General features: G+C 46.6%; 2 protein-coding genes across 2 annotated transcripts; both read right to left on the bottom strand.

The window, feature by feature from the left end:
* Positions 1–15,367: 15,367 nt before the first annotated feature.
* LOC120667748 (subtilisin-like protease 3) lies at positions 15,368–17,290 on the bottom strand. Its single transcript, XM_039947757.1, has one exon. It carries the CDS (start codon positions 17,273–17,275, stop codon positions 15,368–15,370), a length of 1,908 nt encoding a protein of 635 aa, XP_039803691.1. The 5' UTR covers positions 17,276–17,290.
* Positions 17,291–18,156: 866 nt separating this feature from the next.
* On the bottom strand, positions 18,157–20,997 carry LOC120668108 (PHD finger protein ALFIN-LIKE 2-like). The gene is made up of 3 exons (XM_039948044.1): positions 20,642–20,997; positions 18,723–18,819; positions 18,157–18,599 (listed from the first exon to the last, which is right to left on the bottom strand). The coding sequence occupies exons 1-3, from the start codon at positions 20,770–20,772 to the stop codon at positions 18,339–18,341; spliced, it is 489 nt and encodes a 162-aa protein (XP_039803978.1). The 5' UTR covers positions 20,773–20,997; the 3' UTR covers positions 18,157–18,338.
* Positions 20,998–72,089: the final 51,092 nt, after the last annotated feature.

Consider the following 72,089-nt stretch of genomic DNA (forward strand, 5'->3'; position numbering starts at 1 on the left):
AGCGACTGAAGGAGACAAGGCGTTTGGTGCAGATTCTTGGTAGTTGAAGGCCCCAGGCTACCACCAAGAAGTCGCACTGACGGGTACAGAAACAGGGACGCAAACAAAACAAAAGATGGAGGACGCGTCCTTGGCGCGCAGACGATGACAATGCTAACATGACGAACAGCAGACCCTGACGAAGCACAACAGCAGGTCTCAGGCGTTGATCTGTCGTAACAGCGCTGGGCCATCAAGGCCAGACAAGGCCTCCAGCGCCTTGATCACCGCGGTTTTTTTGTTTTTTTATTTTTTATTTTTGTTTTTTATAAAAATATATTTTTGTTTTCGAAATTTACAGAAATTTACCCCGGCCGCCCCGCTGCTGGGACCTGGTCGCCCCGCTGCGGGGCGACCCGGGGCTTTTGTGCAAAAACTTTTGCGAAAATATTTGCGCGCAGGTCCCTGGGGGCAGGTCGCCCGGCAGCGGGGCGGCCGGCCCCCAGGCATATGGGGGACCTGGGTTTCTGCTTCGTGCTTTCTTCTGCCTTGGTGCATGTGTGAGGGCATTTATGTATTGTCTTCCTGTTCTATGTGTCGACGACACATTCTTGACAGAAAGATATAAGGGGACAATACTGACAGCGATTGGAGTTGATTGCAACAAGCAGGTGGTTCCCATCGCCTTTGCTTTTGTTGAGAATGTGAACACAGAGAGCTGGTACTGGTTCCTTGAACGTGTGAGGATTCACGTTGTTGCTGGAAGGCCTGATGTTTGCCTCATCAGTGACAGACATGCAGGTCTTCTAGCAGCAATAAAGCAACTACATGAAGAAAGTCGAGGACAACCTCCTCTATGGCCAGATGTTGTGAGTAGGTGGTGCATAAGGCATATGGGTGCAAACTTTTATGAGCGCTTAAAGAATAAGGAACTTATGAATTTGTTCAAGAGGTTGTGCACTCAGAATCAACAGCGGAAGTTTGATGTATTGTGGCAGGTGCTAGATAACATGTGCGCCAAGCTGCTAAAGGAACATGCCTCAACCTCCAGCCAGAGACGTTTCGGCGGCGGACCTTTCACACAGTGGATTAAGGATGCACCTAAGGAGAAGTGGTCAATTCTATACGACACTGGTGGTCGTCGATATAGGATCGAGACAACCAACCACGCAGAGTGTTACAATATGGTAATGCGTCATGTTCGTGGATTTCCTCTTATTGGCATAGTTGAGTTCATCATGTACGGATACACAAGGTACTTCAGAGAGCGGTACCAGGCAGATGATATCTTACTTAATGATCCAGGAGCGATTTTTTGTAATAGGGTCACTAACTACATGAAAGAAAAAGATTGAAAAGGCTCAATATCACAGAGTGGTCTCCATGGGCACAAAGGATCAAAGGTTTGAGGTTTCATGCAAGGACAGGACAGGGCAGGGTGTCCGCAGACAAAGGGTCGTTCAGGATTGCTTGATAACGCCGGAAGGCAAGGTTTTTTGTAGATGCAAGAAGCCACAGCTTCTTCACTTACCATGCTCCCATGTCATTGCGGCATGTTCAGAATCTAGGTTAGATCCTGGGGTTTTTGTTTCAGAATATTACAGAAAAGAAACCGCTGTGCACACTTGGGGCCATGAGATATATGGCATAGGCAGTCTGGGATCATTCACTGCACCAAATATCTCTCCAATGTACATTCTCAATCCATATGTCATGAGAGGGGTAGGTCGACGGCAGACACTTCGTATCCGTAACGGAATGGATGAGTCTGAGGCAGGAAAGAAGAAAAAACGATGCAACATGTGTGGAGCAGATGGTCACACTTACAAGAAGTGCCCTAAAATGCAAGAAGATAATGCTGGTACTGAGGTTGGACCTTCTGGAAATTCCACCAATGGATTGCCTTCGGATTTTGGAGCCCGTCGCGTCTAGATTTCGTTATGTGTGCATATGTATTTGAACCAGATGTATGGCTATGTATTTCGACATGTATGTGATAATTACATTTTGTTATGTATGGATATATATTTGCACCAGATTGTAGTATGTAATATTACGAAGGTATTTGTGTAGTAAGATTTCTTAGTTGCAGTTCTAAATCTGTAGGTTGGTTCAATTAGATTGCTCACTGAATGTAGTGTACTGAAAATAGAAGGGTAGTTACGAATCATAAATTTTTGGTTTGCAATACAGTCTTGTAAACAATGCTACGATTACAAAGCAGAAGTCTAAGGCGTTCGTACTACTAGATACTTGAACAATGAAAATCATAGCATGTGCAACACGATAACCTCGTGTTGTGAGTAAACCTAACATGTCTTAGGAAATATAAAATGCCGGGTTTACATGGTGGTGCTTTACTGAGTGCACCGGAGATATTTTCTCTTCCTAATAGCTTCAGACCCTGCTTCCTTAGCACGGTGGGCCCTCTCTCGCTTCCTCTCCCTATCAGCTTCACGTTCCTCTGCCTTCTGACGTTCCACTTCTGCAATCCTCTTCTGAATCTCTTCCTGGTTTTTCTTGCGTTTCTCCTCCATTTGTTCTTCATGCAGCATTCGTTGCCACCTTTGTACAGCCCACCTTGCTTGACGCTCCACGTGGTCCTTATCCTGCTGAGATTGCTCGGTGTCTAACCACTGCACGAAATCACATAGAGGTGGTGGAGTCTTTCCCCAAATCATGTTAGAAGTCATTACTAGATCTGAAAGTGACAAACTCTGATAGTGTTTTGTAGTACATTTGCTCGGTCCTTGCCGTAATGCTTGGGCGGGTCGTACTCGTAATTCTCGCACATGAAGAACCTCTTGTCAAAGTCGTCCCCCAAAACCCTTGATTTCATTAGTTTGCACAAGGATTCGCAAAAACACATAGGCACCTGGACTCCTTGGGGGACTGTTTCTGTCACCTTACTCATGGAATGTATGTGGATCTTAAGGATGTCATGGTGTTGAGCCCTGGAGTAATCAGATTGCTAATATACTATATCAACGCTAATCATTATTAGTAACTACACCTAAATGTACCATTAATCACTCCTAATAATAATTAAACTGATTGCTAAACTACTATTTCAACAAAATACTTTCTACAATTTTCTAACATTTTCTAAAAAAATTTAATATTATCTTCCAATTTTTAAGACTTTCTAATATTTCTCTAACAATTTTCTAGTACTTTCTAATACTTAATCTAACACTAAATGTACTGTATCAACACTAATCATTACAAGTAACTGCGCCTAAATGTACCACTAATCACTCATAACAATAATTAAATTGATTGCTAATCTACTATTTTAACAAAAATAATTACAACATAATCTATTTGTAAAGCGTAGAAGAATTTGGTTACTTGCAGTCGCCGGCTCGAAAATCTGTCAGGGCTTCGCCTCTCTCCCTCCCTCCCTCTTTTTTCTTGGTTTCTGGAATTTTAGTGATGCAAATGAAGGGTGGGGGGACCAGCCAACCCTTATATAAAAGTGGGAGAGCCGGTCGCCCTGCAGCCGGGCGGCCTGGGGGCCGGCCGCCCCCGCTGCCGGGCGACCGGCCCCCAGGGACCTGTGCGCAAATATTTTCACAAAAATTTTTGCACAAAAGCCCCTGCCGCCCCGCAGCGGGGCTACCAGGTCCCGGTCGCCCGGCAGCAGGGCAGCCGGATTATATTCCTGTAAATTTCGAAAACAAAAATATATTTTTATAAAAAATAAAAATAAAAAAATAAAAAAATAAAAAAACCGCCTTAATCACCCAGCTTGAAAGCGGGCCTTTGAAAATGTTGATGAAGCGCTGCAGCAGTTCTTCCTGGTTTTGGCACCCTTCCTCCTGTGTGATGCCCAGGCGCTTCAGGAGCACCTGTCGTGCACGGCTTTGGGCGTCACCCATTGGCCAAGCAATAGCAGCCAGTCTTGCACTCCGCCTTGTTGGCTTGCCTGGTGGCTTTCTGGTTCTACGTGGCTTCACTTGGTTCTGCTGACAGGTGTGAAGCAGAGGCTGCTCAATGGGGTGAGTGATGGTGTCGATGAAGCTTGGGGCAGCAAGTTCCTGCTCCAGAACCCCAGCATGCTGCTGTTGTTCTTCCGCAGCGGGCGATGCCGGCAGAAGCTGCTTTGTCGCCGTGGGCGAAGCAAGCCTGTTTTCTGCAGCGGTGGGAGGCACTGGCGGTGGGGCAGCTGTGCAGCCAACAACAGCAGTCGGCGAGCTCTGCTGGGTTGCAGGGTCTTGGCTGGGCGTGTGGCGTCGGTGAGGCAGCGCCGGAGTTTGTTGCAGCCACTTGGTGCTGCACGTCTTCCACTTCGTGCTCCTCCTTTGCTTCTCGCCGGATAGCCCGGATCTTGGGTGGCTGAGGGGAGGGATGGTGGTCGTCTCCCTCCCTATCCAGCTTGTTGGCCGGATTGCAGCGCGGCCGGGCCTCCAGTGATGTCGCCCTTGCCGCACGGTGAGGCCGCGGCTCGGAGCGGACTCTCCTGCTTACCCGACGGTGAGTCTGCTGCCCCCGGCTGCGGCCGCGTTCACCAGGAGAAGGAGCCGCTCCCGGTGCCCAGCGTTCACCAGGAGAAGGAGCCGCTCCCGGTGTCCGGCGCAGCGCATCGTAACCGTCGTCGTAGCTGCCAAGAGGACGGCGGCGCCCACCTGCTGTAGAGCTTCGGTCCTGGTGGTGTCCCCGCCTCGATTCCGAGCGCTCCCGTCCCCTCTTGGGGGCGCGTGAAAGGCTGCGGAAGAGTCGGGTACTCCAGTTGTCCTCCTTTCTGTCCCGACGACCGCGACGGTCGCTGTCGTCGTCGTGGTCCTCGTCATCGCGGCGGTATCTGTCGTGGTGCTCGGTCGGCGGCGGATCGTGGCGGTCTCTTGGCGAGCGCTAGCCATCGATGACTCCGAGGCGCCACTTGCAGTCGCGGGGCGGAGGGATGCACCCATCCCCCCTCGGCGGGTCCTCGATGAGGTCCAGGTGCACAATGACCCGGAAGGACAGACCCCGGCGCCCTGTAGGGGGGGGGGGGGGGGGGGGCATGCCGTGGTGAACCTCCACTTGCCGTCCTGCCAGTCAGTGAAAGCCAGGTTACCTTGGGGATGAACGAAGGGTTTGCAGTCCAGGACCAGAGGTTGAAGGCCCTCGTGTCTTCTCGACGCAGGGACTGTTCCTCGACGTAGTGCAGGTCGCAGGAGCTCGCCACCACGCGCTTGGCGATGCTCTCGTTCCAAGCGTGGAGCGGGATCCCTTCAAGGCAGAGACGGACGTGGTACTTGAGGTCGGTGTTGTCGCCGTGTGTCGGAAGCTGCCATTGCCTGATGCGGAAGTCGAGGTTGCCGTAGGGGAAGTCGCGTCGCTCCACCGCCGCGTCACGGTGGTGCCGGTGCGCGAAGGTGATGAAGAAATCCTCTGGGAAGTGCCTCGCCACGGTGATATCTTCAGGGCGTACCGCGAACTGGGAGCAGAAGGCCCTTGCCACGACGTCGGTGCCGACCTCCGGCCGGTCTCTTCCCAGCCACGCCACCACCGCGTTGGTGGACAGCCGCTCCAGCTCCCGCTCCATGTCGCGAGTGGTGGAGGCCACAGCGTACGCCTCCAGGGGGCGCTCCCGCGCGTCTCCTGGCAGCACCATGCTTGTGCTCACAAGTGGGGGGAAGTTGCTGTCGTCGAGGCGTGGTGGCGGAGAAGACCGGCGCGGTGGGGCAGCTTTTCTTGCCGAAGCACAATGCCAAGCTTTGTGGCCCAAGCGACCGCAGTTGAAGCATTTAACCGGGTCCCTGCAATCTGCAGCACAATGCCCTTTTGCCAACCAGCGAAAGCATTTACCACTAAGGCTAAGGCCCTATTTAGTTCTTTATCTATAAACGCAAAAACACCGTAAACGCATTATTTTGCGAAGGAATCTTACTAATTTGAAGTACTAAATGAAATCTATTTACAAAACTTTTTGCATGGATGGGCCGTAAATCGCGAGACGATTCTAATGAGTCTACTTAATCCATGATTTGCAACAGTGAAGCTACAATAACCGTCCGTTAGTTATTAATTAATCATGGATTAATTAGCATCATTACATTCGTCTTGCGATTTACAACTCATCTATGCAAAAAATTTTGCAAATAGATTTCATTTAATACTTCAAATGACCAAGATTCCTTTGCAAAATTTTTTTTGCAAAATGAACTAAACAGGCCCTAAGGCTTACCTGGAGATTTTCCTAGGCAGGCGTTCGGCGAGGAGGGGCATTGGTTGTTGGGCGACTTGAAGGGGGTGGCGCATTTGCTCCGCCGCGGCGCCCCTGTTTCCGCCGGACCGTCGTCCATCCCTCCAGCTCATCTTCGTGAACATCGCCAGGCCTTCATGGGGGATGCAACACAGTTGACTGACCCGTTGCTTGTAGCTGGGGGGAAATTGAATGTCCCCCCTCGCGGCGGCAGGAGTTGGAGCTGGCTCGGCGGAGGAGGCAGCAGTCAATGCGGATCTGAGGCAGGATTTGGTCGGCAGATGTTTGAGGCCCCTGAATTGACGGGGTGAATGGTGGCTGCTGGTTGTTGCTGGAGCAGCAAAGTCGAAATGAACACGCTTTGAGGAGACAGGACAGGTCTGCGAAGCAGCGACCGAGGCAGGTGCCGAGCTCGCGCCGGCGCGTCCGGCGCCACCACGATGGATCTGAGGCGCGGCCGCCGGGAAGGCGACGGTGACTGCGTCAAACCATGGCCAGGGATCTCGGTCTCTACAGGTTTTGGTTTTGGGGCTGAGGCTTGGAGCTGACGGATCGGAAGGTCTCGGGGGCAGGAGGGCAGCGGTGGTGCGGGGGGCTCGTCGGCGGCGGCAGATCTGGGCTCGGTCGCCGTGGGGGCGAGGCGAGGGGAGGGGGGAGGGGAGGCCATTTCAAAAATACGTCTCGATGACCGTTTGATCCCTGGAACTGCAAGTTGTATGCTGACTTTGCACTATACACTCCATCTGCCGTCCACCACTAAGTTATCTTGTCCTGGTCCTTCGTGAGTTGCACTTTCTATACTGCATCCCAGAAATAAATGAAGCTTTCCATTTCATCCACTGTTTGCATTCTCCACAGACCCCTCGGCCAGTTGTGATTGTGCAGATCTTCCTTGACCGTCCTGTTCTTCCTCCAAGCCCATTCGTATAGGTCGGGGGAAAGATCCATAGGAGCCTGTCTGTGCATCCCCGATGATTGCCAGAAGCTGGCCGTTGCTCCATTCCCAAGTGAAACTACTGTACTCGATCTGAATAGTTGCTTGTTGACAGAATCAACCGGCAAGCACAACGCCTGACTGAATAAATCAAGATCCAGTATGCTGAGACCTCCAAACTTTTTCGGTCTCATCGTTTTGCTCCAGTTGACCAAACAATGAGCACCATTTGCTTCTGCTGCACCTTTCCACAGGAAACTTCTCATGAGCTTATCTATTCTCTTGATTGCCCACTTTGGCAATTTGAAAAAAGTTAGGAAACACGTTGGTAGGGAGGATAGCATCGAGTTAATTAGCTTCAACCGTCCAGCTCTGTTTAGTAGATTTCCCTTCCAACTAGCTAGTTTACCTCCCACTTTGTCCAATCCTACATATTTCCATGGAAAACTTTTGAGCAGATAGATTGAGAGGAAGAGACCTAGTAGGACAATTAGTCTCGTGTTGTCATATATTTTCAATTCTATTTTTACCCCTCCAACTCTATCCTCGAAACCTTATCCTTATCCTCCCACACGTTAGGGCAAGCGCCTGCCAGCCGGCCAGAGTGCGGCGTCGGGGGTTGGGGCGTGCCGACGCTGGCCCAAGTGCACGTCGGGGGGCATGAGCATAGGCCGAAGTGTCGCATCGGAGGGCGTAGCGGCGCATTGTTGTAGGCGGTGGCTGCTCATAGTTGTCCTTCTCGTCGGCGAAGTTGTCATACTCGTTCAGGCTGCCAACGGTGGCGCCGACGAGCAAGTTCAGGTTGCTACCGCGGCGATGGTACCAGCTGATGTAGCCACCCTGGCAGCTCATGAAGGAGGGGTCAGCCTTGAAGGACATGATGGACGTGCCGCTCTGGTGCGCCTGCTACGGGTACGTCGCATCGTAGCTGACCATGTAGCTCATCACCCTCAGGTTGCTCCCCACGATGTAGTCCACCTATGACCTGGCGAATGCGAGGAGCTCCACTGGCTGCGCCTCCAACTTGGAAGGGCATTGAGCGGCCTACCGACCCTAACCGATTTGCGTCAAGGATCAATCGCATGACATGCATAGAAAGGATAGTAATATAAATATTTTATCTATATCTTGGAGGGATAGTATTATCTTTTCCACCTTCATTTAATGGTCTTTAACACCTCAGTGACAGAATGACATTGAAGAGATGAGATTAATATTTCAGTGGTAATAAAGGGATGAGCTTAAATTTCGATGGCAATGAATAGGTGACTGGATAAGCTAAATTTCCCATGGGGAATTTACCCAAAAGGCAGGGCAACGCGATGTCCTATGAACGCTAAGAAATAATGAGCAGATTGGGACTTTAGAAGGCTAGCAAGCCGCGCAGCCTCCGATTCCACACTGCCACTGGCTGGCCTATCATGCAACTCCTCTTCCCTCTCATTTAGTGCAGGGTGCAGCTTTAGCTTCCGGCCAGCGAACCAGGCGGCCGGCCAGAATGAGCTAGCCACAGCTTGCATTGAGCGTGGTGAGAATATGCAAAATACACACGGATTTGAATGTTCTAGATCCATTGACAAAACCTCTCCCGCAACCTAAGCATGAGGTGCATACAAGAGCAATGGGTATTAGATACATTTTAGATTGACTCTAGTGCAAGTGGAAGGCTGTTGGAGTTGTGCCCTAGAGGCAATCATAGAGATGATTGTATTCCATTATATCCATGATTTATATTGTGTTCATTGAATATTCACTAGTGGTTACTTGTATCGATTGACAATTATGTAAATTATTTGTGAGACTCTTTACTTGTATGGTTATTCTAAAACCTATCCCTCGGAATTCATGTGAGGACACACATGATGACATGAATATTAGACTAGCACATGTATTGATTGATGACTATGTTTCATAAGTCACGGACATGGAGATGTTGAACCAATAATGTGGGCACATGTGTGGACATGTGGCTAGATTGACCCAACACAAGAAGTCGTTCTCTCTTTACACAAGTTATGCACTTTGTCCTTATACCTGGGATTGACGCATGTTCTCAAGATGTGAATCACCCTACCTAGGGGTTATCAAATGCTACTCCATAACTGGGTAAAACTAAAGATAGCTTTCGGGTTTGTCAAGAAGCATGCTGTTAGGTATGGTTAATCAAGATGGGATTTGACCCCCTCTTCATGAGAGAGATCTTTGGACCACTCGAGTGATCGGATCTATGAAAGCATGGCCCTGCGATAGGTTAAGAGTTAACCTAATGAGGGATTCTGAATCACAGGACTGAGAAAGAGAGGTCAGCTTGGGGATAGACCAAATATCATGAGGCAAAGAGAATGGTATATACATGATGTTGTGATGGTCCGTCTGATATGTTCTTCATATGCGTATAAGAGTTGATACGTCTTGCTAGAGGCTACTGTCAAACTAATACTCGAGTAGAAGTACTCGACTAGTGAGTGCGAGCAGTACTCGATAGAAATTACTCGAGTAGGAGTTCTCGAGTCATATCTTTACGCATATGGCCCTATGGGGTCGCACACTTAAGGGGGCTGGAAGCCTGATGAGGATTGGATCTGAATTAGAAAAATTTTAGGAGCACTAATGGGCATAGGATCTAGAGGCCCATCAGGGGCGCCTATATAATGTGGGGTGGGGTATCCAGACTAGGGTTAAGCCATCTTGCTTAACCAAACTCCCCACCTCCCACGCCCATGCCTTGTTGCACCCGCGGACCTAGCAATTTGGCGAGCGACACTTCTTCCCTGCACGTGTGCATACCTTAGAGGTGCTGCATCTGTGGCACTTGGACGAACCACATGAGAGGATCTAGAAGTTGTTCGTGGGACTTTCCGGTGAGGGTCTATTCAACTACATCGACGCGCTACAGAAGTTCCACACCCGCGCGTATAGTGGTAATTCCGTGATCTATAATTGCAGTGATCCTAATTTATATAGTAGAAAATTTTTATTTTCGCTACCCATATCCCTACAGGAGGAACTTGGCGCCTTTTGCCTACCATGCGGGAAGAATCATATATATGGGTGGGAGGTAGGAAGAGAAGGGGGAGAGAGAGGAATTAGACCTTCGAGAGGCTAGAGCCGTCGGAGCTCCGCACCTAGCTGGCGAGATCCTACCAGCACATCCAGCCGCGACGGCAGGTGCGAGGGCGCAACCCATCCAATGATGCCACACATTTCTGCCCATCGCTCCTCGTATCCCCTCCAGCATCTCTCACCTCACCTCACCTTACCTCCTTTTAAACAATGATTTCCATTACGTTTTAGCATCCCTGCAGGCGGAATGCTTTTTCACACATACTGAATCTTTCTACCACTATTTGTATTATTCGTGCTAGCTAGATGTTGAAAATAGCACTGCATACTTGTGAGAAGATTCTGGAAGATTGGAGAGTATGTATGAACCATGGCTGCCATGCTTCAAGGTGAAATGTGGAATACTCTAAAAACTAGATATTTGTATTGTTAGATAAGTATGAGCAAAATTTTAGAGTTAGATATTTTGTAGGAAGTGTGTAGAAGATGAATACATTGCAAAACCGTATGAGCCATGGAGTCTTATAAATAGGGGTACTCTCCTCCCCCTTACCATACCATGGCATAAGAGGTCTCAAGTAGAAGGTGGCAAGGTTTTCATATAGTGTAGTAATGTCATGGTAGGGTAGCCACGTAAAAAATGCAAGAGTCTTGTGTTGTACTAAGTTATTGTGAATAAAGAGTTGAGTCCCCATATACAGTTTGTCTACCATATTAGTGTCTAGGTGAAGGCCTTCTTAGTGTATTGTGGGTATAGGGTCCGCAGAAGAAGTGGTATCACACTAATTGGTACTATTTCTCGGAAGTCGGTGTTAAGGTTAGGGGCACTGATTTCTCAACTATAATTAACTTCATTAGTTACGCCTCCAATTACATTTTGTGCTAATATGTGACAATTGTTGTGTAGAGTTTTGTTCGATCTCACCAGACATTGGGACATAATATTCGTTGATTAATTCACTCCTCTTTGTTTCTGGTTGGACTCGCTATATGGGATGAGTGTATTATTCTTGCATCTCGTGCTTATGAAGATTATAAGAAAAGATTGGATATGATTATGGGTGAATGTGGAGGATTGATTGCAAACTTCTTGGGGCTATTCCACTATCTTACAATGAAGAATGTTTTTGGACAAATATTCCGATGGGAAGTAAAATTATGCCCATTGCAGTACATACAAAATAACTTCCTGATCATATTCCAGTTGTTCATCAAAGTATTTATGGAGAATGATTTTGATTGCTTTTGTACCCATGTAATTGCCAGCCTATCCCTGCTACTGTTGTGTTTCTAGTGATGTCTGTGTTAGCAATGTCACAACTTCAATTTGAACTCTTGCTTCCTGTTGTCCGAGGTACCGGCAATATTGATCTTTAGTACCTACTTTGCCTCCGAAGCCATAGAGGCCATATGGTTTATTTGAAAAAGATGTGTGAGTAACCAGTGTCCATACAGTTAATGCAGACAAAACAATCTTTATTCATTGCGTTAATTAGTTTCAGAATGAGAAATTGAGTTGTTGCTAACCTTCCATTTCAACTGGGAAACAACTGGGATGATGACCAAACAGCTGTATATTGCACAAAGTTTGCAGCAACATTATCAGTAGCTCTATCATGTGGTTATGATGTATGGAGCTTTATCAAAATGCAAAATTTCTTGGAGATGGGCCGAATCACAGTTTTTTGCAGTGGTAAGAAATGTTCATATCCTCTCCTAAAGAAAGAGAAATCTTTGTTTATTTGAGCTATAGTTTGTCTGTGATATATATAATTCCAATACATCTTCTTCTTTGTAGTGGTAAGAGATGTTCATTTCTTCGCCTAAAAAAAGAGAAATCTTTATTTCTTTGAGCTATAGTTCGCCTGTGATATATATGATTCCAATTCCTCTCCTCCTCCTGCTTCTCCTCCTCCTCCTCCTCCTCCTCCTCCTTCTTCACCTTCTCCTTCTCCTTCTTCTTCTTCTCCTTCTCCTTCTTCTTCTTCTCCTTCTTTGCAGTGGTAAGAGATGTTCATTTCTTCTTCTAAAAAAAGAGATGTTCACCTTCTCCTCCTCCTCCTTCTTCTCCTTCTTTTTCTTCTTGATGCGCGAGTAGATAGACGAAAAATATTAAGTTTTATGTTTGATTTTTTATCGCTACAAGAGTTGTTTTGACTCTGATTATTGAGGAATCTTTTCTATAAAATCATCTTATTAATCATTATTTAGTGTTTCAATTCAAGTCTTGGGAGTGCTTGTGGAGATCTTGGGCTCCTCATCATTGTAAGTAGTCTATTTGGTTGTCTATTCAAAATCAGTGCTTGACAGTGGATTAATTGACACATCATGCTATGCATCCTGAGTTATGCTCCTTGTTAGAGGACGAAACAATCCATCATGTGTTGTGTTGTTGTGTCTTTGGTGAGATATAACTTCTGTTGTATGGCTCTGGCCTCCAACAACTTGCACCTTCCATGTGTGATTATTCCTTCTCTAAGTGGTGCGCAAGGAACATAATTCACTGGTGATTCTTTGTGCAAGGTGGTTATCAAAACACCAAAACGACTGCCTTCAGCGATAGCAATCCTCCTCGAGTCTTGTTGGTCTGGTCCTCCAGGAGATCACTAAGGACTTGCATTGTGCATTAGGGTGGCGCCAAGGGGTTGGGCACTCTATGGTCGCCACATTTTTTAGTGTTTATGTACAGGGCCATGGGTCATCTTTTATCTTTCTTTTCTTTCTCCATATAACTTTGTAATGGGATGACTTCGCTTCCTCTATTAATACAAAGACACATAGCTCTCTTGCATGTTCAAGAAGAAATAGTGAAAAAATATTGCAAAAGTGAGCATAGTTTGTTTATTTTTACTATATATCCTTCTGTCCGAGTAGCATATTCCAATTGGATACTACTAGTAACACATGCAGGCATCTGTTATTTCCTTTTCTTCTCCATATAAACTACTATGGAAACTATGCATACGGAAGGTTAGGTGTATAATTTTTTCTTTTCCATTCTTATCTAGACATAACATATATCTAAACTACTATAACGGAAGGTTAGGTGCATAATTTCTTCTTCATGGATATAATTTTTCTTCTCCATAGAGTTCTAAACTACTATGTTATGTAGTTTTCCTATTATTAATTGTTTTGGCTTTTCAAGATCCATGGGGTTTGCTATATATGCACATAGACATAACATAATCCATATCCAGATGTATAATAAAAAATACTCCCTCATTCCCAAGAAACAAGTCATTCAAGGATTTAAGATGTGTACTAGAAAATAAGTTATTTTACTCTATTTAGAAAATAAGTTATTTCTAAGAATCAATTATTATCAAATATGATAATAAATAGGGGAAACACGATCATTTGACCTTTCTTTTAATCTGTCCTAAAAATTTCTAGAATGAGTTGTAAATTTTTGAGATGGAGAGAGTATGCACCTAGAAAAGTCACAATGACCAATAATTAAAAGGGAGAGAGTATTTATTGTGCTTTCGCTCCCTTAGAAACTTATAGGACGCAGATAACCTGCGACCTGTCGCGCAAACGCACAGCGCCCGACCCCTCCTTCCTTTTAGATTTAGCTCACGCCCCCCCCTCTCGCACTAATAAATGTCACTTTCGAACTACAGTATGATGACGTCCAGATTCTTTTTTTTATATGCCACTTCTTCGAATAAATATTTTATCTCCTTCATATGATATCTGTTTTAAATACCGATTGCACTGTTGTATTCTACGTGATAAAATGAACAAAACTAGATCTCACTTATATATATATATATATATATTAAAGATGCTTTGCACTGGTAGCAAGTTGCTATTTGATATAAACATAAGTTGCCACGAAAATGAAAGGTTTAGTACACATGAGTAGCCACACATATAACATATAAGTTATCATAAAAAAATATCTCACAAAAGCATAATCTGTTATATACATGAGTTGCCACGTGGCACATATAAGATATAAGTTACAAGAAACAAAATCTAGCATACACTCATACACATAAAGTTAACACAAAACAAAAGTTGTTATAGATATAAATCATCACCATAGGAAGTCGATACACATAAATTGCTAGAGAAAAAAAGCAAATAGTAACATAAGTTGCCATTAAAAAAGTGCGCTGGGTCGTGACCATGCACATAAGTTGCCACTATACACATACTAGCAAATTATATATGTATATTGTAGCAATTTCTCCAATAACCTTCGAACTCAAATTTATGCATATGTTGCTACTAGTGCAAAACATCACCAAAACATATACAAGTGGGGTCGAGTTTTGTTTGTTTTGTCATCCAGAACACAACAGTGCAATCAATTGTCAAAATAGAGGTCCTATGAAGCAGATAATTTTTTTTGACCCAACTTTTTGAGCTTAAAACTCTAGAGCCCATTGTACTAAGGTGGAGAGTATGCAGGTGCGGACCACGTTCCGCGAGGATGGGGCCGGATGCAAGGAAGGCCGGAACATGGATCACATGGGCTGTAATACTTTTACAGGCCGTACGTAGGTCAGGTCAGGCGGGTCGCGCAGTCCCAAAATGTAGCGAATGGTCACCCAAGCTTTTATACCAAACTAATAATGACCATGTATTGAGACAGTCGTATACAATGGGCTCTTAGGCCTTCCGCAGTGTGATGTGGAAGTGATGCCCGGGCATCACTCCCAACAATACAGGTAGCAGTGCTAGGTAGGAGCGATTCCTGTGAAACGGTGAACTTGATTCACCGGTGCCCAACTCATAGAATAATATAAATTCACTGTAAAACGTGTTACATTTTTTTTTGAAATCAGTAAAATGTGTTACATTCATACACACAAAAAGAAGGGAGGGAGATGTATTTTATTCGATGCGGGTCCCGGCGATGATCGATGGCATCGGTGCCAAAGATTTTTGACACTGCAGCTTCCCGGGCATCGCTGCTATGTCCTGTTGTTTGGGCCCACTTTTTTTAGGCAATGGTTAACCACTACGAAAGGCCTTATCTCTCGTAACCTGGCCCATTAATTGTGCCCAGCTAAAATGGATTGCGTCGGATTTTCCTCGTTTTCTAGCTGGTGCACACAGGTATATATATTTGTATGTATCGGGTGTGCTACATGACACTTGTATACACTAGACGGCCGGGCTCGTAAGTAGAGCTACGTACGCGCACACAGGAGTACAGTGCAAACACAGTCGTGGGGGGCGGGCAATCAACTCGTGAGGGTGATGCCGGAGTCGGCCACGATGGGGCTCCTCACGACGTGATCCTGCGACACCCAGCTCAGGCTCCCCTCGGCGATCCTCTGCTCGTCGCTGGCCCTGTCGCTGGTTCCGGCGGCGGCGCTCACTGTGACCGTGAACGTCTTCCTCTCCTTCACCTCCGTGAACTCCAGCTCCGCCGGCTCCACTTTCACGGCCAGCCCTTCCGGCGCGTCGACCTTCGCGGTGTAGCTCGACCTCGCCGGCCCGACGTTCGTCACCATCCGGTTCACCGCGAACGGCTCGGCGCGCAGCGGCACCACTATCGCCGGGTAGTTGAGCTGCGCCGCGGCGACGGGCTCGACCTCCGTGCACGTCAAGTTGGCGCTCCCTCCGGCAATGGCTTTCAGCGCCGCCTCGCCGAGGAGCTCGCAGATGTACCCGGCGTAGTCGCGCACGCCGATGTCGTACACCAGGCCGGGGTCGACGGCCTTCGCCGGGACCACGTGGCCGGCGCCGACGGCGTAGGAGCTCGCCGTCTGGTGCTCCTCGTCCATGATCCGGCTGCCCTCGTTGTCGACGGCGCTGGACGTCGTCATAATGGCGGACTTGATCGCGGCGGCGGACCAGTCCGGGTGAGCCTTCTTGACGAGCGCCACAATGCCGGTGACGTGCGGCGTCGCCATGGATGTGCCGGAGATGATGTTGAAGCTGTAGGACTCGGGCCCCTCGACGGGCACCAGCGACGGCCACGCCGCCAGGATGTTGAGCCCGGGCGCCATGATGTCGGGCTTGAGCACGCCGGGGCTGGCAACGCTGGGGCCGCGCGACGAGAAGGCCGCCACGATCGGCGCCGGCCTCACGCCGACCACCGTGCTGTTGAACACGATCGTCGCCGTATGGTTGGTCTTGGACGAGCCCTTCATGGCGTAGCCCATGATCTTGGTGCCATCGACCGCGGTCACCTGCGACATGGGGAGGTTGTAGTACTTCTCCAGGACGATGGTGTATCCGAAATCGGGCTCGTTGACGAACACGACGCCGACGCCGCCGGCCTCCCATACAGCTTCGATCGAGCTCATCGGCGGCACCGGCGTCTCGGTGTCGCACACGACCATCATGCCGGTGATGTTGGCGTCGAAGAAGTCGCAGTAGTTCATGCCCTGCGAGTAGTAGAGAGGGTACACCATGGAGCTGAAGTGCTTGTCCTGAGTCAGCGACTCGCCCTGGAACATCTCGCCGTCGCCGAGCCGCACGGTGGCGCGGAAGCTCCGGTCCACCGACCCGGCCGCCACGGTCAGTATCCACGGCGCCTCGTTGGACAGCGTGGAGGGCAGCGGGCCGCTGTTGCCGCCGGCGCACACCACGAGGACGCCCTTGGACGCCGCCGCGAACGCGCCGATGGCGATGGGGTCCTTGTCCAGCGGCGTGGACACGCCGCCCAGGGACACCGAGAGGACGTCGACCCCGTCCTTCACGGCGGCGTCCATCCCGGCCAGCAGGTCGGACTCGAAGCACCCCTGGGCGTCGCAGACCTTGTACACGGCCAGGTGCGCGCCGGGCGCCATCCCGGCCGCGGTGCCGCCGCCGGCGCCGAGGTCGAAGGCCGAGGCTCCCTCCACGAACCGGCCGGCCGCCGTGCCCGTCGTGTGCGTCCCGTGCCCGACGTTGTCGGCGGTGGTGTTGTCCCCGACGAACGACGCGGCGCCGATGAGCTTGTTGTTGCACCGCACGGGAGGCTGGCAGGCGCCCTTCCACCTGGCCGGCGGCGGCGGCATGCCCTCGTCGCGGAACGACGGGTGCTTCTCGTCGATCCCGGTGTCCAGGAACCCGATGATGGCGCCCTCGCCGTAGCTGGTCGCGTTCCAGACGCCGCGGCCGGGCTCCAGCCCCAGGAACGCCGGCGTGCGCGTGGTCATGAGCTGCACCCTCCGCTCCGGGAACGCGCGCACGAACCCCGGCTTCCTCGACACGGCCACGAGCTCGCCGTCCGTCAGCCGCGCCGCGAACCCGGACAGCACGCTCGTGTACGAATGCCGGACGTGCCGCCGGCCGCCGCCGCCGCCGCCCGAGCCCCGCAGGAACGACTCGTGCCACAGCCGGTGCGCGGCCTCGTCGTCCGCTTGCTGCAGGCCCGCCGGCGGCGGCGGGTCGACCAGCACAATGTACGTTCTGGCGGCGCCGTGGGTCCGCCGGCCGCCGGCGCTCCGCCGTGCGGGTCCTTGAGGGACGTAGCCCAGCACGGGGCACGCCGCGGCGACCAGGAAGACAAGGGCGCAGACGGCGCGCGCAACCGCCATGCGATCCATGGTTGGTTCGAAGATGCATTTGGCGGCACTCAACTTTATATGCGCCGAGAGATCTCCGGCCGGTTTGTTCATCTCTGTGTCGCTGCGTCGCTCCACCGTGCACGCAGGCGTGATCCCAGGATACAAGTCAGCGCCCCCCCCCCCCCCCCCCCCCCCCCCCTGAAACCATGAACTCTCGAAATGCGTGTGCTGTCCAGAGCCCGTGGCCAGGACTCAACAGCATCGATTTGGTTTGGTGTTGCTTGCAAATTTAGCGTAGGTGACATTTGCAAACAAAGAGCACACTGTTCTAGAAGGCTTTGTACTTCGCAGAGATTGTCGTCCGTGACGGAGACCACAGGTGTCCGTTTCAAATTCTCACAAGAGAATTCAGTGATCAACTAGTGACGGCCACTGAAACCAACTCTTCAGCAGATTGGACGATGAAACTATGGCAGAGATCAGAAGCTTTGACAGTATTTACACAGGACTAGTATAGGAACACTGAGATTAATCGACAGAGCCTCATTACTGAATAATCAGAGCATGATGCAATCCGGACTTAAATCAGCGGTCGCACAAGTTCGCTTGCTACCTCAGCAGCTAGTCCAACAATCCATATGGCATGAAAAGAAGTCCAGAAGAGTTAGTTCACATCCACTAGCTCCATGCGACTTGGGACCGAAGGGCGTACCTAGTATCGCTTATACAGAACAGAAAGCATTGGGCCCGCATTGTAATCGTGCCCTTTCTTGTCCAAGCAGCACTCAGGGCACTCATATTTATCTATGTGCTCTGCTTGAGCAGCCGTTACCTTCACACATTTACCATGGAACCAACGATCGCACACATCACAACAGATCCAGAACGCGTTCATATGGTAATGGTTACCACAGCTACCACAGATGGTTGGCTCAGTACCACAACCATCATCTTCGTCCTCAATCTCCTCATTCTGTGCAACAACCAACCCATAAATCTTTGCATCAGACAACTGGAACTCATTTTGTGTTAGGTGCATGCATGAACAACTCGATTTGCAGATTCTAACAAAAAAGAAAATAAAAGCGCAGCTTACCATTTTCTCTAAATGACATATGCGGTGATATGTGTCACTAGCAGCAACTTTTTCATGAACAGTTTGCAGACTGTTTATCATAGCACACAAGCGCTGCCTGCAAGACAAAAAGGAGCAACATTTGATTATGAAACAGGTTCTCAGCTAAAGCTTTCACAAAAACTTTGACATCAATGAAGGGCAAAATATTAATAACTGAACATAAGACAAAGAGACTCTTAATGTACAACGGCAATTTCAATAACAGAACTAGAAAGCAAGGAGATAGTTTCTAACTCAACGTGAGGCAATAATCCCTTGGGATGATGCAACACAAAAGAATATAATTAATAAGCTTTCAAAGTTTATAAAAAAACTTTTGGAAATAATTTATTGCAATATAACCATTCAATTAATTTAAGATGATTACTTCTTGACTTAGATAATGTATGATGGTTTGGAGAAAAAAAAAGATGGGATTTTGACACAAGATATCACAAGTCCAAGAAATATTAAGAAACTCACAATCATTGATATTAACTTCATTTGAACCTACTGTTAAAGCAAAGTAACACAGAATATTTTGATTCGTTTGCACAGGATTGACAAGTACTTCTCTACATTGGAGATTTTATTGCAAGACTCAATTTAGTCACAATATGTAATTTCATTAAAGGGCTCATGTATCACAGAATGCATATACCATAATCTTTCATTAGCACATGTAAACATTAAACTAGATATCCAATTTGCAAAAGCTGTAGCTATACTGCTATAGTGAGCGAGCAAGTACTACTTATTACTGCAGTAGCGCTCTACAACAGCCACAGACGTCCTGGAAGGAAAATCTCATTTCCAGAAACAACCAGCCAACCGTCTCAAGTTGCAGATTGCATTTCAAAAAAGAAGTAGCTCTAGTTATTCTCAGAGAAAAAGAAAAATATTCTCCTCTGCTTGATCAATGGTTGGAGTCAATTGTGCAATTTTCCTTATTTTTTCCCCTCTTTCTGTCTATTGATTTCTTTCTCTGCATATACTATGTTTCCTTTTCTTATATTTAATATATAATCAGTAGAGGGCAACCCCTCCTGTTTTCATTAAGAAACAACAACCACAGGTGCCAACAATTCATTTCCGGTGCATTAACAAGTGCAAATTATGAGAAAGCAGAAGGCAAGTGCATTGCGTGCCAAATTCCAACTATACTATACTCCAATGTTTCTTTTTTTACATGTATACTGCAATGTTCAGGTCAATTCCAAAAGCATCAATTCAGATCTACTAAAAATTTCACGGCCAAAGTGGAAAAGAAATCAGAGTTTATGAAGGTTGTACAAAAAGTGCAAGAGGTTGAAACAACATAGAAGCACAATTCCTCACTTGTCTACATGAGTTTTCATGTAAATGGAATGCGAATGAACATTTGCCACTCATAATGATCCCTGAAATTGAATTTAAACTTAAATCTCTTTATAGTATCATACCGTTGATCCATAGAAATAATCTTTCATATTTAGAAAACAAAATACACAAACAGAGCATGACAATGCCTGACGAGATGTTGTTAGTGCTTATTAAGCTAAAGGAGATGAAATATCTTGGTTTGAAACTTTTAGTTAACCGTAAAACTATTCTAGTACACTCATTATCTTTTTTTTGAAGCAACAGGAGAGGATTAAGTTCCCCTACTGATTATATATAAAGAAGAAAAAGGAACAGTGTTTTACAGAAGTCAACTCAAGAAACAAAGAAAGATACCAAAAAGATCCATGCAACTATCCAAAGAGGGCAATCCATTCTTCTAATAAAGCTTTATGTCTGCTGCTAACCCGGTGACCAAGCAACACGAGTTATCTCGTATCTGGTCTATGTGAAGCATAAAGTTAAACTATTAGAACTGCACTACATACATAATTAAAAACTACTAAGAAGTATAATACCTTGCTTGAGTCCCCAAATTGGCGCCAAGGAAGAAGGAGATCCGAATGAGCCATGCATCACAGTGCATGGCGATGTGTCTAAGCCACTTTGGGTGTTTCATGTCACCTCTCACCAGTTTAACACCAAGCATTCTTGGATCAGGCTGCTCGGGTGGTGTGATCAACTTTGGCGGTCGCAGCTCCCAACTCTCATCACTGTTGCCATACAGGTACAGGGTTTCTGTACCTGCAAGCAAAACACATGGGCAGATTTACTTGTGCACACTTGTTCAAACATTCGAGAACTGTATGAGAAGCTTGTGCGCTGGCTCTGATTGCTCCTGCAAGCAGGCACTCACTTGCGTTGCACTCACGAGAGAACGTCTTCTCATCTGCGCAATGCACAATGCTATATACACTTAGTGGCAGAGCTAAGACGTTTGGGACATAGCCTATACAGTAGCAAAAATTGAATAGCACAATCACATAATGTTCTAATAGAGGTAAAGGAAGTAATTACTGAGAATCACCGAAGTGAAATTTAACATTTTTATCATGAACTCTTTTTTTGATGATTTTTTTTTATTTTTATCATGAACTTGTAAGAAAACGTCTAATTTGAGGAATGCGTGCTTTTATATATATACATCCCATCGTGTCGGTGTCCTGACCCGGCGGTGCGGACCCAACTAGTGATGATGCTGCGTGTTCCTCGTCCCAGATGGTTGATGCAAGAGGCAACACAGTAACGCACGGGTTTATCCTGGTTCCGGCCGTGGGGCCGTACGTACAGCAAAGGGGTGTGCGAGAGCACTGTACTGTCCTATACCGGGGGTGCTTGTAGTAGGGGGTACAAGTGAGGCGAGAGAAGGAGGGAAGCTCCCAGGTCTCTGCTAGAGGAGGGGTTGATTGAAGCGAGTGCCAATATCGGGGCTCAGAAGAGCTTATGTGCTCTGTGAGTAGTGCTAAGTGTTATGTGCTGCTAGGATCGACCCCCTCCCCCCAAGATAAGCCCGCCTCCTCCTTTTATAGACACAAGGAGGGGCGGTGTACATGCCCAGGAGGTCGTGGAAGTCGTCGTCTTCTCCCCGAATCGCAGGGGTGCAGTGGTCGAGCACTGTAGAAAGTACACTGTGGGGTATAGCGTCTGGCATGGCAGTTGTCCTTCGCCTGGCAGAGATCGCGCCGGCACCCTTGTAGCTCCAGCGGGCGGCGTGGTTGTTGCTGTAGGGGGTACCGTCCTCCAGACGTGGCGTGGCGACGTTCCGAGGGTCCTGTCCTGGTCAAGGTCGGGGCCGCTTCCAAGAGTTGTGCCCATGCCGTTCGAGGGCTCCGCGGAGGGGAAAGCTTGAAGGAGGTATGGGGAGTTGGTAGTACAGAGGCCGGAGCAGTGCCGAGCACGTCTTGCACTGCGTTGCAGGTTCCCACAGTGTCGCCACAGCGTCCGGAATGGCGGAGCAGTGACCGGAGTTGACGGATAGGATTCCGGTCACAGCCACTGTGGGGATGGCGGTTTGCCGTCGTCTGACCCGGGTACTGTGGAGGAGTGGTTGGCATTTAATGCCTCCATACGGGGGTGGGTGAGCAGAAGGGCCGTTTGTCCTTTCCGTCGAGGGGTAGCCTCGAGCGAGGCGGAGATGATCCGCTCCCCCGAGGGTAGGCTCGCTATCCTCGAGCGAGGCGGAGACGGTCCGCTCCCCCGAGGGTAGGCTCGCTACCCTCGAGCGAGGCGAAGACGCAGGGTGCGGTCGAGGGTCTCAGCGGGGAGCCCTCGAGCGAGGCGGAGATCGCCCCGCGGGTTCGAGGGGCTTAGATGGGCCGTACTGGGTACATGGGCCGCATATTGAGCTTCTTTGAGTCCTTTTCTTTCTTCCAGATTGGAAGGAGGCTGTAGGCCTTCATGGGCCCGGTTGACTAACATGTATTTGCATTTTTAGGGCGATTTTAGTCCCCTGGTTAGGGTGTCCCTAATCATGGTACCCGACACATCGTGTACTTGATCTTTGTTAAAAAAATCACTTTTTCTTCTTCTGGAAATACTCCTAAACACACAAAGTTGCAAAAGCGGAGGAACACATTTATAATGTTGTAATTATTAATCGTAAACAAGGAGAAACAAATTTATAATGTTGATGTGTACCCGTTCGATCAACACGCATAAAGAAAAGAAAACCCCACGAGGTTCATCACTTTATCACGGGTGAACGAATTAAATTGCGAAAAAACATGTGCGCGGAGGATGTCCTTTCGTTTGGATCCACGGGAGGCAAGAATGGGAGAACAACGAGGGTTTTCTCACCTGTGGTGAGGGCGCGGATGAGGGCGGTGCGGCGGCAGGTGAAGTCCCTGAAAATCCCCTCCACTGTGTACGGCGGCGGGAGCGGGGCAGGCGGTGCGGGGGGCGGCGTCTCCCTCAGCACAGCCACGGCCTGGCCGTGCAGGGGCGTCTGCTGCGCCGGTAGCGGCGAGCCTGGAGAGCTTGCGGGCAGAAGCAGGGGAGGACCCGTGGCCTGGGCGTGCAGAGGCTGCGCTGGTGGTGGCGAGCGTGGAGAGCTCGCGACCAGGGCCGGAGAAGGGTCGGAGTCCATGGTGCCGCGTGCCGGCGGGGCAGAGAGAGATGGAGGCAGGAGAGCGGAAGCAGAGCCGACGCCGAGGAAATGCCCGCTCACGGGGGTGCTTCAATGTTTTTTTTTTGAAAGGAAGTGCTTCAATGTTATTCACCCTGTTCTGCTCCAGCGGCTTCCAGCCAGCCAGCAGTGTTTTCCTCTCACACCACTCCAGCAGCAGCCTCTAGCACCAACCAGCCAATAGTGTTTTCCTCTCACACCACTCCAGCAGCAGCCTCCAGTACCAGCCAATCGAACAGGGCCATTAAGAGATCTCACTAGTCCGTCCAACAACTCTTCTTTTTGTCATTTGGCTACTTCCACTAGAAGTTTCATAGGGTTTTTATACACATTTAATAGGATGCTATATACTACACAATTTTTATACACACAGTTCATCTGGAAGTAAGAAATTTGGATGACATATCACAGTATTGAAGAAGAGAGATGTAAGGAAAATGGTCCCATTAGGCCATTGTTTTGTGATTTTGGTGATTGAGTAACAACGCAATCAATGGGACTAATATGTTTGTCAAGTGAACAATTATAGATCCCAGGAATGAAGCAAAAAGGCCAAGCAAAGCAAAAAATGAAGAAAGAACTCAAAGATAGAATGAAATGGACGAGTTCTGCAAAACCCAGTTACACCGGATGATCCGAAGCACGGGCACCGGAGCATCCGGTTGCCATTGGATAAACCGACGCTATGGCGTCGGAGAAACTCTGCCCGGGTGTCAGGTCACGTGGGAAAAAACCAAGTGGAACTGGATGATCCGATGCTACCAAAGTTAGGGCGTCGGTGTACTGCCCGGAGTATACATCAGAGAGCTTGTAGAGCGCACTGGAGCCATGTCTATTGCACCGGATAAACCGAAGAGGCACCGGAGCAAGCGTCAGAGTAATGACGTCATCAGCAGCTGAAGATTCCTTCAGCACCGGAAGATCCGACGCCCCACCGGATGAACCGACGCCACATCACCAGTTCATCCGGTGCCTCCTGCGTCATGTGTCAGAAGCCCCAACGGCTACCTTAGGACACAGTGTGACCGGATGATCCGGTGCCTACCCGTCGGTTTATCCGACGCTACGCAGAAAAGCTGAGTAACGGCTCCCAATGACTCTATTCACTTGGTGGCCTATATATATGCCATCCCCTGGTCATTTGAAGTTTGCTGGAGTTACTACAACCCTCATACACACCCACGAAACTCTCCAAGCCTACCCAAGTGCTCATTGATCATATCCTTAGGTTTAGCACTAGCTTCAAGAGTGTAAAGTGCTAGTTTAGCTCTTAAGTGAGTGAGAGCAAGGCTTTGTGCCTTTGTGCTGTGGTTCTTTGTCGAACCTACAAGAAGAGCTTGGTGCGCCGGTCCCTTGGAGCTTTGAAGCTCGACGGCAATGTCGACGACCCTCCGATTTGGTGTGGAGATGCATGGACGATCTTTGTGCGGGGGACGTGGAGACCCCCTTCCTTAGTGGAAAAACTCCTTAGTGGAACCCGGGATCAAGGTGACCATGATTGTGTTCACGGAAGAGACTTGATTGCCGAGTAGCAATATTCTTAGTGAGTGCTACAACAACATTGATGTAGGTGTGCCTTTGTGGCTAACCGAACCACGGGATAAACACCCGTGTCAAGTGTTTGCTTTCTCCTATCCTGCTCTTTAAGCTTCCGCATTTATTACTAGTAATTCTTGTTTGCCTTTACTTTCATAGAGTAGTCTCTTGATAGGAAAGGCTATAGGTTGCTAAACTCTTTTGGGATAGGGTTTCACACTAGAACAACTATAGTTGCACTTCTAGATAGCATGTTTTAGTTTAATATTGTGCAAATAGTTGGAGCCATATGTCTAAGTTTTTAGTTTGCCTAATTCACCCCTCCCCCTCTTAGGCTAGAGCGCGCTACCAGTCTTTCCAATTGGTATCAGAGCCGGGACTCACTTCTCTCACAAAGAAAGCCAATTCCATTGGCAATTTGTGTTTACCAGCTCAATTGATCGGTTAGACTTCACCACCTAGTGAGTTAGCTCTTTTGGGAAGGGATGAATCCCTTAGAAATGGCTTCATAATACTACGGGGAAGGGTTAAATATTTTACCATATAATTTTCCCCAAAAGGTTGAGAGAAAGCTCAAGAAAAAGAAGAAGTAAAAGAAGGAGAAAAAGCACAAGGATGAACCTCATGTTTTTCTTGGAGAATGGGTGGAAGATGGTGTAGAATCAAGCTCAAGCTCAAGCTCAATTGATGAGTCCAACAAGAGCACCACCTTCCGCACCAACGAGGGAGCTCCATCATCATCAAACACGTGCCACATGGCTAAAGGTATGGATAGCAATGTAAGTGATGATGACTCCGACTCTCCTTCAATTAAGGATCTTCTTGACTTAGTTCATGAGCACCAAAGAGTCATTAGAAAACAATCAAGAGAAATTAAAAATCTTAATGCTCTTAATTATCTTAATACTTCTCTTGCTACAAATTATGAAGATTTGTTGTGCAAATTTAAATTGCTTAGCAAGGAACATGAAGAGCTCAAATCAAAATTTGAGAGCATTAATAATGCAAATGACTTTTTGAAAATAAAGCAATCTACCCTTAATACAAACTCAAATTCTAAAGTAGATGCTTCAACTTCTTGCTTTGATTTAATTGATGAATCTAACCCTTGCAATGAGAAAAGCTATGAGAATGTTGTTGTAAAATCATGTGATAATCTCATTGCCAAGGAAAATGATGAGCTCAAGCAAGAAGTACAAAGACTCATGAAGAACTTGGCTAGTTTAAAAGGCAAGAGCATAAAGAGCAATGTCCAACCTTCTCAAGATAACCGTGAAAATATGGTGAAGAAGTTTGAGAAGGGGTCCACCGTGACTTGCTCAAAATGCCATCATAAAGGCCACAAGTCCAACAAGGGTTCTCAACCAAAGAAGAAACTTTCGGATGAGAAGAACAAGAAGAAACTCACAATCAAGTGTTCTCTCATCTACACTAAGCCCAACCGAAGGAACGAGAGCATTAGCACCACCTACATGATCAAGAAGAAAACCAATGGCAAGGTAGTTGCTCACAAGGTTGGGAAGCAAAATAGGAGTTGGAATCACTCCATTTGGGTGCCCAAGGATGTCATCACCAATATGAAAGGGTCTCAAATGGTGTGGGTTCCAAAGAAGACATGAAGCCCAAGAATGGCTTCGGGGGATTTGGAGGCTTGGCTATCTAGAAGATGAAGATTCAAGCTAAAGAAGCCAAGCTCACATCTTGGACATTTGTTGCCCAAGTCCCCCATAAGATAATGGTAGCTAGATTTCAATTCGAGCATCATGTAGCTCCATTGCCTTTGCTAGGTTGTTTGCATTGCATCACCTAGTGTTATATATGGTGGGTTGCTTGTGCCATGATTCTAACCCATGAGCAACCTACATGGTTTGATAAGTGTGTAGAAAGCTACACAAGGTTACCCTTCATGGTACATGGACTTCATGAGGTATGTATTTCATATGTGTACCATGAGCACAAGCTATAGGGTAAACTTCCCATTGTTATCAATAACAATGTGCATACATTTGTTTAGTGATTCAAACACTAAATGTACACATTTAGGGGGAGTTCATCCTATGGTTTGTGATTTTGAGACTAACATATTTACAAGCTTATCCTTTGTAGTCTCATATTGAGCCATGGTGTATGGAACTAAATTCCATATCTAAGATCATAGGCTATGTGCTCAAAGTTCATCTTGATGTACCATGTGTTCTTCAATTCAAAGACTTTCAATTGGTATTTAATTTCAATTGATATTATGACAAGTCACCTTCAAATTGGTACATGCAAGGTAACAAGTTCCCCCGAAGGTATGCATGGTCTATAACCCCTTCAATTGGTATTCTTGTCAATTCTATACTTTTTAGGGCTACCTCTGTGCATAATATGATCAAAGCTTTCTCATTCAAATGACTAGTTGTGGACTTGATTTTCATATTATCATTATTGTGCACACACTTTGTGGAAAGCTTAGCTCATATTATGCTAGTTTCGTGATTTTGTGATCCACCTTAGTAATCACTCAATTGGTATCTTCATTGATATCATAGCTTTGGATCATACTTCATGGAACTAACTCCCTAGGCTACTAACTTTTCCCTTTGAGCTATATTGTTTTGCCAAGCCTTTTTAGGTGATTTGATTCCAAAGGGGGAGAATTTTGGATCAAAGCAAGGTGCAAATGAATATCTTCTCAAGGGGGAGCAACTTTGATTCAAAAGGGGAAGAAAATAAGAAAATGGGGAGAAACAAAGGGGGGATAATAGATTTAGGGGGAGGCCAAGTCATCATTGGATGATGGTAAGCATCCAAGCAAGTGTAAGTGGTTTTCAATTGTTTTCAATTGGTATCAATTTGTAAATTTTTTGCAAACTTATGCTTGCTTTGATTGTGTTATCATCAATCACCAAAAAGGGAGAGATTGTAAGAAAAATGGCCACATTAGGCCATTGTTTTGTGATTTTGGTGATTGAGTAACAATGCAATCAATGGGACTAATGTGTTTGTCAAGTGTACAATTATAGATCCTAGGGATGAAGCAAAAAGGCCAAGCAAAGCAAAACACGAAGAAAGAACTCAAAGATAGAATGAAATAGACGAGTTCTACAAAACCCAGTTACACCGGATGATCCGAAGCACGGGCACCGGAGCATCCGGTTGCCATCGGATAAACTGACGCTATGGCGTCGGAGTAACTCTGCCCGGGTGTCAGGTCACGTGGGAGAAAATCAAGTGGAACCGGATGATCCGACGCTACTAAAGTTAGGGCGTCGATGTATTGCCCGGAGTATACATTAGAGAGCTTGTAGAGCGCACTGGAGCCAAGTCTACTGCACCGGATAAACTGAAGAGGCACCGGAGCAAGCATCGGAGTAATGACGTCATCAGCAGCTGAAGATCCCTTCAGCACCGGATGATCCGACGCCCCACCGGATGAACCGACGCCACATCACCAGTTCATCCGGTGCCTCTTGCGTCATGTGTCAGAAGCCCCAACGGCTACCTTAGGACACAGTGTGACCGGATGATCTGGTGCCTACCCGTCGGTTTATCCGACGCTATGCAGAAAAGCTGAGTAACGGCTCCCAATGACTCTATTCACTTGGTGGCCTATATATATGCCATCCCCCGGTCATTTGAAGTTTGCTGGAGTTACTATAACCCTCATACACACCCACGAAACTCTCCAAGCCTACCCAAGTGCTCATTGATCATATCCTTAGGTTTAGCACTAGCTTCAAGAGTGTAAAGTGCTAGATTAGCTCTTAAGTGAGTGAGAGCAAGGCTTTGTGCCTTTGTGCTGTGGTTCTTTGTCGAACCTACAAGAAGAGCTTGGTGCGCCGGCCCTTTGGAGCTTTGAAGCTCGACGGTAATGTCGACGACCCTCCGACTTGGTGTGGAGATGCGTGAACGATCTTTGTGCGGGGGACGTGGAGACCCCCTTCCTTAGTGGAAAAACTCCTTAGTGGAACTCGGGATCAAGGTGACCGTGATTGTGTTCACGGAAGAGACTTGATTGCCGAGTAGCAATACTCTTAGTGAGTGCTACAACAACGTGGATGTAGGTGTGCCTTTGTGGCTAACCGAACCACGGGATAAACACCCTCGTCAAGAGTTTGCTTTCTCCTATCCCGCTCATTAAGCTTCCGTATTAATTACTAGCAATTCTTGTTTGCCTTTACTTTCATAGAGTAGTCTCTTGGTAGAAAAGCCTATTGGTTGCTAAACTCTTTTGGGATAGGGGTTTCACACTAGAACAACCATAGTTGCACTTCTAGATAGCATGTTTTAGTTTAATATTATGAAAATAGTTGGAGCCATAGGTCTAACTTTTTAGTTTGCCTAATTCACCCCCTCCCCCTCTTAGGCTAGAGAGCGCTACCGGTCCTTCTAGAGAGAGATGAAAGAATTTTTTTTATCAAGTAGTGCTCCTGCTTATTAAGAAAGCATATAGGTTTCATACAAACTCAACGCCACGCTGGAAACCTGCTTAACCAGAAAGTATAGATGAGACAAAGCCGCTAAATAAACAGAATGGAAACAACCAAAAGAAGACAAAAAGCTAAAAAAGGATGTCATTTGTTGGGATCTTAGCACCCGAAGGTTGCTAGGATACCAAACAGACAAGGAAATGAACAAACGAAGTACTCAAAGACCTTCGGACAACTCGAAGAGAGCTTTTTTCCAATGATCAAAAAGTTGTTACAGTGTAGAAAACTGTACCCCCAACCCTCGTGGTACATTTACATTCTTGCTCATACATTTTCACCTTATGTCAGCACTTTCGGAGTCCTAGACTAGTCTTTTCTCGCCTTGCAATTGAAGAGCCGTTTACGTCACGCAAACTTTTCAGAGTCGTGATTGGCACGCTTTCGCCACTTCTTCGAAGGTCCCCCAAAGACTCCGGGCGCGATCCTTCCCTTGGGCCACCGATTGTTGTCTTCGAGCCAAAGGCCCTGGGCGTCTTCAGCCTTCCTTTGTGCGCGGCAAGAGGACCTTCGGGTGGGTAACCTTCGTGAGAGTGTTCTTACAATGGAAAACTCCGACCTACGTATCAAAAAAGGGAAGTGCCAAAGATTGTCCGAAGGTTATGGATGAGAGTTAGTAGTGGTCTGTTATCGCCATAAATTAACAGGGTTAATTATTTGCCGAAAGCAAGATGGGCTTAAAGCAGAAGAATAAGAAGGCTTGTAAATCGGCTCCTGCGTGAGCATTTGGGCCACATGGGCCATGTATCTTTAGATTTAGTTCAAGATTAGAGATAGAGTCCGATCGGGACAAGATTAGTTTAGATTGTTTCCCAAGTCTCCGGACTATAAATATGTACCCTATGTTATTCATGAAAAAAGGAGCGTCATCACGTCTCGCAAACAACAATCTCGGCACATCGCCACCCCTAATCTTAGGGTTTCATCCAAGTAAGCGCCATGCTGCCCTGATCGCTCCTCGCCATCAGGGCAGCGTTGTTCTTGCTTTTACTTTGGTATTACTCGTACTGAAGTGTTTTTGATGGCGAGTAATGCTAGTTATCCTGATGTTTGTAGCATGGCTTTAGTAGATCTATCGTGCTTTGTTGCTTATCATCTATGAATATCATGTTGTCTCCGTGCAGTCACGTTTCAATCTTATGCTAACTCTTGTTACGTAGAGTTAGTTGCACGGAGACAACACTCTGCTTCTTTTCTATCTAATAGATCTAATCTGTTATGGTTTGCTCTTATTCTTGAGAGTTGGCGTAATATCTGCTAGGTTAGGCCTTGCAAACGGATTGGATGATCCGGTGGTGTACTAGATGCTTTGCCTTAGTCTTGACAGGGAATTGATCCGGGAATCGGCTCTTGCTAGTTCTTAGGCCTCTGTTTTTGGGTTATGGTTTAGTTGTCTGTTGCGTTCATTAGGCCCAATCACGTGTAGGATGTTCTGATCTAATAGTGAAGCATTTACTGTCGTGGATTAGATTAGTTAGATTTAATTGAAGCAGCTTTACAGTTATTCGCTTTATTTATCAATATCCGGATGCAAATAGATCCAATCTGACACCGGGACTCGATCGGCTCTTTAAAGCCGATGCAAGAGTCTTCCCGGGGAGCCTATCATGGCTCGGACTTATGTTTCCACGTGTTTGTGTATGCAGGTAAATCGTTGCAAGCACGTTCGCACCTTCCTGATCAGGTATAGGTCAGTTGGCACGCCCTGCGTCTTCACAAGCCACGGTGTGTGCTGGAATTGCGGGCCGTCGACGAGGGAGCAGTGCCTGCCAGCGCCCCAGCGACCTCCCGGCTCTTCGTGTTGCCTGTCGCTGCTCGCCGGTGGGTTTCGACCGACAACACATTCTGGCACGCCCGGTGGGACCTTCATCGACGACAACGCTCACCGCAGAGATGGCTGGAGCTCAAGACCAAGTACCGGTTCCGCCGGTCACCAATCCTGTCACGTATGAAGAGCTGACTCCAGAACACAAGCTAAAATATGATGAGATTAAAGCTCAGTTCGAACCCGATCTCATCGGCTCTTTTGAGAGGACCCGCAACCATGGCATCAGGTGGAAGGGGTTCTCACCGGAGGGCGCTCTCGACAACGTTGATCTGTCTGTGTCGTCAAAGGAGCGCACTAGGACCCTGCGCCAGGAGATGAACTACATGGTGGCTCACACACTCCATCGGCACTCAGAAAGCCTGGTGAACGAGCTCGAGCGCGTGGCACATCGCGTTGTCCAGGAGGTGATCAAGAGCCAGTACTCTCCGTCGGGACCAATCCTGGGGAGTCACAGGGGGGAAGCTGCACTGCAAACCAGGCCGCCAGTGTCCTACTCGCTCGCGGCAGCAGGACAGCAGAATTCACCGATCTACGTCGTCCACAAGATCGGCGGTGATCCTGGAGAAGGCCAATTCCTCACCGAGCCACCGAAGGAGATCCTGCACGGCTACACGTGCGCGTACATTCCTGACAGCATCAGTCCAACACGCTCGGTGCAGTTGGTAAACCCAGGAGCTTCTGGAGCAGACGCGGAGAAACAAGCGTGGCTGGCAAAGTACGCTTCGGGGCCGAGTGCTGAGCCATCGGCCCCAGGAGTTCTTAGTGTGGAGCAGGTCAGTGCAATACTGAGAGACCAGTTCGGCATCCTGCCCAAGAGAAAAGCGATCGGCTATTCCAAGCCATATCCAAGTGACTACGACTTGATCCCGTTGCCACCCAAGTATCGGCTCCCTGAGTTCACCAAATTCAATGGGTCGGAAGGAGCCAGCTCCATTGAACATGTGAGCCGATACTTAACGCAGCTTGGGATGATTTTGGTATCGGATCCGCTGAGGGTCCGTTTCTTCGGCCAATCTCTTACAGGCCCAGCTTTTGGATGGTACACGTCATTGGCTCCAGATTCAATTCGAACTTGGAGGCAGCTGGAAGATCAGTTCCATACCCAGTATCACTCAGAGGCTGCTGAAGCTGGGATTGCCAACCTCGCCCAAGTCAGGCAGAAGCGAGGAGAGACTGTATCGGAATACATACAGTGCTTCAGAGAAGTCAAGAACCGATGCTACTCATCGCACATCACAGAGAAGGAGGCAGTCGATCTGGCAGTTCTGGGACTCGCTAAGCCGATCAAGGATCTGGCTTTTCAGTTGGAATTCACTTCTCTGGCACACATGGTGCAGAAGCTTACGGCGTATGAGCTTTACCATCCTGAGCTGTACCAGGACAAGTTCAAGCGCCATGTGAACATGGCCCAAGCGGATGAATCTGATGACTCTGGCGAGGAATAAGAAGTGGCCGTGGCAGAGTGGACTCGGGGGGGCAAACCCCGTCCCGTGCAAATGGGTCAAACAGCAGGGGCTTGTGAAGGGCTTTGACTTCGACGTAGCCAAAGCAGAGCAGATATTTGATCTACTGCTCAAAGAAAAACAGCTGAAGCTCCCAGAGAACCACAAGCTGCCAACTGCACAAGAGTTGCAGGGGAGGCTATACTGTAAATGGCTTCATTCGTTCACTCATGCCACGGGTGAATGCAAGGAGCTACATCGTCAGATTCAATCGGCTATCGAGCAAGGTCGGTTAATCCTGGCCCAGCACACGATGAAGGTTGACACGAAGCCCTTTCCCGCAAGCCAACGTGGTAGAGTTGTCAGACTTCACTCCTACGGGCCAGAATTTTTCATTCCAGATCAACATGGCGGGGCCTGTACGCCGTCGTGACGAGCAAAGGAGAGAGGCCATTTTTGGCAAACGGCCCCAGAATCAAAATGAGCCAGGATGACAGCATATTACTGAAGAGCAAGTGCGTCACATCCGTAATCAGCTTCCTGCTTCCGATCGGCTTCTGGAAAAATATGAGTATCAGCACAAGCTGCGTCGCCGATATCAATCGGAAGAAGAAGAGTATGAGCACCGTACAGGGAGGACGCTGGGAAGGCGCAAGGCTATACGCGACCACTGGCATTGCCCGTTCTTCAGGTACTGTTGGAATTCCGGCATGAGCCGATTGCCCACTATAGATGATTGTCTGGAGTGCAGGCCTCGGACACGCCAGTCAGGCGAGACATCGGTGTTCCGGCGCTTGGGGCCCAAAGTGTGTCACGACGATCACGTTGAGCGGCCGACCAGGGGTGATCTCGAGACGGAAGAAGAAGACAGGTACCATCGCCCATGGTGGTGTCCTGACGGGCTTAATCACTCGCAGAAGTGCAGAGTGCAGCGCTTGCGTAATCTAGAAGAGGCAGAAGCAAAGTACCTTGACGTGCTGAGAAAGGCACGTCTGGATCTCGCGGAACAGGTCAGGCACCCGCGAAGGGTGGAAAAGCGCCCTCCAACATAGTGTTCGTGCTCCCGTCAGAGTTCCGGGCACCCCAACCGGAGGATTTGCCTGTTGCACAGTTGAATCTTGACCCCCGGCCGATCATCTTCGAGAAGCCAAAGGAAAAAAGCTACAAACATTTGAAGGGGCTGTATCTCAAGGGCTTCATCAACGGTAAACCCGTCAACAGGATGTTGGTTGACATCGGTGCTGCAGTCAACCTGATGCCATATTCAGTGCTGTGCCGGTTGGGGCGTTCTTCTGCCGACTTAATCAAGACCAACGTGACGCTCAACGACTTCAACGGGCAGCCATCAGAGGCCATGGGGTTCTTAATGTGGAGTTGACAGTGGGCCGCAAGACGATCCCGACTTCATTCTTCATCGTCAACAGTAAGAGTACATACACGGTGTTGCTTGGGAGAGATTGGATTCACACCAACTATTGTATCCCTTCCACAATGCATCAGTATCTGGTCCAATGGGACGGCGATGAAGTAGAAGTGGTCCCTGCAGATGATTCTAGCGAAGTTTCGCTCGCAGATATGAATGCCTGGGACGCAGAAGGACAAGAGCCGATCTCAGGGATTTCACTGGAAGACTGTGATCGGATCGAGGCGACAAAAAACGGACTGAGGCTGGTCTTATCCACTGGCCTCACAGAATAAACACGTCCTGGCATCCTACGGGGTGTAATAAAGTAGGAGAGGCCGGTCCCAGTGACCGGCCCCAAAAAATAGAAAAATCCTATTTCTGGTCAGAATTGTTACATCATGTACATACGATGGCCTGCTCTGGCAGTTGGCCACTCATTGAATATTTGGTTTTGAATGATAATGGGAGTATAGAGACGGCCAGCCCATGTGGTTGGTCAAATAATTTTTCTTGTCATCTCCCTGTGTTTGTCGCTGATCTTGTGGATAATGAAGACTCGCCTGCGTTCGCAGCTGGTTTTTCAGACGACGGCAAGCTGGGATATGGGTTCACGTTAGCTGATGATTTGGAAGAGGTTGACATCGGTCCTGGGGATAAGCCACGGCCGACATTTATCAGCAAAAAGTTGGATCCGGTCTTGCGTGAGGAGATGATTGCACTGCTGAAAGAATACCGGGATTGTTCCGCATGGGATTACACTGAGATGCCCGGTCTAGACAGAAGCATCGTCGAGCATCGGCTCCCGCTCAAGAAAGGGTTTCGGCCGTTTCAGCAACGATCACGTCAGATGAAGGCTGAAGTCCTAGAAAAAGTCAAGAAAGAGGTGGAGAAGATGTTGGATGCTGGGTTCATCAGATCGTGCCGGTATGCAGAATGGATCTCTAGCGTGGTACCGGTACAAAAGAAGGATGGCCGATGGCGTGTCTGCGTCGATTTTAGAGATCTCAACAGAGCGACACCAAAGGACGAATACCCGATGCCTGTTGCAGAGACATTGATCAACGCAGCTGCCGGCCACAAAATGATGAGTTTTATGGATGGTAATGCCGGCTATAACTAGATCTTTATGGCCCTAGAAGACGTAAACAAAACCGCGTTCGGAGTACTAGGCGCAGTCGGCTTGTTCGAGTACTTGGTTATGACCATTGGACTGAAAAATGCCGGTGCAACGTACCAACGTGCCATGAATTATATTTTTCATGGTCTCATCGGCAAACTGTTAGAAATTTATATTGATGATGTCGTGGTCAAATCCAAATCAGCCGGGTGACATCTAGAAGATCTGCGTCAAGTTTTGGAGCGGACTCGAAGGTTTGGGTTCAAAATGAACCCAAAGAAGTGTGCCTTTGGCGTGTCGGCCGATCAATTTTTGGGATTCTTGGTGCATGAACAGGGAATCGAGATCGGCCTGAAGAGTCAAGAAGCTGTGAAGACGATGAAGCCGCCTACCACGAAGAAAGAGTTGCAGAAGCTCATCGGTAAAATTAATTTTGTTAGACGATTTATTTCTAATCTGTCTGGGCGCATTAAACCATTCATGGGTTTAGTGAAGATCAAATCCGATGATGAGTTTCGCTGGGGGGCAGAACAGCAGCAAGCTTTCGATAAAATCAAAGAATATTTGTCAAAGCCTCCAGTGTTGGTTCCTCCTCAGCAAGATAGGCCGTTCTACGTGTACCTATCCGTGGGTGACACTTCCATTGCTTCGGTGTTATTCCAGAAGCACGACGGCTAGGAGAGGGTGGTTTTCTACCTCAGCAGGCACATGTTAGACACCAAGACCAGGTATCCTGAGATCGAGAAGCTTTGCCTTTGCTTATTCTTTACATGTACAAAGCTTCGTCATATTTTGCTCTCGGCGGAAACAATTGTTGTATGCAAATCGGATGTCATAAAGCATATGCTGTCGGCTCCTGTCCTGGAAGGCCGGCTTGGAAAATGGATGTTTGCATTATCAGAGTTCGATATTCGGTATCAGCCTGCAAAAGCAGTGAAAGGACAGGCACTCGCGGATCTTGTTGCAGACATGATCAATACTGATATTGTTGCACTATTTATTCGTGCTTGGGCTATGTTTTTTTGACGAATCGGCTTGTGATGATGGGTGCGGTGTGGGAATTCTGTTGGTATCGCCTCGAGGGGCGACTTACTCTTTTTTCCATCAGGATGACTGCCCCATGAACCAATAATTTGGCGGAATATGAAGCCATTCACAAAGGGATGGAACTGCTCCTCGAAGCTGGTGCAGAAGCGGTGAAAATATTTGGAGATTCGAAGCTAGTGATTTCTCAGCTCACGGAAGAATATAGATGTGAGAGCGAGGCTCTTTTTCCGATATGGATGCAGTGCCGTGAGTTGATGTCGCAATTTAGGTACATCAATTTCCACTGGATACGCAGGACTCTGAACATTGAAGCCAATGATTTGGCACAGATGGCTTCTGGGTACAAGGAAACAGCCGATGGAGTCGATGTGGATGTTCAGTTTCTAGAACCCGGAGACTGGAGAGCCGATATCTTCAATTACTTGAAGGATTCGGCTCGTGGGGCACCCAGGAGGATAAGACTCATGGCTATGAAGTATGTTCTGATAGGGGATGACATGTTCTACAGGACCTTGGTAGGACTACTGCTTAAATGTCTGGGACCTTCGGAGTCAAATCGGCTCTTGCATGAGGTTCATGAAGGAACCTGCGGTACTCATCAATCGGCTCATAATATGAAGTGGCTGATTAGGCGATCGGGTTATTACTGGCCCACTATGCTTGAAGATTGCTTCAAATATTACAAAGGATGTCAGGCATGTCAGAGGTTTGGCAAAATTCAGATAGTGCCAGCATCGGTAATGAATCCTATCATCAAATGGTGGCCATTTAGAGGTTGGGCCATGGATATGATTGGTCAGATCAACCCGTCATCTAGCAAGGGTCATCAGTGGATCTTAGCTGCCACAGATTATTTTACAAAGTGGGTAGAAGCAGTGCCTATGAGGTCATGAGTGTCAAGAGATGTGATCAGCTTTGTCAAAGAGCACATCATTCACAGATTTGGGATCCCTCAGACCATTACGACCGATGGAGGATCGGTCTTTATATCAGAGGAATTCAGGAAGTTTGTCAATGACATGGGGATTAAGCTGATCAGATCATCTCCATATTATGCCCAGGCTAATGGACAAGCTGAAGCATCCAACCAGAGCCTCATCAAGCTCATAAAGAGAAAGATCGATGAATATCTTAGGCGCTGGCATGAAGTGTTGTCAGAAGCTTTGTGGTCGTATCGTATTTCATGTCACGGGTCCACCAAGACATCACCGTACCATTTGGTTTATGGCCAAGACGCTATGTTGCCATGGGAAATCGCGGCTGGATCAAGGCGTGTCGTGTTCCAGAACGATCTGACAACTGAACAATATGCAGCCTTGATGAATGACAATGTGGAGGACCTGACAGAGCTAAGACTTTGGTCATTGGAGAATATAAAGGAAAACAAGGCTAAAGTTGCTCGTGCGTACAACAAGAAAGTCAAGCCAAAGAATTTCTAGGTTGGAGACTTGGTTTGGGAGGCAGTATTGCCATTGGGAACCAAAGATAGAAAACATGGCAAGTGGTCTCCAACTTGGCACGGACCGTACAAGATTGATCAGATTTTGCCTGGGAATGCCTACATGCTCGAAGAGTTGGATGGTGTCAAGTTTCCCGTGGTGGTTAATAGCCAACACCTCAAGAAATATTTTTCGAGCATGTGGGAAGGCGAGTGACAAGAGCCGATGGGATCCATCCGGCTGTACTGAGATAGGCAACACGTTGAGTTGGCCAGTAAAAAAAGACAAGAGCCAATGGGATCCATCCAGTTGAACTAAGATAGGCCAACACATTGAGTTGGCCAGTAAAAAAAAGAAAGAGATAGGCCAACACGTTGAGTTGGCCGGTAAAAAAAAAAGAGATAGGCCAACACGTTGAGTTGGCCGGTAAAAAAAAATGAATGAGAGGCCAACACGTTGAGTTGGCTAGTAAAATGCATGTGAGAAGCTAGATAGCCGATGTCTAACCATCGACTTAAGGTGTTTTAAATAAGTACAAGTTTCAGGTTTAACAGGCGACATCAAATGTTTTCTGAATAGTTCTACTAGTTCAGGAATCCTTCTATGGCATGAATGGTTTCTGCACGTACAGCATCTGGTCGTGCTATGATTGCTTCGTCATCCTTGTCATCGCCTGATATTATCTGCCGACTCAAGGTGCTTATCTCTGCAAACTCTGCCTGTATTTGTTCAGTCATTTTCTGGGCTTCCTGCTTGGAGTTTGCGATCGAAGCTTTCTCCTCTTGGATTAGTCTTTGGGTATTGCAGACCTTTTGTTCAAGTTCCATCAGTTCCTTTTCCAAGAGGTTGAGTCATCTTGTGTTTTCAGAGATATCAGCTTTAACATCCAGAGTTGCTTTCTTTTGGTTGAGGGCTTTGCACTTTTGAGCTATGTCAGTTTTCAGAGAAACTTGAGAACGACGTGCTTCTATTCTTTGTTGAGCTGCCTTCACCTCTGCCCGAAAGAAAGGAAGATGGCCGGCTGGCCAAAGTTTGACTCGAAGTAATTCTGGAAGCTGGGATTCTATCTGCTCAAGAATTTCTTTTATCTTGCTGGAATCATCAACCAGGGCAGTGATCGGAGTAGATAGTAGATCCTTGATGAGTTGAAGCCGATGTGCCAAATTAGCCGATTGCCGCAAAGATGGTGTTTTTGTTCCAGGGGCGGTCAGACCCATTGATGCCGGGTCAAAGGAAAGCAAACCTGAAATATCAAAGCCCTATGAACATATCTGAAGTTAGAGCAAAGTGCGTTTACGAAGCTATCGGCTGATTCAGAATTGGTTTTTGTAATGTTACCTGTTCTGAAGAAGAAGCGTTGGGCGGTTCAAGAGCGATCATCCTGTTAGAGTTTGTGTCGACATCAAGAACATCGACTGAATCAGCTTGCTCCTCGTTTGCCTCCATCAGTACATTAGGAGTTGCGGTCGTTTCATGTTGTACTGGACTTTCTGCATTGGGGATGTCTTCAGCTGCATCCTAGAAATAGAACTACAGTCAACCAGGGTACATGTGTATGCAAAGAAGTTTTAGAAGGATGATTTACCTGGTTGGTGTTGGACTCTGATGGACTCAGGGAAGCTGGTGCTAGTTTCTTGATGACTCGCCTCGTGATCATCTTCCTTTTCTTGGTTAAGACTCGGGGGGCAACAATTGCAGAAGCTTGTCTTCGTTTGGAAGCCGACTGAAGTATGTCTGGCTGAATAGTCATTATCACTTTCTTCATTGATGGTGATCCTTTGCAGAAAAGTACATCAGGGGCTGTTGGAAGAAAGTGGAATGGCTCCCCGTTGCTGGTCATAGGTTCTGAACCATCCTGTTGCTGCTAACAGGGTAAGTAGGATTAGTCAAGTAAAGGAATGAAGGGCTTGGAAAGGATGAATGTATAAATTCAGTACCTCTTCCTCGGGGATTAGGTATTCAGGATCAATTTGCTGCAGTCGAGGACCTAGAGCTTTCCTAAATACATGTGTTTTCCACATTCCCCACCATGTGTTAAAATCGATTGATGAAAGATCAAAGGATAGATCGGCTGGTATTGGAATGTGGAGATCATCGAACATGCTGTAGCATCTTGAGCTAGTAAGACCATCAGGCAAATCGGCTCTACTCTCCACCAAGTGGTGAATATGGAAGTGGGGAGGGACTTGTCCTAGGCCAAATTTCCGAGCTGCTATGACTGGTTGGTAAGCTTCGTAACCTGGCTTGATAATTCTATTGGAGGTGCTGATGCCGACAGGAAGAAAGCCAGGTCGGATCATTAAAGAATACAGATGCTGAGTGCTGTTGTCATCGGCAAAGTTATCTAATCTGAAGGCAGTTGGGTTTTCAAAGGATTCAGATTCAGTGAATGGGAAATAGAGTGGATTGTCCAGTCCTTTGTAGAAGATTCTGAACCAGTTTGCTGCATCTGCTGAATTCAGTTTACTGCCAGGAAGACTGAATAAAGCTTGGCCGTAACTAGTACATCTAATTGGTTTGCCACTCTCATCAGGGAAAGAGTTCTTGGTCAGGCCTTGGAAGTTGGGGATATGGTGCTGAAAGTACAGTTGTGCCCACAACTAAATAAACCACCAAGGGCCTCTAGTTCTCAGTTTCTTTTGGTTAAGCAAGTTAGATGTCATCAAGTGGAGATATCTGAAGGTTTCTCCAAGGAAAAGTTTACCTAGGCCGGTGTGGTTGCCATGGGCCAAGTGGTAGGCCAAGGGAAGATAATTCTTAGTTGGAGCTAAAGAGGGGCCACAGAAGATGAAGTGTTCTAGCCAAAGAGTTAAGAAGGCTGTGTGTTCCTTCTCAGTCACTGGACCTTTTGTTTTCATGTGCTGACTCATGTAAGTGCCCCAGTTTGTGCAATTAACCTTTGATGAAAGTTTAAAGGGAACTTCTGCCATTTTGTGGGCAGCAGGATTAGGAGATCCAATGTCTAGGCCAGTTATCATGGTAACATCTAGCAGAGTAATGGTCATGGGTCCATGACCAAAGAGGAAACATTTCAGGGCATCAGACCAAAAGTAGCCGATGGTTTTCAGAAGGTTTTCATCTTTGTCAAGGGGTGATAATGATAAGCTAAGTGCATCGGCTATGTTCAAATCCTACCACAAGGGCATATAAGCTTTTGCTACTCTGCTGTACCATGTAATCCAGCTCTCAGGGGGGTTAGGCCAGGCTCTTAAGCAGTCGGCCCAGAGGTTCAAATCGATGTTTTGACTCACAAAAGGGATCCTATTTGCTTCACAAGAGATCAAATCTATGGGATTTTCATAGGTTCGTGGGCCAAGACATAAAGATTTTGGATTGGAGGGATGCGGCAGAAGGATGTCTGATACCTGAAGTTCAGAAATTTAGAAGTATGCGTATGGTGTCAGGTTTCAGAGTTTAATGTTTCAGAAGCTTGCTAAGCTGAGGAATACTAAAAGAATTAGGCTGAATATTACCTTCAGGCCGCAGAATGCCGCATCATGAATAGTAGGATTTGTTGTCTGAGCTGCAGAGTCTGCCATGGTTCAGATCCGTTGACTTGAGGTTTGATTGCTGTGGGCTCTGATTCGAATTCCGGATGCTTGGAGAGTTCTTGCTCCAATTTGTAGAGCTGGGTTTTTGAATTACACTCGGATTTGAGAGCTTGTTTCGAGTTCGGTTCAAGGTGGAAGTATTACTCTACTCTTGTGCGTGTTGCTTCTAGTTTGAATTTCGTCGGCTCTTGGATATTTATAGAAGCCTAATGCGTTGCCATCGGCTTTTTGGAAAGTAAACGGGTATACAGTAATTGAAGGAAATCGATTTCATTAAAAGAGAGGTTTCTTACAAGGGAAAGCCGATTGTTACAAAGGAATTAATCCTTCGGCTTTGTAATCCTACTCCTACAGTATTACTTCTAATGCTCGTAGGTACCTAGTACCTATGGCGCTTGGGGCTTCGGGCCGGCGCATCCTCGCTGCCATCCTCGTTGCCGTCGTCATCGTCGTCGTCGTCGCTGCCGAAGGCGCTGCTGCCGCCTTCGGACCCGAAGTCGCTCCAGCCGTCGCCGCCGCTGCTGTTCTCTTCCTCGCTGTCCTCCTCGGAGGACCCGAGGAACCGAAAGGGCTTTCCGCCCATCGGCTCGTCATCACCGGAGGAGGAGTTGATCTCCTCTTCCGAGGAGGGGTCGACTCTGTCTGAAGAGGGGTCTTCCTCGTGGCTGCTCTCCGACTCTTCCTAGAACAGGAGCCGGAGGTCTTCTCCCTCGGTCTCGGGCTCGTCCTCCTCGGAGACGGTCCCGAAGTCGAACTCCTCTGCATCCCAATGCAGAGGAGCCAGCGCTTCGTATGCTGCTGTCGGGTCCCATTCTGGCATCGGCTCCCGACTCTCCAGGATGGAGTCGATGGAAGAAGCAGGGTGGGGGGAAGAAGAAGGAGAAGAGGAGGAAGAGTCTCCGAAGGAGTTGGAGTCGGAGGAGGAAGAGATCGCCATGGCTACTGGTGCTGGAGGACTGGGGTTTTCTGCGCTACTTGGCTTTGGGAGGAAGAATGAGTTCGCTGTGAAGAAGAGCCGATTCGGAGTGAGATTAAATAGTGAAAAGATGGAAGACGGATCGACAGTTTCACATTCTACGAGGAGCCAGTTGCAGAGACGTTGCGTCTTGCTTGATGGTTGCAGTGTGTTTAATGAACAGTAATGGGAAGATGAAGCGACAGAATGGTTTTGGAATTATCATTGCCAAAACTAGGGGGGCATGTGTTATCGCCATAAATTAACAAATTTATGGGCCGAAAGCAAGATGGGCTTAAAGCAGAAGAATAAGAAGGCTTGTAAATCGGTTCCTGCATGAGCATTTGGGCCACATGGGCCATGTATCTTTAGATTTAGTTCAAGATTAGAGATAGAGTCCGATCGGGACAAGTTTAGGTTAGATTGTTTCCCAAATCTCCGGACTATAAATATGTACCCTATGTTATTCATGAAAAAAGGAGCGTCATCACGTCTCGCAAACAACAATCTCGGCGCATCGCCACCCCTAATCTTAGGGTTTCATCCAAGTAAGAGCCATGCTGCCATGATCGCTCCTCGCGATCAGGGCAGCGTTGTTCTTGCTTTTACTTTGGTATTACTCGTACTGAAGTGTTTTTGATGGTGAGTAATGCTAGTTATCCTGATGTTCATAGCATGGCTTTAGTAGATCTATCATGCTTTGTTGCTTATCATCTATGAATATCATGTTGTCTCCGTGCAGTCACATTTCAATCTGATGCTAACTCTTGTTACGTAGAGTTAGTTGCACGGAGACAACACTCTGCTTCTTTTCTATCTAATAGATCTAATCTGTTGTGGTCTTGATAGGGAATTGATCCGGGAATCGGCTCTTGCTAGTTCTTAGGCCTCTGTTTTTGGTTATGGTTTAGTTGTCTATTGTGTTCATTAGGCCCAATCACGTGTAGGATGTTCCGATCTAACAGTGAAGCCTTTACTGTCGTGGATTAGATTAGTTAGATTTAATTGAAGCAGCTTTATAGTTATTCGCTTTATTTATCAATATCCGGATGCAAACAGATCCAATCTGACACAGGGACTCGATCGGCTCTTTAAAGCCGATGCAAGAGTCGTCCCGGGGAGCCGACCACGGCTCAGACTTATGTTTCCACGTGTTTGTGTATGCAGGCAAATCGTTGCAAGCACGTTCTCACCTTCCTGATCGGGTATAGGTCAGGTGGCACGCCCTGCGTCTTCACAAGCCGCGGCGTGTGCTGGAATTGCGGGGCGTCGACGAGGGAGCAGTGCCTGCCAGCGCCGCGGCGACCTCCCGGCTCTTCGTGTTGCCTGTCGCTGCTCGCCGGTGGGTTTCGACCGACAACACGGTCATCGTTATATTGGTGACCTTCGAGTATGGCTCTCCCGGAGGTAGCGATCCCCAACAGTAGCCCCTCGCCGGGGGAAATGGCCAAGGACGTTTCGGCCGGCGATTAGGATTCGCGTGCTGATCCCCAACATCGTTCTTCACTTCAGTGTGCTCTCTAGCCTTGAGGAACTCTTTCATCCACTTCTCCATTCGGTCACGCAGCTTGTCAAAACGATCCCTACCCGCTGCCTGCAACAACACCCCCTCAATTCTGCATTTTGAGAGAAACAGAATACAAGACATCGTCCGACTGTTTTAGAATTTTGTTTTCTAATCTCATTTTCTTACGAGATATCCATAAAGACAATCGGATAATAGCAAACAAGAACAGTTTTATATTATAGTCAGCACACTAATATAGTTAGCCCACCCCATTGGGACCCAGTCGCAGAACACCTCCCCTAAGCGATTTGGGGCACTATCCCACCCAAGGGCTTTTTTAAAACAAGCCCAAACGAAGGCCGCAATAATTCATTGGAAGAAGATATGATCAACTCAGAGAACACTTATCATCGCCTTTCCATTTCATCTTCTCTGAAGCCACCCCAGTTTGTAGTCTATTGTGTAAACCTTGTCATACAAAGACCCTCGGTTTCATTGGCATCTTATTTTTCCATATCTTCTGAGCTCATTTGTCAATCACGCCTCCAAACGTGATGAATCTATACGTTGACTTGGTCGACTATTATCCCTTTTCCCCAGGTTCCATATCACTTGATCAAGTCTATCAGACAGATGAATCATATCCAATTCCCGCAAAAGGTCATTGTTGACGCCTTTTACAGATCAACACACGAACACACTAGATTGTGAGGCGCGAGGAAGAGCTCGATGCAGCTCCTCCTGCATGGAGCGGTCAGACCGGTCGCCGGGGTGAATCGGCGACGGCCTAAGAACAGCAGATGGAGGTTGGAAAAGTTAGGGTTTGGAGAAAAGGTAAAGAGGATAAAAAGTAGTGTTTGTATTGATTTTGTTCGATTGGATCTTCTCAATCGGCCGTGACCCTTTATATTTATAGGGTGGGGTAGACTTATCCCGCAAGGAATTCCTATTACAGATCTAAATCTACAAAAATTCCTTAATTGACTCGAACTCCTTCTAGACCAGTTTGACCGGTCGGACCTACCTGTCAGACCGGTCGGTCCCTGTCGGACAGGCCACAGTGCCTCGACCAGTCAGACTGCTTGGTCAGACCGGTCAGACCGGTTGGTGCCAATTTTAGTTGTCAACATATGCCCCCCTGTTTTTTTTGTAAAGCTTGCTTGCCAAAAATCATTCTTCTGAGCCAAAATTGTCTAAGGGCGATGATTATCATTACATCGGCCATTATTTGTGCTAAGGGCGATAAGTAATTATCGGCCATAACTTGCTCTAATCAAGTTGATGTTGAAACAACTTGTTTGGGCCGCTACACTATCTTCATTGTTGCTGACGTCTTTGGCATAGCCTCCACCTATTGCTCCATTGCCTCCTTCTTGCGCATACATTGCAGCCTTCGCTTCTGAGTATGAGACAAGCCTGAGGGACACCATCTCGGCTGTAAATACTTGAGTCTTCTTCTTGCTCTTCTCATCTTCCTTGCTGCAATCAACATCTTGCTGGACCAGATTATTGCTAGCAACAATCAGCCTTTTTGCATGGTTTGGATACATAGGAGGATATTGAATATAATATGACTGCATATGCATCCTACTATAATTCATCAGTGTATAAAAGTAAGGATACCAGCAATACCATGGAGCAATCGGTCCACTAGATGAAGTACAATTACCTTGACTCGATTGCTCTTGTTGTTTCGACAATGATTCTGTATCCTTGACTTCACTTGATCGCCCCTTCTGTCCCTGAGCAATCCCCTCCTTCTCATATTTGGCCAAGAGTTCTTTGAAACTCGGCCTAGTCTTGTTTCTGGCGGAATTTCCAGATTTACTGGGCGTACCGGTCAGACCGCCGCTGTGGCCGGTCAGACCGGTCGACTTGTTGTCGGCCTTCTTCTTCTTGTCTTGCCCCCTCCGAGTGTTTTTGCGCCTTGAGGGATCTTCTGTGTCAGCTTCTTTTTAGGTCTTTCATCACCAATGACCATATTCTTACCTTTTGTCGATTCGGCTTGGCTCGGCCGAACTAGCACTTTAGGATTGTTCAATTCTAACATATGCACCGGGAAAGGATTTTGATCAATCTGTAAGTAGGAATAACCAATCGTCCTTATTAATGGCCGATTGAATTTGCCTACGCAATACATTACAATCATTGGTGGCATGTGAGAAAGTATTATGAAATTTGCAATATGCTCGCCGCTTCAATTCTTCAAGCGGCGGTAGAATATGTGACATCCTGACGTATCCAATCCTATATAGCTCATCAAATATCCTCTCGCACTTGGATACATCAAAAGTAAATTTTTCATCTTGCCGATTTTTGTAAATCGGCTAAAGAGCAGAACAAGTAAACGATTTGGCTTGAGATGGCCAAACAAACTCAGCAGCATATACATCATTAGACTCATCGTCCGAACAATATAAATTGCAATCTAAAGCATGCACACTGGAACGATGATGTCTATGAGACTCTTGAGATTCTTTTGCTTCGGCTTTTTATAGCCAAAGCTCTTTGATGCACCTGAGTAACAGTAAAGAAATCATAGCCCTCTAATCTTTCTTTAATATGAGAGCACAAGCCATTAAAAGCCAAATCAGCTAAGTTTTTTTCTGCAATATTCACACTGAAGCATCGGTTTTTTGTATCACGCAATCGTCTTATATAATCATTGATGGATTCATCACGTGATTGTCTAACCGATGTCAAGTGAGACAATTTAAGCTCATCATGCCCACAGAAAAAGTGCTCATGGAACTTCTGCTTTAATTGTTCCCATGAACCAATAGAATTAGGCGCCAAAGAAGAAAACCAGGAGAAAGCGGTTCCAGTTAAAGATAAAGAAAACAAACACAGTTTCAACTCGTTTATTGAACCAGCTTCTCCTAATTGGGCAAGATACTGACTAATATGTTTAAAAGTACTCCTAGTATCTTTCCCACTAAACTTAACAAATTCAGGCAACCTAAAACCAGCAGGGTATGCAACCGAATCAAACGAAGTAGGATACGACTTTTGGTATGTGCGGGTTTTACTTCTAACATCCACTCCAAAACTTTCTCTAAGCAAATTAGCCAAATCATTCTTATAATCAGCAAGCACTTTGTCAAAATTATTTGAAGAATTTGGCTGTGTGGATGTAGATACCTCACGCTAGTTTGGAACAAACTGACCGGATGGACCGGTCGGACTGGTCGGTACGAAAGGTCGGACCGGTGGGGGGGGGACCGGTCTGACCGGACTGGTATACCAGTCTGACCGGTCTCTACCGGTTTTGCCAACGCTGCACATATCGGTCGAACATCTCGTCGGAGATAGGACCGATGTGTGGCACTGAGTTCCAGGGGAGTTCTGGTGGTGTGTATGAAACAATTTCATTTGTCTGGCTAATATTGGTCAAACCAGGAATACTCATAATGGGATCAGTGTACGTGGGTGTCATAGTTTGACCACTGAAATAATTCATCGGCATCCCATATTGAGGTTGACTCATAGAAGATGCCACCGATGGATGAGGAACATAAAATTCAGAAGTAGAAACAGATGGATGTTCATCGGCTGTTTCTGGTTTCTTACCAGCCGATTCTCTTTCCTTAGAGCTAAGCCAATTAACCCAATAATCATCACACTCAGCTAGCAATTTCTGAATTTGTTCCATAGTAACACCAGAAGGTGGAGCAGTTGCAGCAGGTGTTACCTCAGTAGATGCATCTGTGGAGGCAGAAGCGAAGTCGATCTCCTTGATCTTGGTGACTTTTCCTTATCGATCGACCTTGATGCTCGCAAGTGCCGCTAGTAGGTCTTCTCCATCGCGCTTCTTCTTGTGCTCCTCCAGTAGCAGATGAACTTCCTCTGGAAGATGCTCGTATGTCGAAGGGATGATGTTGTCCGGGTCGATTTCGGTAGTAGTGCTCATCTTCTTCGAGGTAGATTAGATTGGTTTTGCTAACCAAGATCTTTTTTCCCCAGCGGAGTCGCCAAAAAGTATGTTGACGCCTTTTACGGATCAACACACGAACGCACTAGATCATGTGGCACGACGATGAGCTCGATGCAGCTCCTCCTGCATGGAGCGGTCAGACCGGTCTAAGAGACCGGTTAGACCGGTCGCCGGGGTGAATCGGCGACGGCCTAAGAACGCTAGCCCGGGAGGGACCCCGTCAGGGCAGGTGCACGTAGAGTTGTTCTAGGATCGGCAGGCCACCTAGAACGCCTTCAGATGTCGCGGAGACGAAGGAAGAACAACAGATGGAGGTTAGAAAAGCTAGGGTTTGGAGAAAAGATAAAGAGGATAAAAAGTAGTCTTTGTATTGATTTTGTTCGATTGGATCTTCTCAATTGGCCGTGACCCTTGATATTTATAGGGTGGGGTGGACTTATCCCACAAGAAATCTCTATTTCAGATCTAAATCTACAAAAATTCCTTAATTGACTCGAACTCCTCCTAGACCGGTCTGACCGGTCGGACCTACCGGTCAGACCGGTCGGTCCGTGCCAAACAGGCCACAATGCCTCGACCGGTCAGACTGCTCGGTCAGACCGATCAGACCGATGGTGCCAATTTTGGCTGTCAACAGTCATTCCATTCCTGAACCTCTGCCACCCCAAAGGCACGTCTAAAAGATACGTCCCACTCTTCCTGGTTCCAACAATCACTGACCAAGATATCCTTGGGAGTTTTGGGAATTTTAGCTTGAGAGGAACATCTCCAAGCCAAGTATCAGTCCAAAATCTGGTATTCTCCCCATTTCCAATGGAAAAGATGCCGCAAAATAGAATCTATCCTTGACCTTTTGTAGGCCTCTCCAAAATTGTGACCCCACCTCCCTGTTGCGTTTTGCAAAGGAATGAGTACTCAAGTATTTCTCCCTTAGCAGGTTACAGAACATATCATTCTCATTAGCATTATAAATTTGCCACACCCACTTTAAAAGAAGTGCCTCATTCATAATTTTTGTATTTAAGATTCCCAAACCACCATAAACATTATCCCACTTCATCATGTGATACCTGAACTTCTCAATGTCGCCTCTAGATGAAACTTCATCTACACTGTTACCAAGTCACATTGTGTCTTACAATTAAATACACTAAGCACATAGGAAACATCAAAATTGAAATCATGCATTGTAGGTGTTGTTTCATCCATGGTTTCATTGTACTCTAGATGATGTGGCTATATTGAAAACAGTGCAATGAAACCCTCCACTGGTAATGGCCTAAGTGTGTAGAGGCTTTGCCTTTACTTCTTCCACTACCGCAGAAAACGTTTATAGGGGCGGGTAGAATGGCATCTTCACAGACGGGCGCGCGACCCGTCCCTGTCTCCCGCAGCTAGAAATCGAGCTTTACAGGGGCGGGTATAGGGCCCGCCCCTGAAAATCAATTTCCAGGGGCGGGCCATGGCACCACCCGCCCCTGGAAACCCATTTTCATGGGCGGCCCACCCCGTGAGCCGCCCCTGCAAATGATTTTTCGAGGGGCGGCTGACGCCATAACCCGCCCCTGAAAAACCTTTTACAGGGGCGGCTCAAAGCATGAGCCGCCCCTGAAATTCAATTCCCGCCAAGCCAAAATTTAAAATTCCATTCACATTTCTGTTTCCCGCCAATTTATTCTAATCTGTTTCCCGCTGTATTTAATTATTCTAATTTATGTTTTCCACCAATTTTCACCTCTAAATCAATTGCGCGATTCAATTCAGCTTTTCAAAATTATATTTTTGCTTTATTTGAAAGGATCGATGATGAATATATTTCTTAACATAAAATCATATACATTGCATATCATTAAAATTCAACATAAAATCATATAAAAGTATCATTACAGTGCATATCATTAGAGTACAAATATCATGAAAGTGCATCATTAGAGTACATACTTCATTTACATTGACTAACGCTACTATTGCTGGCTCGAAGTGCCTGATTGTCCCACTGACGGAGTCTTGCAAATTTTGGGTCGACTGATAATTCATGCTCAGGGTGAACAAATTCCCCATCTATATGGACCACTTCATGCAAAATGAAGCGACATAAATCGTCGACTATAAAAAGAAGTTGTTTCTCATGGAGTGGACCATTGTGGAGTGGCCGTTGATCCTGAAAATAATAAATCCATTCCAAAATTAAGCCAAGTGTTAGATGCAAACACATACAATATGCAGTTATGCATCTATCCTAGCAAAGAGTAGATGATTACCAGTTCGGGATCTTTTGTGTACCTCCCGAACTCCCTCACGTGCTCGCACATGTAGTATCCACAGTACACAGAATCGATAGGTTGCTTGTGGCATGGATAGTGTGTGCGCATCGCCATTTTTTTCCTTATCGGGGGGGGGGGGGGGGGGTTCTCCTCCTTTGGACATGTAGTGCCTGTAAGACCTGTTTTTAAAGAAAAAGAAAAGAAATAAGTAGTTATTTGTATATGCAAGATTCAGCATTTAGTCGAAGTATAGGATAACGATTTTGCTAACATGTTGAGGATGCCCTCGAATTCCTTATAAATATCCGGATCGAAATTAGCGGAGTCTAATACTAGAATACGTCCTTGCTTTGGCTTGATCATAAATACAATCCAATGATTTCTTAGTCAGATATTCGAAGGAAGTGCATGTTATACCAAATCATTGAGACTACACTTACCGAAAGTTATATGGTGCCCATATGACATCCCTGTCTTGCCACTCTTGAAACTGATGCGATATGTACGTAGCAACTATCAAAATAATTTTTCTATGTTCCTACTTCCGCACTTCATTAATTTCCTTGCGTGATTTACAGTTTTTGAAATCATCGTGGTCGTCGTCCCAAAACATTGGCCCTTTATGGTGCTTCTCAGCAATAGCTAACGGGTCAAGGAACACGACCTTCCTACCTGCCTTATCCGCTTGTCATTGCATCATACTGTAGAATGAAATATCACAACTAATTAGATATGTATGCATATATAAGTATAGACCATTGCATATAAGATATGAATTTGGATGCGACACTTACATGCACCAGAGTCTAATCATTTCTATGTTAATTTCTTTGAGGCAGAACATTTCTTAGATGTCTTCAAAATCGAACACGATATCAGTGATACCTACAGTTCGTAATCCAAAAACTTTCGGAGGGTACATGGCCCAAAGGCTTGTGAGGTGAAGTCTACATGCCCTTCTATACCAAGTGTGCATCCTTTTCATAAAACCTGGACAGTCTTGCAACAAAGAGTGGGGTAGAAAATCTTTACCACAATCCGGTAAATCTGCTATGTCATCGACCCCAATTTTCCTAATGAAGTCGTGGTCAGTGCGGGGCTTGGAAACGCCCGATCGTCTGGTGGCACTAGAATTTGAAATATTTTTTGACTTTTCCGGTGCCTTATCCATTGACTTTTCCTTTAACCTCTGCTTGGTGTTTGCGGCGTGCCATTTATTTACAATATCTGAGTCCTCCTTCTGGTATGACCGTATAACTTGATGGACAGGGAACCCAAGTATTTGTTGTTGTTGTGGTTGGTGAGCCGGTGCCGTGTGCGCTCGTGGTGGTGATGATTGAGCTGCAAGGGCCGGTGAAGTTGGAGCTGCTGGTGGCGGTGAAGCTTGAGCTACTGGGGGCGGTGAAGCTGGAGCCGGTGGCGGCGATGCTGGAGCGGGCGGCGGAGAGGCTGCAGCCGGAGGCGGCGAGGCTATAGCTCGTGGTGATGGGTCCGCCGCTACATAATCTAGAGCCGGTCGAGTCTGATGTGCCGGCCCTTCTGGTGAAACAAGCAGTACGATATCATGTTTTTGCCATAGAATGGTGATGCCAATGCACTCTCCAAGCATGGTCCTCCAATCCAAAGTAGGGATGTCTATCTCGTTGTCCTCATAGGTTGTTTTCAGTAGCTCCTACACTCGCACGCATGCATATTGGGGCGGGATTGGTTTTCCATCAAATAAACCCGCCACAGGATCCACGTGTGCCTTGGCAACTTCCCTCGTCTTTCCAGCTCTGCCTATTGGATAGAGCAGCATGCATGGAGTAGTATTTGTGATGCCATCAACTGGATATGGTTGTGTTGTGGTTGAGGCAATACTGCTCTGAGCATAGGCCATATTCGCTGGGGCCACTACCAGAGGGGGCATTATCACCATCTGGCCAGATTGCTGCTGCCCCAATTGCAACGGATTCATCCATATTTGCCCTGATTGCTGCTCTGCTAATTGTGCAAACATTTCCTTAAACTTTGATTCCGCTGCTTTCTCGGCCGCTTGTATCTTCTCTTCCTTGTAGCGGTCATGCCTCTTGTAGGTAGAGCGGTCCTCCTCGAATCCATCCCTAAAGGTCAACTTTCAGGACAAGCCTCTGATGCGGCCTCTGAGCTCTTTGGTCCCAATGGCTGTACTAAGCACGTCCTTGTCCCTCTTGATGCTGAACTTTCCTTGTTTCTGAAGCTCGGTAAGTTCGTACATTTTTTGTGCGACGGCTTCAGTCTCGGGTTTGTCAAAATGTGGCTTGCCTTCTATTATCGTAGGCTTCCTAGCTTGAAGCCAGAATGCCGCACACTCAGTAAGGCCTTCAAAAGGGTCTGGTTGCCCTGCGGCTATTGCAGCCTCTCTTTCACGACGCCATTGATCGGCCTTCCTTTGGTATCCACACGGGCCAAGATGGACTTTATGTACATTGCTCATTGCATGCTCAGTATTTTTCTTGCTTATCGCTAGAGATTGTTCGGTGCTCTTTTGTAAGACCTTACAATAAATGCTCGATTGTAAGACCTTACCCGAGCTGGACTCGGAACATAATTTGGATCAAAATCTTCCAATGAAAACCTTTGTCTTGGAGGGCACGGATATGGATCTATAGCATCCAACCACACTCCATTTACGAACGCCCCTTGTCCATCTCGGTCAACTTTGTCATCCCCACTCTGAACTCCGGCGTCGTCGCCCCAGTCCATCTGAGAGGCGAGTTGTTCCATTTCCTCCTCTTGTGTCATTGGCGCCTCCCTTGGCTGGGAAGATGGCGACGGATCAGACATTTACAACTTCTACATTAAACGAGGATGGCCAAACGAATTTAGTCGTGTCATACGATGGAGACGTGTCATACAGAAATTATTTCTTAGACTAAGAAATAGCTATAGAAATTATTTATAGAAATTCTAGGATCAACATATATAGAAATTATTTCTAAGACTAATAATAATCACTAAAAATATAATAAATTTGAATTTTGCCTCAGATATGTTGCATTTCATTTGACCTTGAGCTTGAAGGAAAAGAAGGTTTATAGCAGTCATGAAACCATGTGAGACACCCAGCCCAATCATCTTATGATCACAACTGAGTTGTTGTTTGGGCATGGATGTCTCACATGGTTTGATGACGACCATAACAAATTTATGTATACAAGTATACAACAGAAGCTCAATACAATAGATGCTCAAGGTCATCATATGTTACCCAGCAAAAAAACTGAGTATAAATTGATATCTTCACAGGCATTGACATAAAATCATTTGACACATCTACAAAGAAATAAAATCACAAACATTTATTTTGCCTCAGATATTTTGCATTTCATATGACCTTGAGCTTGAAGTACAGAAAGAACACAGATAGTGGCAAAAAGGTGCTCATGGCAGTCATGAAACTGTGAGACACACACAGCCCAATCATCTTATCATCACAACTGAGTTGTTGTTTGGGCATGGATGTGTCTCACGGTTCGATGGCAACCATAACAAGTTCAACAATATGACATAAGCTCAAGGTCAACATATGTTACCCAGCATGAAAACTGGGTACCAATTGATATCTTCACAGGCATTGGCATAAAATCATTTGACATGTCTACAAATAACTAAAATCACAGGCATTTATCACAAATTTATATCTATGTTTGTTTCAAAAGCATGTCAAATAAATAACTGTAAGAATTATTTCTAAAAATTCTAGGATCAACATATATAGAAATTAATTCATACACTTTTAAATAACTATAGGAATTATTTCTAGAAATTCTAAGATATATATATACATATATATATCAACATATATAGAAATTATTTCTAAGACAAATAAATAACTCTAGGAATTATTTCTAAGACAAACAAATAACTCTAGGAATTATTTCTAAGACAATTAAATAACTCTAGGAATTATTTCTTAAAATTCTAGGATACATTTATAAACATATATATATAGAAATTATTTCTTAGAGTAATAAATAACTATATAAATACATTAGCTAACATATATATATAGAAATTATTTATAAGACTACTAAATAATACATTAGCTAAAATGTAAAAAACAAACCTAGGCGGCGGCGCGGGCTCGGCAGAGCGACTTGGCGGCGGAGAGGTCGGCGCGGTGGGGGGCTTAGCGGCGCGGGCTCGGCGGAGGAGGACGACGCGGCTCGGCGGCGGACGAGGACGGCGCAGCGGGAGGGCTTGGCGGCGCGGGCTCGGCGCAGGAGGACGGATCAGCTCAGTGGCGGAGAGGACGGCGCGGCTCGACGGCGGAGGAGGGCTCGGCGGCGGAGAGGACAGCGCAGAGCGGCGGCGGCGGACCGGACAGGGCGGCGGTGGCAGTGTAGATCCGGCGCGTGGAGAGCTCGAGGACGCGGTGAATGGGGAAGGGCGCGCGGAGAGCTCGAGGACACGGCGGCGGCGCGCTGAGGAGGAGGATGGCGGCGGCGCGTGGAGGAGGAGGACGGCGGCGGCGCGGGCTCTAGTTCAAATTTTGGCAGCCTGGCGGCGTCCGTTTGCTCCGTCCGCAAAAGTGGCTAAGTCCTGGGACGCCACTGTATTATATAGGGTTTCGATTTCTAGGGCCACCCGCCCCTGGAAATTCTCTGTAGGGGCGGGTGGTGGCGTCACCCGCCCCTGGAAATCTTTTTCAATTTTCTCTGAAAATAGTTTTATGTCCAAATCAGTAGCAAATCTCATCCAAAAAATATGAAAATTTAACCCTAGCATTATTGACACAAATAATACAAAATAAAAATATGGGAACAGTCTTTTGACTATATATTATAGTTTGTAGTGTATAAATCACATTGTAGGCCTCTCACTACTATAACATCAAGTCAATCTTTGAGATTTTCACATCCTCATGGAAAATATACACTGAACTAACACTTTCATATTTTTTTCGAGTTCTACTGGTCATAACAATGATAGAGTTAAATTTTCAAGTTTTTTTATCTGTTTTGCTATTTTTAAGGAAATAATTGAATTTTTTGAAGAAAATTGAGAATTATTACTAGGGGCGGATGGTGGTGTCACCCGCCCCTAGTAATATATTTCTAGGGGCGGGTTTCTTTATAACCCGCCCCTGGAAATCTTTTTCAGTTTTTTTAATATAGTTTTATGTCCAAATGAGTAGCAAATCTCATCAAAAAATTATGAAAATTTAACCCTCTTATTATTGACACAAATAAAACAAAAGAAAAATATGTGCACAGTCTTTTGACAATATATTATAGTTTGTAGTGTATAAATCACATTGTAAGCCTCTCACTACTATAATATCAAGCCAATCTTTGAGATTTTCACATCCTCATGGAAAATATACACTGAAATAACACTTTTATATTTTTTTTCGTGTTCTACTGGTCATAACAATGATAGGGTTAAATTTTTAAGTTTTTTTTGATCTATTTTGTTATTTTTAAGAAAATAATTTAATTTTTTTAAGAAAATTAAAAATTATTACTTGGGGCGGGTGGTGGTGTCACCCGCCCCTAGAAACGCCTTAGCAAGGGCGGGTGGTGGGGTCACCCGCCCCTTGTAATGTATTTCTAGGGGCGGGTGACTCCTCCACCCGCCCCTGAAAGTGGTCAGCATATTATATATACGAAAATGCCGTACTTAGCCACATCCAGAATAGATCTCAAAGCCGCCACCTCCCCGTGCGCCGTCGCCGCCACCTCACCCCCGCGCGCGCCGCGCCAACACCTCCCCCCCCCCCCCGCCCCGCCGCGCGCCCCTAGCCGCCATCTTGTAGGTACGTGTTAGATTTTGTTTTTTTTTTCATTCTTTCCATTTATAAATGGAAAGTATACTTAGTTAGCGATTTATTAATTTAGTTAGTAATTTATATATTAATATGTATATATTGATGCATATATATTGATCCAGGTACGAGTTATATTGATGCATATAATTTAGTTAATGATTTATATTTTGATGTAAATATATTGATGCACATATAATTTAGTGAGTGATTTAGTAAATAAATACACATGTTTGAACCTGTGCCACCTGTGAAGCAAGTACCCATGAGTAATCTTTGTAACCAATATTATTGAGGTCAACAATCGTGAGTCCATAGCCATCCACCTCAACACCTCTAGGGTGTTTGACCCAACAACACCGAAAAACCAGAATTTGTATATTGAAACCATAGTGCACTTTCCATATATCATCTATGACGCCATAGTAAGTTATACTTTGGTCTGTTCTCTCGTCCAAGGCTTTAATCCGGACACCACTGTTTTGGGACACAGTCTTCTTATCCTTTGCGGCAGTATAAAATAAATATCCATTAATATCGTACCCTTGCCACGATGTGACATGGCTTGATGGGCCTGCTGCTAAACTTTTAATCGCTTGTTCTTCCACGGTCTCCCCATCTGGTAGATCCAGGTCCTTCAACCATGCAGTCAATCGACGCTTCCATTAGATTCGGCACGAATTAAGCTCAAGTGTTCATTAAGTAAAGGTGTCATTATCGCGAGATGCTGCAAGATGCTATAATGTGCTTGTTGCACTCCTTTAAAATCCTTGTCAATAAATGTTTTTCTCCCAATTGTTCCAACCCCTTCCAACCTCCCAAAAAAGCGTGGAACGGGCAAACCAATGGATATTTTATCATTTAGGTAACCAAGGCAACACTCGATTACTTCCTCAGTACTGTATCCCTCGATCATGGAACCCTCAGGGTAAGCACGATTTAGTACATACGATTTAGAATGGACATGAAACGCTCGTACGTCCATATTTCGTGAAGGTAAAGTGGGCCAAGTGCACGTATCTGGTCGACCATGTGAATCATTAAGTGCTCCGTTATATCAAAAAAACTAGGAGAGAAGCACATCTCAAGTTGTGCCATAGTCTCCCCAATAAATTCTTGGAGATCATTTAATTCATCTTCGTTGATCACCTTTTGAGAAATTTTGTTGAAGAAATGACACATCCGAGTGATTACCATCTTCACGAATACTGGCTTGATCGCTCTTATTGCAATAGGGAGGAACACCGTCAGCAAAACATGACAATCATGACAGTTATAGCCGCATAGCGATAGATCTTTCATGGAGACTAGTTTCTTTATGTTGGATGAAAAATGACTTGGGACTCTGACCCCCCGTAAGCTCTCACACATTGCCTTCTTCTCATCATGCGTCTAGTTGTAGGAAGCCGGGGGAAGTTCATATCTTCCATTTTCTTTATCTATAGGGTGAAGATCGTCCCTTATCTTCATGGCTACTAGGTCTTGATGTGACTTTAAGGTATCATTTGTCTTTGCTGATGTGTCCAGAAGGAGCCCAATCGTGTTACCAAACACATTCTTCTTCAGGTGCATACCATCGATTACATGGCGGACTTCAAGATCACCCCAATAACGCAAGTACTTGTAGAAGATGGACTGTTTCTTGAATGGTATGCCTTCGATTGGCGCCTTATCTCTATTTTTCTTCTTTCCATCTTTTGTCACCTTCCCATAGCTAACCTGGATGGTCCTCACCATTTTGAAAATATAGTGCCCGTCTCTTTTTGCTGGAGCAGAATGTAATTCAGCCTTGCCATCAAAAAAGGTGTAGAACTTCTTACTTCGATATCGATGTGCTTCCACCAAGAAGCGTCTGTGGCCAAGGTAAACTAACTTTCTAGAACCTTCCAGGAAATATGATACGGTCTCATCCACGCAGACCGTGCATCCCGTCCTACCTTTGACCTGTCCCGAATGGACAAATAGAGCCTGGTAATCAAGGATGGTGGTGAAGATAATAGCTCTTCGATTAAAGGTCTGTCCTGTGAAGCCATCAAACATATCGATACGCTCCTTCCAAAGAGTTTCCATCTCTTGCATCAGAGGCTCAAGGAAAACATCAATATCGATGCCAGGATGCTTGGGTCCTTGTATAAGGATGAACAATAGAAGATATTTCCTCTTCTGGCACAATCATGTAGGCAGGTTGTACATCGTCAAGATCACCGGCCAAGTGCTGTGAGTGCTAGTCCTGTCACCAAACGGATTCATTCCGTCCGTACTCAACGCAAACCTAACATTCCTTGGATCCTTTCTAAATTCCAGATAATACTGCTCATCGAATTTCTTCCACTGCCGACCATCAGCTAGATGTCGAAGCTTTCCATCGCCCTTCTTGCGCTTATCTGAATCCCACCAGCGCATCAGCTCAGCATCCTTTGAGTTGGAGAAGAAACGTCTTAGGCGGTCGGCAACCGGGAGGTACCACATAACCATCGCTGGAATTCGCCTCTGCTTCTCAGAGATGCCTAAAGTAGTATCTGGTGCCTCTGCAACACTATTCGCTGCACCCTTCCTCTTCCTTTTGTTCCTGTCTCCTGGACCTTGATTATCGCCACCACAATAACCAGCATTGTTTTTGTACCTATTTGCAGAACATACAGGGCATTTGTCCAAGTCTTTGAAAGCATCCCCACGATACAAAATACAATGATTCGGGCATGCATGAATTCTTTCCATACCCATTGTGAACGAGCTGACAAGCTTCTTTGCTCGATATGTGTTCGCAGGCACTTTATTTGTCTTCGGAAGCAACCAGGCCAACATACCCATGAGATCATTGAAACTACTGTCTGACCAGCTGTGCTTAGCCTTTAGGGTCAACAGCTCAAGTACAAAACGAAGAATGGTCCAGTGTTTCGGACATCCTTTAGACCGCTCATATATATTTTCCTCTGCTGATTTCTTCACCGTCTCGAAGTTTTCTAACCCCTTAGCACTACCAACCAACAGCTCCGCTTTAGTGTGATGCAACAACTGGCTCAGAAAATCACCATCATCAAGTTCATCGCTATCATTATCACTGCCAAGATCTATTGGACTCCCGTCGACACCATCAAAATGACCACCACCAAGACCTTCATCCTCACAGCAAGCATCATCAAAGGCATCAAACAATATATTAAACTCGAGCTCTCGCATTATTTCATCGATTGATTTCTCTCTCTGAGGTTGTTCTTCTTCACCATGTTTATTCCAGATCATATAGTTGTCTACAAAACCACTAATCAACACATGCGATCTAATTATAGTTGTGTCACTGAATGCTCTCAGATTTTTGCAGGTTTTGCATGGGCAATGTATTATCTGTGTCTCCTCAATTCTTGCATGATTTTCCGCAGCTTGAATGAATTTATTAACTTCTCCACGAAAATATGCATCCGTCCTTCATGCTTTGTACATCCAAGTTCTATCCATCTCTAAACACCAATAATAGAAAAACAATACATGATTCAAACGAATTAAAACAAGCTCTTAAATAATTTGCGAAATATATGCCAAGTAAATCTACACATAAGGGTAAATATTGGATAAAGTCAATTTACTATGTCATCCGATATAATAATAAATATTTGAACAAGGGTTAATCCTAGGATTAAAGTCTTGTGTTTTCTGAAAGTATTTTGTTATTCTTTCGGATTTCACATAGTTTTAAACAAGAGAAATAATAATTCGTGTGAAAACATAGGATGGAAAAAATTATCTTGCATGTCTATAAATATAAGAGGGAAATCATATCATTTTCTCTCTCCTCTATAATTTTTGTAAATATGTCCACATCTACATGAGGCTAAAACTTAAAGATTGGGCCCAAATAATTATCTAATCATGTGCTCCAACTAAAGTAGCCTAGATTTATCCAAAATGTTAAAGCAATTTGTGGCTTAAATGTTAAATCCACCTAATTTAGATCTACATCTAGCTAGAGGAATGAGAGTACAATTTGACCATTAAATTTAACCCAAAATCTTAGAAAAAACATAGATTTAGGTGCTACTTACCTCCTAGAGCCTCCAACTTCAAGGAAATAGAGTTTAAAACCTCCCCCCTATTTATGATGCATGGAAAATTCGGACAGTACCTCCCCCGAGACAGCACTGTTCTGTCGGGAGGAGGAAGATGGTAGGCGCCCAGATATTTATGGCGCTTTTCAGGGGCGGGTGGCATTAGCCCCTAGAAATAGTTTTCAAGGGGCGGCTGGTGCCACCAGCCGCCCCTGAAAATGGGTCGCATTTCTAGAGGCGGCTGATGGCACCGGCCGCCCCTGGAAATCATATCTTTAGGGGCGGGTGACGGCACCACCCGCCCCTGAAAATGAGCCCAGTTTTCAAGGGCGGGTGGTGCCGTCACCCGCCCCTAAAGATGCATTTCCAGGGGCGGGTGGAAAGCTACAGTACCCAGCTCCTGTTGTAGGAGCGGGGTACATTTGCAGCCGCCCCTGGAAAAAAAAAATGGGGCGTCCCTGGAAATCATTTCTGTAGTAGTGTTCCTTAATTGTACAAAGTACACTCCTCTTGGATTCCTCATCCTCCGACCATCTTGCTAATTGATTACAAATACATTGTCAAATACTCCTACACATCTACATCAGAGGGCGTTTAACTCGATCAGGAGATAGGGAGGATCCGGCGGAAGCTCGAAATTCCTTTTGTATATTCTAAGGTTCTACAGAAAATGTATGATAAAGTGTGGGAATTTGAGTCATGCAACACGCTCAAATAATGATACTAGCAATGCTACTATTATGAAGTACTAGACTTGTCATTCGAGTGGCGTGCTTTCAAAAAGAAAGAAAAATCAGTGGCAAATTTGCAAATATCCTGCTGTTATTAACAAGTTAATAGGCAGAATAAACCTAGATGTGAATAAGAACATATTTAAGTAGAATATTCAATGCAATCCTCCATCTTGCTAAACATGTGAACATTGTCCCTATAAAACATGGTTAGAAATTTCGAGTATTTCTTAAGAGGTAATTTGGCGTGAAGACCTAGTAGCATGTAAATTTCATATCAAGTTTGACCTTCAAAATCCATGTCTGTATTCCACCACGTTATGGGTGCATGTTCTTTATAAAAAATAAAAAAAAATTCAAAACTCGTATACATGTTCTTTCTATGATGACCTACATGATTTCCACCTAGATGGAGATCTGTAGCCAATAATATTTTCGTGTAGCATATATTATCAACTTCAAATGACCAGCTTAATATATTCCTTTTCTCAAACATTTAAGTTCTATCGAAAGAGCTACCACTCGAATAGTAAACCAAACAATACCCTACAAACTACAAACAAATGGAAGCCTACAATAATGAATCCTAATACATGCTCGAAGTCTGCTAGCTGCATCATTGACTCCTTTTTACCCACCTATGCCCACACGACCACGACCAGTTAAGTAGTATTGTGACTTATTTCTAGAGTGACATGGATGGCAGAATAGAAGAATGGCAATGGAAAGTTATTATAGCTTGTTACGGTAGCCAGCTAGCTGTCAACAGTGGTGGATTTAAGAAATGAACCTAGGAGGGCTCATTTTGCTCTTCTTCCTCCCTTCTCTCCTTTTCTTCTCTTCATCCTCTTTTTCTTCTTCTTCCTCTCTATTCATGGTTCAAAATTGTGTATGTGTGTGTTTGTTGGGGGGGGGGGGGGGGGAGGGGCTGGTGCCCCCCTGCACCCCCTTGGATCCGCCTCTGGCTGTCGGTAAAGAGTTTTAACGAACTACAATATCAATTAATATTGTTCCAATCTTTCTTGTTAACTGACTGCATGTATGTTTGCTAGTACAAGTCTATGTATCATAAGACAACTAGAAACAAAAAATTATAGGAATGGAGCTCTTCATGCAAGTTAATTAAGAAAATAAAGTAAAGTCTAGTTTTACATGCATAGGCTAGAGCGCTGCTAGATCATCTAGGTCCCAAAATTTTAAAATTGGTGCACCATAGGTTTCCAAACCTGTTCCGCTGGGTCCTCTAGTAGGCCCCTAAATTTTTAAAATTGATTTCTGGATCCCCAGATTGTGTAAATGAAGTGGTCCATTTGCTCTGATCAGTTGACATCAAACAAGCATTAGTCCATCCATCTTCGTTATATCATCCATCAAAATTGGACCTATTAGCTACGCGTTTAGCGTCAGATCCTGTGCAAGTCAGCAGTCATTGCGTTCCTTGAATTTCTCTTCTGCTATATCATAGTGTAGAATTGCATGTGAGACAGCTGTTATGAGTTACGACATTGCCCTATCAGGCTAGAAATACTAGACAATTGAAATTCCACTACATTGATGCATGACGGGTCCTAATAGACCCGCTCAATGCTTAAACATGTGGTATTAACTTCTCTTCCTCATGCATGAGTCTAGGTCAAGGTGCCCTGGTCTCGTCCAGGTTGTAGGACCGTCCACCTCATTATATAGTGTAGGGCCGCCCTTGTCGGCGCATACGGGTTGCATTATATGGTGGCTACCTTAGGCCGAATGGAATTTACAGGTAGCAAGAACGCTGGTTGGCATCAACGACATCCAAATCGGATGAGCAACATGGCTTCAGTTGATGTGGTTGAGGCACTGGCCATGATCAACGGGCGAGCCTGGCCCATGCGACCAGCTCGATCGATTAACATGGTTGCTATTGCTAGCCGGCGATGAGAATAGATCCACACACATGCTCGATCGAGGAAAAGGAACTGACGACTAGAATCAAGAGGATGAGCATCTTGGCAAGAATCACCCCCCTGGCTACCTAGTGAACTTGTGTAGCAGCACGGGCGCACAGGGTGGACGGGCCGATGTGTGCGACTTCCAGTGGATCGTATAAGCTAGAACGCTGCTAGATCATCTAGGTCCCTAAATTTTAAAAATTGGTGCACCATAGATTTACAAACCTGTTTCGCTGGGTCCTCTAGTAGGTCCCCAAATTTTTAAAATTGGTTTCTGGGTACCTAAATTGTATAAATAAAGTGGTCCATTTGTTTGTGTGTGTATCAAAATTGTGTGTGTGTGGGGGGGGGTGCCGATCCGCCCTTGACTATTGGTAAAGAGTTCCAATGAACTACAATATCAATTAATATTGTTCCTGAGAAATGTTGAGTACTCTATCCTGCTTGTGATGAGTGAATTGTCAACCGTGCGGTGTGATCATGCGTTTGGTCTTTGGTTGCAGGTAGACGGGAGTCAAGTGTCGACGGAGAGCTGCCGTGGAGGTGCTGTGGCCGATGGACCGTGCGGTGGACAGCGGTGAAGGGCAGCCGGGACCGGAGCTCGGGGCGGGTGGCAGCTGTGGCGTCCACTCCTAGATCGAGGGCGCAATCGGCGATGGAAGGCGGGTTTCTTGGTTTGCGCCACAAAACCAAGCAGGCGGACGGCGGTTGAAGACGCCAAGTTGTGGAGGCACGGGCGTCGGTCTCGGGACTGACGGAGGGACGGGCGTCGACGGCGTCTAGGGCCTCGCTGCGGGCGAGGAGGTGACTGGCGTCGGGCGGCGTCTAGGGCTGTCAGGAGGCCGAGGCGGGAACGACGTCCAGGGCCACGGCGTGGAGGCGGGAATCTTCCCGCGCGTGGAGTTTTGGCGGCTTTCTCAAAACCGGCCACCTCACAGGGTTTCGCGGACCCTCCAAAACCGCGGACCGGATCTTCATCTACGTGGCGGTATCGCGGAGAAGACTTCGATTCGAAGAAAGAACCTCGGCCGTCGGATGAGTCCATGTATCTTTTCCAGTTTTGCCCCTACTGGCCTTCTAGTTTATTTTCAGCTCTAGGGGTAGTTTAGTCTTTTGGGTTGAGAGTTGTTGGGGTTAAATACCCCCTCTCCCCTCTCGCTCTCCTTTTTGCCTGGCACATAGACAGCAGCGGCTCCTCCTCACGTCGCCCCTCTCTCCTCCTCTCTGTTCTTCCTCTTCTTCTCTAGGATTAGGATTTTGGAGATGGATTTTTGAGACTCTTGTACTGAGATTGTGTGGGAAAGGAGGCCCTTCCCTCCTTGTGCCCTCGGGGCTTTTGGTATCGTGTTAATCTCATTCATCTTGTGCCACATTTGGATGAATTTCGATTTTCGTGGTGATTGTGTGACTCTTTGAAGTGATCCTAATCCTTCTAGCCAAGTGCTAAAACCCTCGGAATCATGAGTGCCCTCAGATCGAAGTTTTTGGGTTCTAGAGAAAACCCCAATCTTGGTCGGAATTTCTTCGATTCCTCCCAAACCATGGAGTGATTAGTCGATTCCTTCCGTGGACGTGTTCGCAAGTCCTTTGTGATCATGCCTACGAATTTTGGTGAGATTTGGACTTGATTTGATCCTTCGATCATCGGGTTTTTGGGCGAGGCGCGGACTGGAAAAGCATTTCTGGACTCGAACTGAGTTTTTACCTATCACCGGTTAACCGACGCTTGTGGTCATGTTGCGTCGGTTCAACCGATGAGTAGGCCGTTCTGTGTTAGGGTTTTGGGTGTTTGACTCGTTGCACCGACGTTTAGAAATTGTTGAACGTCGGTTCAACCGGTGCTTAATGCGATTTGGTTTGCTAGTTCTCTGGACAATTGAACCGACGCAAGGACTTTGATTTCGTCGGTTTAACCGGTGCGTTGAATTTCAATTTTGTGATCCCTCTGGACGACTACACCGGCGTTGGTGTTTGATTTTGCCGGATCATCTGGTGTGTAACACCGGTTGAACCGATGCTGTTCAAACCCATCCGTCGGATCAACCGGTGCTCACTTTTCTATCTGCTGCCGGCTCTGCTCATCAGTTGAACCGACGCTGTTCAAATCTGTGTGTCGGATCAACCGGTGAGTTATACCGTGCTATTTCTCACGCTGCTTTTTGGTGATTGCACCGCAGTCATGACCGGGGAGGACGCTTCGACAAGGAGTCGCTCAAGAAGTGCTTCCAGTACAAGGCCAAGAAGCGGGAGAAGGCTTTCCTGGCGCAGCTCAGCGACCTCGACAAGAGCTCTGACACCGACCACTCTTCTTCACCGACCTTTGACGACGATGTCAAGAAGAAGAAGCGGGACAAGGATGCCACCGGCTTCATCGGCCGTTGCTTGGCGGCCGGTCGGCGCAAGGGTTTCTGCACCATGGCGGGTGAGGCCAATGGTGCTCGTGCGTCTCCAGGTGGACATGCTACACCGACGCACGATGGCTCTTCTCCTGGATCCGAGAGTGATTCAGAGGTAACCTCCACTATTGACCTGCTTCATACTGAGGTTAGGGAGTTCTACGCCACTCTCAACAATCAGAAGAGTCTGCTTAAGGAAGCAGCTAGAGAGCGTAGAACGCTTAGGGCTGAGCTGGCTTGCGCTAGAGAGAAATCTGGTGAGGATGAGTGCGCTGGCTGCATATCTCATATGAATGATCTTGTTGCTCTCCGTGCCAAGCATGATGAGAACATTGCGAACTTGGATGTTGCCAAGACTTCGCTTGCTGACATGTCTCATGAGCTAACTAAGGCCAAGCATGAGCTTGAACTGTCTAAGGATGCTCCCATCGTTGGTGATGTGCTTGAATGCGATGAGTGTCCCATTTTTAAGTCTGATCTAGCTTCTTTGCAGTCTAAGTTTGCCACTGTTGTTTGTGAGCTAGATGAGCTTAGATCTAGGCCTATTCTGCTTGGTGCCTATAAGCTTTGTCCCACGCTTAGGTCAGAGCTAGATGAGAAGAACGCCTTGATTAAGTCTTTGGGGAAGACTAAGGTCGGGGAGTCTAGCCCACCTATTGATTGTCATGTTTGCCCTGGTTTGATTTCTGATTTGGATAATCTTGCGGTAGAGAAAGCCAACTTGGAGAATGAGAATACCTATCTTAGGGCGATTCTGAGTTGGGTTTCTAGCAGTGAGCCGCAGTTGGGCATGATGATCAAGCAGTTTAAGCGTGGTGATGGTTTTGGGGTTGGTTACACATACACGAAGTCAGACTTTGACAAGCTGTATGGTAAGATCGGCAAGGCTGCTGGAGCTCCAAGTGCTCTAAACACTGCTAGCACGAGCACGCAGCCTTCGCTTATTGACCCCGTGGATGGTGTGCTGAAAGAACCACAAAAAGCACTTCCACAGAAGCAGGTTTGGGTTCCAAAGCCCAATGAGCTGAGGAATCCCCTCAATACGCTCCCTGCTGCCACAGCCCAGGTTGCCCAGAAGAAGGGGGCTGCTCCTCCCCGTCCGCAGGCAAGGCCTCCACCTCCTAAGAGAGAGGTGAGGTACCACTGCGAGTACTGTGACAGAGAGGGTCACCTGGAGGAGTTTTGCTTCAGGAGGAAGCGGGCTGTGAGGCATGAGCAGGAGAGACGCAACTCAGACATGTACTCTGCTCGGGTGCATGGTCCTCCTCGGCGTGGTGGTAGGCAAGATGCTAGGGTGCGCCGTGTAGGTGGAGGACAGGGAGACGGTGGTGGTTACCATGCTCCAGCGAGTGGTCGCTTTGCCGGTCGTGCTCCTGGTCGTCCTCAGTACGGCTATGGACCACGGGACCGAGGCTTTGGAGGAGGTTACGATGCACCACGCTTTCCTCGCGGTGGTGGTCGTCAGGCTCGTGGTAGACGGGACAGGGGATACGATTTGCCTGATTTTGCTAACCCTTCTGTAGAGCAAATGGCTCGACACTGGTTTGCTTCACACTTTGCTAACCCCAGTGTTGAGGCATTTGCTCACCCTTTGTCTCACTACTGATGTGCAGGTTGGAGGCTTGGAGAACAGGTGGATCATGGAGTCCGGTTGTTCGCGCCATATGACCAGGAATGACAAATGGTTCTCCAGCCTCACCCCAACGCGCCACAAAGAATACATCATATTTGGGGATAATGGTAAGGGCAAGGTACGTGGTGTTGGCGCTGTTCGAGTTTCTGATCGCTTCACCCTGAGAGAGGTTGCTTTAGTTTCAAATCTTGGCTTTAATTTGCTTCCGGTTTCGCAACTTCTTGAGGATGGGTTTGAAGTTTGTTTCAAGGAGGGTTGTTCTCGTGTTTTGGATTCCAGAGGAGATTTGGTTTGCCGGATTTTACCTCGCGATTGGGTTTTCTTGGTTGACTTCTATGGAACTTCTATTGGCCCTTCTCGTTGCTTTTTGGTTGTTCCTTCTTCTGATCTGTGGAAGTGGCATATGAGACTTGGACATTTGAGCTTCGACTTGTTGTCTAGACTTAGCTCACTTGGCCTAATCCGAGAATTGCCCAAATTGAAGTTTGAAAAGGACCTTGTTTGCCATCCGTGTCGCCACGGGAAGATGATTGCTACTTCTCATCCGCCTGTTAATCAGGTGATGACCTCTCACCCTAGAGAGTTGCTACACATGGACACAGTTGGTCCTTCTAGGGTGATGTCAGTTGGTGGGAAGTGGTACGTTCTTGTGATCGTGGACGATTTTTCTCGCTATTCTTGGGTCTTTTTCATGAGAACCAAGGATGAGGCTTTCGAGTTTGTTCGAGACTTGATCTTGAGGTTGAAAAACGAGCTACCCCAGACCATGAGAGCAATTCGCAGTGATAATGGCACAGAATTCAAAAACGCTCGTTTTGACACCTTTTGCAGTGATCAAGGTCTTGAACACCAATACTCTTCTCCCTACACTCCACAGCAGAATGGAGTTGTAGAACAGAAGAATCGGACGCTGGTTGAGATGGCGAGGACGATGCTCGATGAGCATAGGACTCCTCGAAAGTACTGGGATGAGGCGGTTAATACCGCTTGTTATGTGTCCAATCGTATTTTCTTGCATGCTTTCATGCACTAGACTTCTTATGAGTTGCAATTTGGACGCCAGCCCCGTGTTGACCATCTTAGAGTTTTCGGTTGCCGGTGTTTTGTGCTGAAAGAAGAAAATCTTGATAAGTTTGAGTCTCGCTCGTCTGACGGCATTTTTCTCGGTTATGCATCTCATTCTAGAGCATACCGTGTGTTGCTTATTGATTCTAACATCGTCAGAGAGACTTGTGAAGTCACTTTCGAAGAGACTGCACCATGCAATTCTTCTGTCTTTGAGGTTGCAGGAGATGATTAACTCGGCACCCCCATCTTTGAAGATGAGGAGGAAGAAGCTACGGAGGGTGATGCTGAGGCTACCACGCGTGCTGTGGACCCAGTCGCCTCCGCCACGAGTTCAGACGATGATGACGGCCCCGATCCTACTACGACTACTTCACGGGGGCCAGTCGAGCAAGTGACTCAGCCTTCACCAGCTGCACCTGAGGAGGCACCAGTTTTGGTTGAGGAGGAGGCGACTTCGACAAGGGAAGCACCGCGACACATTCAGCGTCGTCACCCACCTCAACAGATGCTAGGTGACCTCAACGAGCGAGTCATACGGTCCACGGTAACAAGTATCGCTGGCTTTGCTCATTCAGCGTTTGTTGATTCTTTTGAGCCCAAAGATATTGGACACGCTCTTTCTGATTCTAATTGGGTCAATGTCATGCATGAGGAACTCGAAATTTTTGAAAGAAACCAAGTTTTGGTTTTAGTCGAGCCTCCACCTGCTTGTAATCCCATCGGAACGAAGTGGGTTTTCAAAAACATGCAAGGTGAGGATGGGTTGGTTGTTCGAAACAAGGCTCGTCTTGTTGCCTAGGGGTTTTGCCAAAATGAAGGGATTGATTTTGAGGAAACTTTTGCCCATGTTGCTCGTTTGGAAACGATTCGGACTTTTCTTGCATTTGCTGCTTCTAAGGGTTTTAAAGTTTTCCAAATGGATGTTAAATCTGCCTTCTTAAATGGTTTTATCGAAGAAGAGGTTTATGTGAAACAACCCCCTAGTTTCGAAAATCCTAAGTTTCCAAACCGTGTTTATAAACTTCAGAAAGCACTTTATGGTTTGAAACAGGCACCGAGAGCTTGGTATGATAGACTGAAAACATTTTTGTTGGCTCAGGGTTTTAAAATGGGATGTGTGGATAAAACTTGGTTCCTCATGCGGTCTGGCACTAATTTTCTATTAGTTCAGATATGCGTGGATGATATTATCTTTGGTGGCTCTTTTCACGCTCTTGTCTCCAAGTTTTCTGAGCAGATGTCCAGGGAGTTCGAGATGAGTATGATGGGTGAGCTACAGTTCTTCCTCGGGCTGCAGATCAAGCAAACTCCTCAGTGCATGTTCGTCCATCAAGCCAAGTACACCAGGGACTTGCTGTGGAGGTTCGACATGAGTGACTTGTCACCTCAGCCGACTCTGATCAGCACTTCGACGGCGCTTGATGAGGACTTGGACGGTGAGGCGGTGGACCAAAAGGAGTATAGGAGCATGATCGGCTCTCTCCTGTACCTGACGGCGACGCGGCCAGACATTCAGTTCGGTGTCGGCCTCTGTGCGCGGTATCAGGTTTCGCCGCGCACCTCCCACAGGCAGGTGGTGAAACGCATCTTCAGGTATTTGAAGTTCACCCCTGAGTTTGGTCTCTGGTACTCTGCGGATTCTTCTCTGGTTTTGGTGGGCTTTTCTGATGCCGATTTCGGTGGGTGTTGGTTGAATCGCAAGTCGACATCCGGTACTTGTCAATTTCTCGGTACATCTTTGGTGTCTTGGTCCTCTCACAAGGAGGCTAGCGTAGCGCTTTCTTCCACAGAAGCTGAGTATGTTGCCACTGTGAGCTGTTGCTCCCAGATACTTTGGATGAAACAAACCTTGTAGGATTATAGACTGAGTTTTCATAGGGTTGCCATCTTTGTAGACAACATGTCTGCCATTAGCATTGCAAAGAACCCTGTCCTACACTCCAGAACCAAACACATAGATATTTGATTCCACTTCCTGCGAGATACCCATGAGAAAGGCCACATAGACTTGATCCATGTTCCTTCAGAGAGGCAAACCGCAGATATCCTCACCAAACCTCTTGAGCAGGACTCCTTTGCTCGCTTGCGAGGGGAGCTTGGGGTTTGTTACCCCTTTTGATCGCTGACTTTTCTTTGGTTAGCTTTGTAGGGTTTATTTGTTCTTCTCTTAGTTTTCTAGGTTTGTTAGTTGCATTGTGCATATGCATTGTACATTTCTGCATTTTGCATTGCCTCACTTGCACTAGCATTCTTGTATGCATTGCTGTGATCTCCTAGTGCTTGCTAGTGTGAGTTTATAAACGTGATCATGAATAGCTTGCTCCACTGTTTATATGATATCATCTGAGTTAAGCTATTTTGATTTGAAAATTTGAAAGCATGGTCACCCTGTCTTGGCCACTAGCATGTTAGAGCGTGTTGATATGCTTTGCTATCTCATTCATGCTAGTGTAGCCTTTCGTTCAGCAATTCATACTTGACATGATATAAAATTGATAAAATTGCTTGAATTGTGCTTGAAATGGAATGGAAAGATCCAGGTGGGATTGCTTGTAGCACTGATCGAGCTTTCGGGACGGCTCACTTTGCACTTGTGAGAACCCGGGCAAGGCTGTGCATGACTGAAACGAGTGCCTTAAGCTTCTGATTGCCTTTGGCTTAGGCTTGGTCTCGTTGCTAAGTAAAGCATGACAAGCTTTCAACCCCTGGCATTAAATTGCTTAATATAATGAGATTGCCAAATCAATGTTTATAACATGCTTTGGATGTTTTTGGCTCACCTGTATGAGTTTGATTAGCACTGACTTTCATTCCCTACTTGCTAGTGCTAGATCAAGGGTGATGCTTTTATTTCCCCTAAACTGGAACTTACCTAGCTCTAGACTGATTTGATATACCCTGTTGAGCTAAATGCAGGTCTTGTTTATGGATGCACACGTGCTTGTGACAAGTTGTTGCTCATATCATTGTATCCCTGAATGCTTTCACTTACACCTCCTGCATTGCATTCATTGCATAGCATATGTTCAGGGGGAGTCTTAGTTTCAGGGGGAGCTTTAGGTCTGTTTAGCCTTGATGTGTGCATGTGCCAACAAGGGGGAGAAGTTTGATAGTTTGAGAGAACCAAAAAAAACTTATTGAGCACAAGGCCTTGAGGGTGCATACATTTGGTGAGAGTTGCACTGGTAAGGGGGAAATGCATTCAATGGGAGTTTCTGCTTTTGTTTAGCTCCTGGTTTTCCCTCCGCTTCTGGCATGACTGTGTCGAGCCCTGCCTCTGTCTTGAGACAACCATGCTTGTGTTTGATTGATTGCGTCGTGCCGTTGCCCTTGTCTGAGGGAATCGATCGTTGCTTGGTCAGGTGACTTGTTCTTGCTTCTTTTGAGCTTTTGTCACTTGTTCAAGTTCTCTCTTGCTTCTTTGTTCTTCACTGTTTTTGTTTCAATCTTGGTTCATTTGTGGTGTGTTGACAATGCACTCATCAAGGGGGGGATTGAGGAATGTTGAGTACTCTATCCTGCTTGTGATGAGTGAATTGTCAACCGTGCGGTGTGATCGTGCGTTTGGTCTTTGGTTGCAGGTAGACGAGCGTCAAGTGTGGACGGAGAGCTGCCGTGGAGGTGCTGTTGCCGATGGACCGTGCGGTGGACAGCGCTGAAGGGCAGCTGGGACCGGAGCTCGGGCCGGGCGGCAGCTGTGGCGTCCACTCCTGGATCGAGGGCGCAAGCGGCGACGGAAGGCGGGTTTCTTGGTTTGCGCCACAAAACCAAGCAGGCGGACGGCAGTTGAAGATGCCAAGTCATGGAGGCACGGGCGTCGGTCTCGGGACTGACGGAGGGACGGGCGTCGACGGCGTCTAGGGCCTCGCTGCGGGCGAGGAGGTGACAGACGTCAGGCGGCGTCTAGGGCTGTCAGGAGGCCGAGGCGGGAACGGCGTCTAGGGCCACGGCGTGGAGGCGGGAATCTTCCCGCGCGTGGAGTTTTTGCGGCTTTCTCAAAACTGGCCACCTCACCGAGTTTCGCGGACCCTCCAAAATCGCGGACCGGATCTTCATCTACGTGGCGGCATCGTGGAGAAGATTTCGATTTGAAAAAAGAACCTCGGCCGTCGGATGAGTCCATGTATCTTTTCCGGTTTTGCCCCTATGTGCCTTCTAGTTTATTTTCAGCTCTAGGGGTAGTTTAGTCTTTTGGGTTGAGAGTTGTTGGGGTTAAATACCCCCTCACCCCCTCTCCCCTCTCGCTCTCCTTTTTGCCTGGCACACAGACAGCAGCGGCTCCTCCTCACGTCGCCCCTCTCTCCTCCTCTCTGTTCTTCCTCTTCTTCTCTAGGATTAGGATTTCGGAGATGGATTTTTGAGACTCTTGTACTGAGATTGTGTGGGAAAGGAGGCCCTTCCCTCCTTGTGCCCTCGGGGCTTTTGGTATCGTGTTAATCTCGTTCATCTTGTGCCACGTTTGGATGAATTTCGATTTTCCTTTGTCGATTCTTGAGTATGAGATGAGAGGTTGTTTCGTGGTGATTGTGTGACTCTTTGAAGTGATCCTAATCCTTATAGCCAAGTGCTAAAACCCTCGGAATCACGAGTCCCCTCGGATCGAAGTTTTTGGGTTCTAGAGAAAACCCCAATCTTGGTCGGAATTTCTTCGATTCCTCCCAAATCATGGAGTGATTAGTCGATTCCTTCCGTGGACGTGTTCGCAAGTCCTTTGTGATCATGCCTACGAATTTTGGTGAGATTTGGACTTGATTTGAT

This window comes from Panicum virgatum, chromosome 3N (assembly GCF_016808335.1).
Source record: "Panicum virgatum strain AP13 chromosome 3N, P.virgatum_v5, whole genome shotgun sequence".
Taxonomy (NCBI): Eukaryota; Viridiplantae; Streptophyta; class Magnoliopsida; order Poales; family Poaceae; genus Panicum; species Panicum virgatum.

Excerpts from the sequence above, each read along its gene's own strand:
- LOC120668108 (XM_039948044.1), bottom strand. The coding sequence starts at position 20,772 with ATGCTTGGTGTTAAACTGGTGAGAGGTGACATGAAACACCCAAAGTGG. Across the intron at positions 18,820-20,641 it reads AATTTGGGGACTCAAGCAAG|GCAGCGCTTGTGTGCTATGA; the intron begins GTATTATACTTC and ends TTTGTCTTGCAG. Across the intron at positions 18,600-18,722 it reads TATGTCATTTAGAGAAAATG|AATGAGGAGATTGAGGACGA; the intron begins GTAAGCTGCGCT and ends GTTGTTGCACAG.
- LOC120667748 (XM_039947757.1), bottom strand. The coding sequence starts at position 17,275 with ATGACCACGCGCACGCCGGCGTTCCTGGGGCTGGAGCCCGGCCGCGGC.